Source organism: Adiantum capillus-veneris, chromosome 23, assembly GCF_014529385.1.
Source record: "Adiantum capillus-veneris isolate H3 chromosome 23, ASM1452938v2, whole genome shotgun sequence".
Classification (NCBI taxonomy): Eukaryota; Viridiplantae; Streptophyta; class Polypodiopsida; order Polypodiales; family Pteridaceae; genus Adiantum; species Adiantum capillus-veneris.
Genome location: NC_140953.1, coordinates 103,900,071 through 103,972,159, shown reverse-complemented (window position 1 = coordinate 103,972,159; position 72,089 = coordinate 103,900,071). Strand labels below are relative to the sequence as shown.

The 72,089-nt window shown below is 41.9% G+C and overlaps 3 protein-coding genes and 1 pseudogene across 3 annotated transcripts; 1 reads left to right on the top strand and 3 right to left on the bottom strand.

Annotated features, from left to right (window-relative positions):
* Window positions 1-43,373: 43,373 nt before the first annotated feature.
* Window positions 43,374-46,421, top strand: LOC147428279 (uncharacterized; annotated as a pseudogene).
* A 7,494-nt stretch (window positions 46,422-53,915) lies between these two features.
* Window positions 53,916-54,194, bottom strand: LOC147428278 (uncharacterized). Its single transcript, XM_086497558.1, has one exon. It carries the CDS (start codon window positions 54,192-54,194, stop codon window positions 53,916-53,918), a length of 279 nt encoding a protein of 92 aa, XP_086353684.1.
* Window positions 54,195-54,653: 459 nt separating this feature from the next.
* On the bottom strand, window positions 54,654-61,176 carry LOC147428277 (uncharacterized). The gene is made up of 9 exons (XM_086497220.1): window positions 56,723-61,176; window positions 56,450-56,632; window positions 56,126-56,331; window positions 55,908-56,036; window positions 55,643-55,825; window positions 55,428-55,565; window positions 55,271-55,355; window positions 55,090-55,176; window positions 54,654-55,004 (listed from the first exon to the last, which is right to left on the bottom strand). The coding sequence occupies exons 1-9, from the start codon at window positions 56,894-56,896 to the stop codon at window positions 54,915-54,917; spliced, it is 1,275 nt and encodes a 424-aa protein (XP_086353346.1). The 5' UTR covers window positions 56,897-61,176; the 3' UTR covers window positions 54,654-54,914.
* A 139-nt stretch (window positions 61,177-61,315) lies between these two features.
* Window positions 61,316-62,079, bottom strand: LOC147428276 (uncharacterized). The gene is made up of 2 exons (XM_086497219.1): window positions 61,889-62,079; window positions 61,316-61,773 (listed from the first exon to the last, which is right to left on the bottom strand). The coding sequence occupies exons 1-2, from the start codon at window positions 61,987-61,989 to the stop codon at window positions 61,515-61,517; spliced, it is 360 nt and encodes a 119-aa protein (XP_086353345.1). The 5' UTR covers window positions 61,990-62,079; the 3' UTR covers window positions 61,316-61,514.
* Between the last annotated feature and the right edge of the window lie 10,010 nt (window positions 62,080-72,089).

The window sequence follows — 72,089 nt, the reverse complement described above, 5'->3', positions numbered from 1 at the left end:
TTTGTTTTTTTGTGAGTATAAGGCTATATATATACATTCCCTAAGATCGGAGATTGAGAGGTCAGGGAAAAAGGTTGAGAGGGAAACAAATGAATGATGACTGTCAGCAAACACTCCCCCCTTCCTTGGGTAGATCATACCGTTTGAAATGAGCTTGTCACCCTTTGAAACCAATTGTTCCAGTTGGTAATAGGTGAGGATTTTTGCCAGTAGTTTTCTATTACCCTAGGTGCCTCGTCAAGTTGTAAGGGTGGTAAGGTACTCTCCCAGGATTTTATTTGCAACGTTGTTGTAGGTGGTGAACTTACCCTGGAAGGTGCAAACTCTTTCGTGCTTGGATGGATATGTACAGTGGTAGGTGGAGGTTGTGTCGAAGCTTCTATTTGCATATAGGAACTACATGAAGAGCAAGAAGCTTCATTTGATTTCCCTGTTCCTGAGCTAGGTGGAACAAATCGTTCTTTCTTTGGTACCCAAACTAGCTCTAGAACGGGTGTGTAACATTCCATGATTTTTTCCTTTCCGCGATTTTCAATTTGTTTTGGAGCCACAGGATTGGGTTTACATGGGCCAGGTGACAGGTAAGAGTACACTTTACGTTTGGGCACCCAGATTTGATCATTTCCTTCATAGTATCCTTGGGCTTCCAATAGTCGTTTAGGAATCCAACGCAGCGTTTCTTTACATTTCTTGGAGTGAGTGGTACGGTTCTTACTAGGTTTCCGTTTTTTTGCATCAACCATGCTCACTACAGAGGTTTTAGGGACCCACTTGTATGTTTTCTCTGTTATATTAGGATGGTTCTTGTGTGTCTCAAGCTTTCTTTCAACTACATTAGTTGAAGCTCTAGAGAGTTGGGCTATGGGGACGTATGGTTCAACCTCCTGGACATGCAACGTCTTGGGTTTTATTTCCTTGGGCAATATCTCAGGGACTATGGCTTGAGTGGTAGGGCTAAGAGTTGGTTTTTGCGTTGTAACACCCTCAGTCCCCCAATCAATAGTGCATTTGGTGGCTATCATCCACGTGCGGTCTAGGTTTATATTACCCTCCATAGTTCCAGTAGGCATGACCAAAAAGTCTTGAGCTACCACCCCATTGTCATAACTGACAGAAGTGTGCCAGATTCCAAAAACCGTAGTTTTTTTCTTGTTGACACCCTTGACTTGGATAATACTCTCAGATAGAGGTGGCTTCCCTAACTGACACCACACCCCATAGGATAGCAGATTGTATTTAGCACCCGTGTCCAATAAGGCGTTATATAGCACTTTTCCATAGGCACTATTTAACTCAATGGGGTATCGTAGAGGTGTGTCAGAGTCCAACCCATCCTCTTCGATTTCCACGTGGAATGCATTTGTGACCCCAAGGTTAGCCTCTCGTTTTTGTCTTATACGTTGTTGTCGCTCCTTAGCCTCAGCTTGAGCTTGTATCTTGTTTAACTCGGTTTGTGCTTTGGCGGCCTTCTTTTGATGAATGGCCCGTAGTTCTTCTTGGCTTAAAGGATCATAATATCTTTTGAATTTACTCCAATTGAGGAATCCAATGGTTTCAACTCCATCAAGAGTTTCCACACGAAGGGTACCTTGTGGGGTAATTTCACATACTCTATATGGTCCTTTACCAGCATATTTCAACTTTTTCTTCTCTTTACGTACTCCATACATAAGGACTTTATCACCAACTTTGATATCCTTGTCCTTCACATGGCGATCAAACCACTTCTTTCTCCTATCCTTTTCCACAAGAGCATTTTGCACAGCCAACTGTCTCTCTTCGTCTAGTTTTTCTAAGATAAACAAACGCTCGGTTAAGGGGTTACCATTCCATCCTTCTTGCGAAGCTACCCTAAGACTAGGAATGACAAACTCCCAAGGCATAACCGCTTCTTGGCCGTATACCATTTTGAATGGCGTACAATTAATAGCCACTTTATAAGCAGTACGATAAGCCCATAGAGCAGATGTCAACTTCAAATCCCAATCAGTGCAATGAGCTTCTACCGTCTTGGTTAAAATAGAGATTAGAGTCTTGTTGGTGCTCTCGGCTTGTCCATTAGCTTGCGGGTAATAAGGTGTAGACTTATGGTGGGATATCATAAAGTTCGTGGTAAGCTCTCTTATTACCTCATTTATAAAATGGGTACCATTATCACTAACAATTTCAAAAGGGCAACCAAATCTTGTGATAATGTTCTCAAAAAGAAACTTAGCTGTTGTCCTCGCGTCAGCTTTTTGTGAAGCCTTAGCTTCAGCCCACTTTGTTACATAGTCCGTAGCAACTAGAATATATCGAGATTGAGTGTTGCGAGCTGCGGGACTAATTGGGCATACAAAGTCTAAGCCCCATTTTTCAAATGGTTGGGTTACTTTAATAGGATGTAAGGGCATTCTGTCCTTGCGCTGTGTGGTCTTGTAACGTTGGCACTCATCACACCCTTTTGTAAAAAGTGATGCATCCTTAAATAAAGTTGGCCACCAATAGCCTGATTGCAGCACCTTTCTAGCAGTCAGGTCCCCTGAAAAATGTCCTCCTGCTATGCCCATATGTGCTTCTTGCAAGATATACAAATATTCATCCTCGCGGGCACAACGCCTAAGAATATCGTCCTTGCCTAATCTATACAGGGTTTCGGCAATCAAACAATAGGGTTCACATTCTTTTACTAGCCTTCGAGCGATATCCTTACGAAGTTCCTTGGGTGGAAAACCATTAACTAAAAAGTTAACAATGTTCTCACTCCATTCAGGCATAGTCTCAACTATGAATAGGGAAGTATCGGGTAATTCATCATCAACTCCTGTAGGGGCTTCACCATTGGGTATGCGAGACAAATGATCAGCCATGACGTGCCTTTTACCGGGTCTCACTACAATCGTGAAATCAAACTCAAGAAGAATTAACAACCATCGTGTGATTCTTCCTGTGGAGCATGGCTTGTTTACCAGATACAGCAACGCTTGATGATCCACATAAAATACAAACTTGTTTGCCAGAAGGTAGTAGCGAAATTTCTTTACTGCATAAACCATTGCCAAACCTTCTCGCTCTGTAGTGGTGTAGTTCCTTTCAGCATCGTTCAATTGACGGCTTGCAAAGCTAATGGGATAGTCCAATTTATGTTCTCCTGGTTGAGTGAGAACACACCCAATAGCAAAGTTTGATGCATCAATATGCACATGAAAAATGACATCCCAGTTAGGTGTCCTTAAAATTGGAGCACTTGCTAGTGTTTTCTTCAATTGTTCATAGGCCTGGTCACACTCTTCAGTCCATTTAAATTCAATGAGAAGCTTGTACAAAGGACGTGCTATCTCAGCGAAAAATAAAATAAACCGTCGATAATAACCCACGTGTCCCATGAACCTTTGAACTCCCTTGTAATTGGTTGGTGGTGGTAACTCTAGAATCACTTTAATTTTGCTCTCATCGGTTGAGATACCATTCTTGGATACTATATGCCCTAAAATAACTCCATGCTTGACCCAAAATTGGCATTTGAACGGGTTCAATGAGATACGATATAACCTACATTTTTCAAACACCTTCCGCAAACATGATAGATGTTCTTTCCAAGAAGAGTAAACACAAAGGTCGTCTAAGAAAGCTTCACAAAACTCTCTCAAATATTCTTTAAAAGCAGTGTTTATTAATCGTTGGAATGTAGCAGGGGCATTTGTTAAGCCAAAAGCCATCACACGAAATGCAAACACGCCAAATTCTGTGATGAAGGCAGTTTTAGCTTGGTCCTCTAGTGCTATCGTGATTTGGTTGTAGCCTGAGTACCCATCTAGAAAGCTATAAGCTTCCTTGCCTGCAACTCTTTCGAGTACATGTTCAGAATATGGTAGGGGGTAATGGTCTCTTCTAGTAGCTGCATTAACTTTTTTGAGGTCCATGCACACCCTGAGTTTCCCATTCTTTTTTGGCACGATAACTATTGGCGACACCCATTCAGAGTGTTCAATAGGATATATGAACCCACATTTGATAAGCTTTTCTAGTTCTTCTTGAATGATCTTTGCGTACTTAGGATTCATCGGGTAGGGTCTTTGTTGTACGGGCTTCGCAGTGCTAATCATAGGGATTGTATGTTGGACCACAGAAGGCGGAACACCTTTCATATCATGGTATGTCCAAGAGAATACGTCCTTGAATTCCTTGAGAACCTCTTTGAGGACCGCCTCTTCAACTTCTGTGAGGTCTTGGGCAATAAAAACAGGTTTTGATTCTTCACCGGGGTCAGCTAATTCTATTTCTTTAACTATTGCCGGACCATCATAGATTCCATTATTCCCATCGATAGGTATTCTTTGGGCTTTTGTGTACACAACCTTTGCTTCCCCTGTGGTGTAAGATTTGAAATGTTCTGGTGCAGGATGCAAGTCTGTGGATTCTGGTTGTGCGTTGGTTTGTGCTTCCATTTCTGCTTTCTTGTGTTGTCGAGCTAACTCTTGGTTTTGACGCCTCCTTGCAGTGCGGCTCAACTTTGGCTTGTCTATGATCTCTAATTGGGCTATGTCATGGGGTCGTGGTCTACACCACATAACATTTTGGAGATATTCACCCCAATTGTCTACCAATTTTCGATGAGCATCGCATGCTCCTATATAACTGAGCCATTCTGCTGAGGATCTCTTCTTGTTTATCCTAGCACGTACATTGGCTCGATATCGACGCCTCTTAAGGTTTTTCTTTTTCTTATTTGAGACCTGCTTTTGATTTGCATTTAGATCTGGCTCACTAAAGGAGTCCTCGTTGGTGTCCTCTTCACTCTCGGAGGAGCTATCATCGGTTGATGTGCTCGGTCCTTCCGAATGTTTTGACTGTGAACTTGCTCCACTCTCTAATTCATGAGATTCAGAATCCGTTTCACTCTGGGAGTCAGTGTCCAAGTCGTGTTGGTCAAAGTCTTCTATTGAGCTATCAGTGTCACTGTCAGATTGGTTCACAATTGCCTTGCCCTTAGAAGATGCATGTATGGCACTTATCATGTTCAGAGGTGCAATTTGTGGTACCTCTTTCCCCTCTGGTGTGACCCAAGTGGTTCCTCTATTTCCCCAGGTATCTATGGTTGCAGCTAGGTGTACCCAATCCACATTGTCTGATTCCGTCATACCCGGTAACACATCCATATAAGGAGAATCTTGGCCAATGTCTGTATCCTTCTTACAAGTGTAACAATATTGTAGTGGGGCCGAGTGAACCGTGGTGTCAGAGCGATGATCAATAATGGTTTTACTCCCTAAGGGGTGTACCTTACCAGTCACCAAATCCACTCTAAGGACAGAGTCTTGGAATTGCAAATAGACATGATTTTTAGACCAATCGTGAACCATTTGTGCTTCCCTCATGAATGGTCGTCCTAAAATCATTTCATATGACATAAGGTGTTTAGAGAAATCCATTACAATGAACGTATGTCGTACCTTGTGTCCTAGAACTTTGATCTTAAGATCCTTGAGCATCCCCATAGGTTTGGCTATGGTACCATTTGCCATCTTTACCACAATGTTAGTAACACTGAGGCGGGGTTTTCCCATGGATTCCCAACAATCTTTTGTAACGATGCTAACTCCCGCACCACCATCAAGAATTCCCTTTATAGTTAATCCCTTGGTAGTGATGGGTAGGGTCGCATTAGACTCGTCGCCTTCAAAATACTGCCCTAATTCGTTAATGGGTACCTCGATCACAGACTCGTGTCCATCTAAGTCAAGTGATTGCACATGATTTTCCTCATCAATCATAATCGAGTCAGGCCTATTTGGTTGCGCAAACTGCGGTAATCCCGTTCGTAGCTCTCCATTAAGGAATGCTCGAAGTGCAAGGAATAACTCAGGATCTCCATACAGCTTTGCTATGATCGTGGTTCGGACCTCAGAAGACATGAAGTCCACTAGTTTGGCAACATTCATTGGCGTTTTGCAGGGTGTAGGTCCTTGACTAGGAACTGGTGAGGATGGAATCTCATATTCCTCAATGGGATCAGGTATTCCTTCGTTAAACATCCTTTCCAACAAGAAGGGTGTATGCTCACTTTCTGATGTCCCGTCCTCACTCCCTTCTTGGATGATACTAGATATGGCTAACGGTCTATGGTTCATGTGGGATGGATGAACTTGCGTGGGAAACACTGTGTCATGAATTTTGATATGCATGGGTTCTGGTTCTAGTTTCCTTTGAGTCTCCTCCACTAAACCTCTTAGATGTTTCACCTGCTCAATCTCATCTACTGGGTTTGGGTACGTCCCAATCTTCTTTTTACGATTTTTTCCTTTTTGCCCCTGCGATTTATCTTGGGGGTCGTGGATTGGATTTGGAAACACTTGTGGTGTTTTGAGAGGCTCTTTATGATTTTCTCTCATTCGGTTTTCATTTGGTTCCATGTTACGGTTTTCTTTGTCGGTCTTTCCCTTTGTGGTATTGGTTCTAGTCTCCATTGTCTCGACTGAATCTGAATCATCCTCGAGGTCATTCATATACACGGGGTCATCTCCTGTTCCTATGTTTGTTTTGGAACTTGGCTTTGAATTTTCCGTATTCTGTGACTTCTTCCTTCGTGTCTTCTTTTTCTTTGCTTGGATAACTGACGCGGTATCTCTCTCTTCGAGGATATGTCCTGGCCCTTGAAGCATGGACCGTGTAATCGCATAAGCGGGTGCGACGGGTGGTATTGGCGATGTCACACTAGCAATTTCGACCAAATTCAGGGGTGCGATTTTAGGCGCATTTGGGTTATAGGGGCATTGGGCAATCAAGTGATCTATGCCACAACGATTACATGTGAGTATTGGCATTGCAGACGTGCTCCCTTGATTCACTTGCATCTGTGCAGCATTCTTTTGCAGCCTAATAGGGCACTCCGCTACTCGATGTGGTCCACCACACTCGTAGCATTGAAGAGGTGGCCTCTTAGCCTGGGTGTTGATATTTTGACCTCTGGATGCGAGAGCAGCAGCTTGATAAACCGGCTTGACTTGTCCCCAACAATCTTCCATGTAGTATATAGGACACTCTTCCAATGTATCAAGTCCGTAGGCAATACTAGTGTCTATTTCCTCCTCACAACCATCTGCATAAGCATTTGATGGCTCGCAACCCACTTGGTTCATAGGGGCGACTCTTGGATGCGGGGGCTGTGGTCCTAGCACAGGAGGTGGTAGCGGTGTAGCTTGTACAACATTTTGAGGTCTAGGGACCATGTGTTGCGGTAGTTGCTCAACAGGTGGAGTAGGCATCAATACAGGAGCTCGAGGCGCATCCGTCCAGGCTACAGGTGGTCTATTTGCCATCATACGTTTGATCATTAAACAATCCTTAGCTTGGTGACCATACCTACCACATGCGTTGCAAGTTCCATTAAATTTTACTCTAAACGTAGGGCACTCACTAGTGCTATGTGGACCTAAGCAAATGGAACACCATTGTTGCTCCCTTCTTGGATACATGTGACTATTTTGAGGGGGTCGATTATCCTTAAGAGACTCTTGGATTGCCTTGGTGAGGTCTGTCAAGAATGTCTCAAATACCTTTGGCTCATTGGCAATGGGCTTTGCAGTCATGGGTTCATACTCAATGGCTTGTGAGCTAGTGGATCTCGTGTCAGTAGACACCCTCATGCCTGCTATCATCAAGTTGTCCTCTAATTGGATTGCATTGGCAGTGACATCTTCCCAGGTTGTGATACCTCTAATCACTAGTCCATTATAGATTCCTTCATTCCTCAACCCTCGAATGAATCGATCAAGCAGTTGGTTATTGTTGAAGCGCTCATTTACAGGGCAACGAGAGTTTAAGTGCTTTAGACGACTAATGAAGTCCCTTACTGACTCTCCTTCCTTACGTTCGGCCTTCTGTAGCTGAGATGCTACACCCCAAAGCACACCTTCTCGTATGTACTCCTTTAGAAACAACCTTCGAAGGGTAGGGTAGATTGTTTTCTCGTCCACCCTTAGGGTCCTATACCAATCTCCAGCCTTCCCACTTAATGTCAAGCTTAGGGCATTGCACTTATGTAGTTCGTTGTGTTCCCCTAAGGAATCACATACTTGTTCAAACACTTCAATGTGTTTTCTAGCATCTTCGTCCCCATTGAATTTTTGCGTGAGTTTGGCAATTTGTACTGCCTTACTTCTAGGCTCTCTATCAGATGCATGACGCATATTTTCCGCGATAGATCGACCTATAGTTTGAGCAAACGCTGCCAAGTCACCTATGTGAGGAGGCACGGCCGGTGGAGGTACTCTTGGAATCATATGTGGGAGAGGAACGGGTACCGGTCTTGGCATATGTGTAGATGATGCAGGATATGGAACATAACCGGGCATAGGTCCACTCGGATAAGGGCTAGGGAGCGGCACTCGAGGAGCATAAGCAAGTGGTACAATTGGAGGTGTGGGGGCCATGTGTGCATAAGGGGCTAGAGGCACATATGGTCGAGGCCCCATATTAGGTACTACGACACTAGGTAGTGGCACTGCGCTAACCGTAGATGTCATCGTTACATTCTCTGTCAGGCTTATCCCTGGAGTGAGCACTGTGTTTTCCTTGATAGAGGGTTGAGCCAAGTTAGGGAAGCTAAAGTTTTCGCTCGGAGGCTCAGATTGCATAGAGACCCCAGGTGAAACGACGTAAGATGGGTCCATGGGACTCATTAGAGGAGTCTCCATTTGAGATAGAGTAGGCTGTTGAGCCTTACTCGTATCCAGAAATCTCATGGGGCCAGTTGAGAGTATATTTACCCCTCGGTTTTGCCTTTCTGATTGAATAATTCCATGGATAACATTACAGATCATTTTCTGTTGATCTTCGATGCTCGTGGCACTAGAGGTGGATTGTACAATCTCTATCCATCCTACATGGTAGGCGTGGCCAGAGTGTAGATCCGTCAACACCTCAGTGTGGAGGTCGTATGTCCAATGATCATTAATGAACAATCCTTCTAGAGTCGACGTGTTAACGGTTTCTTGTGAGGTAGAAGCAATGTTGCTCCCCGTGGTTTTACTTGTCACCAACGGTACTCTAGAGGGAACTTCTGAAGGAGGCAGCTCAACAGGGCCTTCTTGGTAAGAAGTTGGTAGGATATCCACATGGACACTCTTTGGGGGTGTGGGGTCCACGTGCGATGTGAAAGGAGAGTCCACTTCCCCACCCCCTTCGTGTGCTTCATTTGCATCAGGTTCCGAGCGAGTAGCTCTACCTAATGTTTCCATGAAACGGCTAAACATACTAGTACTAGGCTGTGGAGCTTCAGGAGGTGCATGGCCTTCTCTCTCAGTGTTTTGGTTAGGGTATGCTTCCATGATTTCTGAGTCGGAGGAGGAATCACTAGCGGCTATTTTAGGGTCTTGGGTGGTGCTACCTTGTGTCCCCGCTGAGGGTCTAGAGCTTATCGTGGATGGGTAATGGGTGTCCGTATGAACAGAGGCACCCTCAATATGCTTGTGTTCTAGCACCCGCCCAGAGCGTAAGTGCATGTGCTTTTGATACCCTAAGGTGTCAAAAAGCTGCTCTAGGAGGCCTTGTGACTAGTTTTTAGCGTGTTTTTTGTTTGTTTTTTTGCTAGATTTTTTAGAGCGTGTCATGGAATGGGCCGTGTGATAGCTCAAAACGAGCGTATCGGTCAGAGGGTCGTGCCGTGCTTTACAGCCCTCCGTTTGGTCACTCTATGCCCTCGGAATCCCTAAAACTGTCAATTTCCAGTAGGGAACTAGGCCCAAACTAGAAAGTCTAAGGGTGCAAGTGGGAAGAGAAAGGAGGAGAGTGGAGGACTTGTCCCACATGCTCTCATTCTCTCTTGAGGGAGTAGGGTATATATATAAGAGTGAGTCTAGTATATATCATAAGACTGAGGCCTGGGCCTGGGCTTGGGCTTGGGCTTGGGCTTGGGCTTGGGAAAATGATCCCGATCCCGATCTATCTTTTATACAAACCAACCCGTCCTCTTTTATACAAACCAACCCGTCCGTTTTAAGAGACACATTTTTTATTTTCGGAAAAATTTCGCCGCCCGCTCGCTCGCGTTTTTAATTTCCGAATTTTTTTCCTTTTAAATTTTATTTTTTTTAATTTTTTTTTTTTGATGCAGAAAAACGCAGAAATTGAAAAAAACGCAGAAATTGCAGAAATTGACAGAAAATGCAGAAAAAACGCAGAAATTACAGCAAATTGACAGAAATGCAGAAAATTGCAGAAATTAAAAAAACGCAGACAATAGCAGAAATTGAAACTTGACAGCAATTGCAGAAAACGCAAAAACAGAAATCTTCCACACACTCCTTCCCTGCCTTTCCTATGATATAAATTGCACCACAAGGAAGCGTAAAGTGCTAACCGAGCTTAGTGTAGGGCATATCCCCGGCAGCGGCGCCAAAAATGTGCGCTCCTTGCCGCACTGTCGAAGCAAGGGACTTGCCAATACACCGTATGCGAGCCACAAACGGCTCCAAGCACACAACAAGCCTAAACTAGCAAGCTCAAGAAAACAAAGGGTGTGTCACTCACCGCTCTACGCTCGCCTTCGTGGTGGATTCCTCGCCGCGATGAAGAAGAAGCTGCAGTCGTGCCGCGCTCAACCGCTTCGCCGCCGTCGTGCCTTCGTAATGCTCGATCGCACACACACTCTCCCTCTCTCTCTCTCTCTCTCACACACACACACAAGGAGGTGAAGAAGAAGAAGATGGAGATGGAGCAAGAGCACTCTTCAATTGCACAAATGAGAGAATGAGTAAAAATTAGGTTTAGTTGGCTTTTATAGGAGCTCACCCCATTCACACTTGGGCGCCCATGCTTAACCAACTAATCCCTTGAATGTCCAAGTTAAAGTGCGCCTCTCATCGGCGATCACTCTTACCCTTTTCCTATTGGTCCGACAAGCCCGGTACCTGACTCTACCAAATACATAATACACGTCCATCGTAGGTGATGGGTGTCCGTGTGCCGTGAGGGTTAACAATAACCATCCTGCAAGGTGAATGGTTCCTCTTCCTTCCCAAAAGCAAGGGCTGACATTACATCTTTAAAGTCAGGGTCAGTAGCATACTCATCTATCAAAGAAGATAGATCATTGTGAGTTGTTATAGACACCACATTAACTTTTGGTCATCATGAAAGTGCATCGGCCACTGATTGTGCTTACTAGCAATGTGAGCAATATGAAAATAAAATTGCGAAAGAAAATTTGCTCGCCTCATTTTTTTGTCAGAAAGCACGGGTGTTCTGTTTGTAAAATGAATGGAGTCCCCAATAAATAGTGCTTCCATGTGTCTAGGGCATGTAGAACATCTAAAATCTCTTTCTCATAAATGCCCAAGACCCATTCATCCGTATTGAGCCTTCCGCTCTCATATGCTATGGCATACCCTCCTTGAAGCAAGACTGCTCCAAGACAATCACCACAAGCATCACATTGGACCTCAAATGGTTTTGAGAGATTCGGAAGCATGAGGATTGGTTGAGAGGTAAGCTTATCTTTGAGATTGTCAAAAGCATTTTGCTCCTTAGCAGTCCATGAATACTTAACGTTCTTCTTTGTTAAGACATGTGATGGTCCTGTTATTTGAGAAAAATTCTCTATGAAGTGTCTATAGTATGCACACATACCAATAAAGTTTCTTAGCTCATGTAGAGTCCTTGGATTAGGCCATGCTTTTATTACCTCTAACTTTGATGGATCCATATGGATACCATCTTCAGAGATAATATGACCTAAGTATTGAATCTCTTGAAAGAAAAAATCACTTTTCTTTTGGTTGAGAAAAAGCTTGTTCTCCCTCAATGCTTGAAAAATCACTTGGAGATGTTGCTTGTGTTCCTCAAGGACTTGGAGTAGATGATGATATCATCAAAGAACAGAGTCTAGTGAACTTGTGGTAGGTTCTAAATATTTTCTCCATCAAATGATTGAATGTGTCTAGTGCATTGGTCAAGCCAAAAGGCATCACTATATATTCATAAAGACCAAACGTTGTACAAAATGCGGTGTTTAGGATATCTTCATCCACTATCCTTATTTGATGATAGCCACTTTTAAGGTCAATCCTATTGAAGTAGCTAGAGAGAGCCTTGTAGTTTATCAAATAGATCTTCTACCCGAGGCATGGGAAATTTGTTTTTGATAGTGATATGGTTTGGTGCTCGATAGTACACACACATACGATATGTACACTCTTTCTTTCCCACTAAAAGGATTGGAGAACAAAAGGGAGAGGAGCTAGGCCTCACCATCCCTTTGTCTACCAATTCTTGTACTTGCCTCATGATCTCCTCTCATTGAGCTTGGAAAACTCGATAAGGAGGCTTGTTAGGTGGTGAGCTTCCTGGTAGGAGCTCCATTTACAAAAGTAGACAAGTCTAACTCTTCTTGATTCCTACCATTTTCATTTGATAAATCATTAGCACCATTAGTGGATTCTTTGATAAAAATCATGTACGTAGAAATCGAGCTTTTCATTGACTTATCAAAAGATGGTGAATTTACAAGTGATATAGTACGACCAGACTCATTAGCATCTATATGCATGCTCTTTCCCATATATAGGTGAAGTAGATTCTCCTTTCAGGGAACTTCATGTTGACAACCATGTGGTTGAACCATGGTGCCCCTAGGATAGCATCCTTATGTTGGAGAGGAGAGATGAAAAAGTCTTTTCTATCAACATAGCTTTGGACAGGAAGCCTCAACTTTCCAATCAAGGGAGTAACGGAGGCTTGCTGTCCCTTGAAAGCTATGTGAATAGTTACAGTATCTACCATCTCAAAATCTTGAATGCCCCACTCGGTGGCCAACTCCATTGATATGAAGTTGTGAGTAGACCCAGGATCAAACAAGATGAAGGCATTACGTTCCCTTACCTTTCCCCAAGAATAGGAGGGAGGTGATCCTTTGCAATGAGCATCCTCTTTTGGAGCTTCGATGGTGGAAGCTCTAGGAGTTTCACTGCGGGCATTTCTCTTGGGGCAAGAATGATACCCGTGTCCTTGCTCCCCACCCTTGAAACACTTATGGTCCTTGCAAAAATCTTCAAGCTCTTTAGGAGAGAGTTTGTTATTACCTTTGTAAACTCCCTTCTCCTTGGATCGATTGTTGTTGTTATTATTTGAATTGACTTGGAAAGAATTTTGGGCATTGGTTTTCTCCTTTGCATCACTTTTGTATTTCTTTTCCATGGGCTTGACATTTCGTCTAGCCCCTTGTTGGAAATTGATGTGGAATGCAACCATGGTGTGGTGGATTACTTTGGTGATAGAACCAAGCCATTGGGAGTTGACATACTCAGTCATTTCTTCAGGTAATCTCGCACAAAATTGTTACTTTTTCTTCAAAAAGTCTATCTTTTGGAAGTCGATTAGCCTTGAGATGTAAATCCCAAAACTTGTCCACATATTTGTGAATAGACTCATGGGAGAGAAGCTTCAAACTACACCATTTGGTAAGTAAAGTACTTTGTCCTTTGCATCGCTTGCAAGGAATTGATTCATGATGAAAACTCGTAGAGTTTTCCATGTCTTTGGGGCTTCAACATTTCCACGAAGGCAAGCCTACCATTGATGAGCCGAGTTTTGGAAGTGCAAAGTTACATGGCGTAGCTTGGAGGACTCCGTGAAGCCCTCGTCTCCAAAGGACGCATCAAATTGTTGTGGATGAAGGCCAATAGTTTTTCGGTGGCACCAAAGGTGCCATCATAGGTGAAAAAAGAGATACTCTTTCCTCCCTCTTTGAACTTCTTGAGCCCTTCGCCATGGAGGGTAAGATTTGCGATGTCCTCCCCTCTTGGATTCTCTAGGAGAAAATCCATAGCTTTCGTCGGAAGAAGAGGAAGGTGAAGAATAAGGATAAAAGGGTGAGCTTTTCTTCCTTTGTTTCCTCTCTTTCCTTTTGGAGTGATGAGGAGAACGATTGTGTGTTGACAGTTTCCTCTTGGGAGGAGTTGGCAATCGTCTAGACCGCCGTCTTTGTGAAGCCACATCTTCAAAGGAACTTAGGGATTCATTACTTTCTTGTTCTTTGGATTCGTTCTCTTGTATGGGAGAGAGTCTTCTTTTGGGGGTCTCATCAAGAGGCCTCCTAATCTTTCTCTCCTCTTGGAGAGAAAGGGAAATCCCATAAGCATGAAGTTGTTGAGTAACTTCGGCTTGCAAAACAGAGTTGCTCATAGCTTACCTAGTAATAAGATAAGTGATAAACATGGGGCATCATCATTAGCACCTTCATGTGCAAAATCAAAGTTATCAATGTTCATTCTACTCTCTTGGTTGTTGTCAGCCATGCTAATTATACTTATGTGTTTACTTAGTGTATTCTTGGAAATTCAAAACCTTAGTAGCTACTCATCTTAGCCTTTGAAAATCAGCACTTTAGTATCTACACCCATGACTTGAATTCGTTAATTATAGAGAGTAGTGGAGTGGGTCTAACATAGCAAAGTTTCGAGAAATAGATCCTTTTCGACTTCTTATGGCTCAATAATGGTAAAGACGTAGGCAAGTCTAAAAAGACCCCATTATTAAGACCAATGCTCCCAAGGTGTGCACCATATCCCACATAGTGGGCTCAACAAAACTGATAATATATCCCAGTCCCACTTACCCTAATATGATTAACAAACTCAACCATTAATAGTCTACTTAAGGACCTCTCTTCTTAAGCAATAAAATAGAAACCAAATGCTTTGATATCAACGTAATGAAAATGGCCTATGAACTTTGAGAATAACAGAATTGAGAGAATTAGAGTGAGCATTTTTGTGAGATTGTTTTGAGAACATAGAGGGTGAACTTAATTGATGGTAGCAACATAAACATAGCACTTAATTAACTTGGCATAAATAATACTTTTGCAAGAGAGATTAATGGAGAACATGACAATAGTTGAGGACCGTATTTAATCGGAGCCGGTTCCCCCTCCAAAAGACGTTTGTATTATAGATTCTCCCATCAAGAGAGACTTGGTACAATAAAATTTTTGTGTTCCTTGTGACCTACGTGATGCAATGAAGATGGAAAGCTTCATGCATCACAAGAATAATATGAAATTTTGCAAAAAGAATTAACTATCCCAAGGCCTCAAACGCCTTTGAAGGTGGAGAGAGCTAGCGGGGAATGAGTGTAGGGAAGAGGAAGAAGAATCATTCATAGGAGAAAGAAATAGTTCCTCACTTATCATCACTCTTCTTGCTTAGCATAACATAATAGAATAGTAATGAAGATGAATAACATGGCAAGCTTAAGCATTGAAGCATGGCTCTTGGTTGGATTTGCATTCCATAGCCAAGAGTGTTGGTGTAGGCTCTCAGCTTGGAGAAGGAGATGGAGCTCTTGCACTTTGCACTTCACACAATGAGAGAGATAGTGTGTATGTGTGTGTGGGGGGGGGGGGGGGGGGGAGAGTATACCCCCTCTCATGCTTGGTCCACCTCTCTCTCTCTCTCTTTTTTATTATTTAATTATATCATTTGGACATGTATCCTCTTTTTTCTCTTTGAGAGAAAGAACTTAATTATTTATTTTTATGCATCTAAATTCTCATTGGACCCCTTTAAAGCCTATCCATTAGGATTCAAGCACATCATGAGGGCCACATGCGGAGGATCTTGACATGTGTCTTTTATGCTTCTTAAGTCATTTGGGCATGTGTCCTCCTTTTCCTCTTTGAGAGAAAGAACTTAATTATTTATTTTTATGCATCTAAATTATCATTGGACCCCTTTAAAGCCTATCCAATAGGATTCAAGTACATCATGAGGGCCACATGGGGAGGATCTTGATATGTGTCTTTTATGCTTCTTAAGGTATCATGTTTGAATTGAACACTTCAAGCACCTGATCATTTAGGCATGTAAACCGTTTATGCCTCTTGAGAGATTATGTTTGAATTGAACACTTCAAGAACCTTAGTCATTTAAGCATGAGAAGCACCTCAAACTTGGGCAAGGTTCCCACAAACACTTTAAGCACCTTAGTTAGCAAGCACAACAAGCACCTCATACTTGGGTACGATTCCCACCTCAAGTTCAGCCCTAGCTTGCCTAAGGTCAAAGGACTCTTTAACACTAACTTTTTGAAGTCTTTAATGAAGCTAACCCTAAGGTATTTAAGCTCCATTAGGTAGCATTTATCTTTAACAAACCATCTCTCATATGGACACCTTTAACCTTATCCCCGTGTTGAGACGGTCTTTAAGCTCCATTAGGTAGCATTTCTCTTTAATAGACCGTCTCTCATTTGGACCCCTTTAACTTTGGCCCCATGTTAAGAGAGATCCATAAGCCATGTCTATATTCTAACCCCTTGATCTCGTTTATTCTCCCACATTGAATGATCAATTTAATATGATAAAATTATTGGGTTGATTAGATATTAGATTTTATGACAGAAGACTCTCATAAGTGGGTATTCTCTTAGAGCTCTCATACAACATTGTGGTCTATAGCTATCCTCTAGCCTTTCTTTCCCTATAACTAGTGCAAGTACTTAAACTTCTTGGAAACTTTAGAAACCCTCAACATTTATGAATGCATTGTCAAGTATTAGGCCTAGCCATGTCGTAAGTTCAAGTAGCCTAAGTTTGGCAAGCCAATCCCTCGGGTCTATAGTTATCCTCTAGCATTTATTTCCCTATAATAGGTGCAAGAGATTAAACTTCTTGGAAACTTTAGAAACCCTCAACATTTGTGAACGCATTTTCAAGTAGTAGTACATATCCCCTAGGCCTAGCCACGTCCTAAGTTCAAGTAGCCTAAGTTTGGCAAGCCAATCCCTTGGGTTGTCAGCAATGTAGATAAAGAATTGGTTGAAGGGCTCTTGATGGTGAGTGAAATAGCTGCGGTTAATACTCTTCCAACAAGTCATAGTTCCTGGTGCAAAGCCTTTGGTCTTGATCTCTAGATAAAAGAGTTCCCTTGCATATCTTGCTAGCCATGTTTCTATATTGTTGAACACTATGGACAACTTGTTCCCCTTGCTAAAACATTTAGACATCACCTTAGGAGCCATTTTTTAACTACAAAACAAACATCCAAAGAAATTCTTAATACACTTATATGACACTCCAATCAATTTGTTGAATCACAATCCCACATAAATCCATACAAGAAGACACCTCAAAACAATCAATGTCACTCATAAATGCATAATGAATACAATTTTCTTTCTCAAACAGTATGCATGAATGTGTGCATGATGCATAACTATCCCACCTAGTATTAGGCTTCAAGCTATCCCCATAATCTTTGGCTTTGATACCATGTGAGAGATACCCCTCTCCAGGGGTCTGTGCACGCAATACAAACTTTACACTTTTATACAATTTCAATATACATTAGAGTTGCAAAAGCGTTTGCATAGGGGAGGAGTTCTTAGCACTTAACCAAGTGATAGCCATTTTTCGGCTCTTTGTAATTGCCACAGTGAGTTACCTCACCCTACCAAAATCACCCAAACACTGTGGCTATCCCTACCATTTCACTGTACATAGGCGTGCGTGAGTCACGGGACTTTTCCCATATCTTCTTAAAAAACCCTCAATTAGCTAGTCATTGGGCTAGTTGAGCCAAAAAAATAAAAAAATAAAAAATATAAGTATATTATGGCCCATTTGTGTGTAAATATTGCATTGTATATAAGGCCTAGATAAAAATATTTTTCGTAATTATTTTGGTATTTATTTAAATATTTCTACGTAGGATGTGTTATTTATGCTATGTACATTGACTCACCATTACCATATTTTTTCTTACCATTTTGCATACTCTTTATTCCATATAAAAATAATCTCATGCAAGCTTCTCTTATTTTTGGTGTGACTCCATCCCAACAAAAAACCAAAAAAACTAGTTCTATGTATGTGTATATTTTTTCACTGTTGTGATTTTTTTCCTTCCTACATCTATTCTCTATTACTCTCATAAATTAGACCATCAAAAATATTCATTTTTTTATGGTAGACTTATGATGAGAGAGATTTATTTTGACCCCTTTATATTTTTTCCACCTATATTATTTATATTTGACATGTACATATATTTTTAGACCCCTCAATATTTGATTTTTTTAGTTGTACTATTCACTTATATCATGATCTCAACAATATCTTCAATTAAAGACCTACCAAATAAGGTCAATGGTAGGTGGCATGCATACATGCACTATGGAGGGCCCACTCTTCGAGGTATTCAAAAGAATCATCCAAAGAAGGACCCCACAAGGACTTTGTGCAGTGGAAAAAAACAGTCGGTTTTGCTGAATTTTTAAAGTTCACTTGCTCTCCGAATTTGAAAAGGTGATACAAACAAAGGTTGTAGCTCGTGGGCTGAAATTTTGCCTCAAATTTTTTCATATTTTTTTGAGCTACGAGCTGTGAGCTATGATTTTATTAGTGGACCCCAGTTTTCCCATGCTATGCAACCACACTCTCTCTTCCACTTTATCATTTTCCTCTTTCACACACACTTCTCCACTCATCATCCCCACCTCTCTGCACCCTACTCACCTTCTCCTCAACCTTGAAGAATAAGAGAAACCATGGTGAACTCATACCTCCCACACACAATTCTATTCCAAAATTGACCACCTAGTCTCATTTTTCCTTCTCCAATTTACCCATATCTATCAAAAAAACCACAAAATTCAGCCTCTTCTCTTAAAAGACAGCATCATGGTGGTTGATTACTCAACTTCAATTACCTTGTCTCTCAAGGAAGGTCAAGAGTGGAGAAAAAATGTACCGTCAAAGCTAGTGGACCGTCAACAAGCGTCAAAATTGGCCCTACTCAAGACACTTGGAGCATCAACCTTGTAAGAAATCCACCTTTTCTTACCTCTTAAGAGTTTTTCTTCCTTATTTGTATCCTACATGGATACTCCCATTGGAAATATCCAATTCCATTTGTAAATTAATACTAACTCTACTAACACTAACCCACTATGAAAAGTCCTATCACCTCCATTTCTCTCCTCTCTCTTTCCCCACCAACTTCTTGATAATTCCAAGCAAAAGAAATTAGATAAATTGCTGAAAATCTAACCCAACCATGGTTAGAGGAGTAACCCTAGCCTTCAAAATTGCTATAAAAGGAGGGTGTAGCTAGCACAAAAGGGGGAGCCATAAGCAAGAGCATTATGCTATAGCTTGAGAAGCCAAGCTCAACCTCTCTAGAAGGAGCTCTTGAGTGGAAGCTCATTGTCTTATGCATGTGCATGTGTTGTAATAGGAGATTAGCAAGAGAACTCTATGCCATTGTAAGAGAGAGAGTGATCACTCAATTGAGAGTAGGAAATCTATCATTTCTCCTACTAGTGTAAGCCCAACATTTGTTGAAACAAGGAGGGTGGATTTGGACTAAGCTTGGATACTTTGTCTCTCTTCCCACGTGAAGTAATGGACAACAATGATGTGTAAGTGTCTTGGTGTTTTTTTGTTAAGTTCTTGATAGCTTGTCTCTACTGTAAGAGGGCGATAGGGTGGAGAGGACTCCCCTGGCCTTAAGACAGTGAGTGGGGTGGCTTTTCTTGTGATGTGTTATGGTGTAATTTACTCAAGCTATGTTGAACAAATACTAATATCACTTTGATTGGTCAGGACAGATTTGTAAGAAGGTATTAGTGCAACAAACACCCCTTCCCCCTTCTCTCTCTTTCTTACATATATAATTGTGTTTGCTTGATCATTGCCGATACGTTTCAAAGAAGCCCGAGCACTATCTCTCTCTCTCTCTCTCTCTCTCTCTCTCTCTCTCTCTCTCTCTCTCTCTCTCTCTCTCTCTCTCTCTCTCTCTCTCTCTCTCTCTCTCTTTACGCGTCCTAGTTCGCATCCAAAACTAGGTGGTGCCCCAAATTTGTGTAGGGTTAGGTTGCGGGTTTGTATGTGTGTTTGTTGTTTTTTCCAACCCCAACCCAATTGAGTAGCACGGGAGCCTTGAAGGGTGTCTAGAGGTTGCTCTTCTTGTTGCCCGCCCTGGACCGCTTCACTAGCATGGAGTTTAGGCCATGACCCGGACTACATCCAAAGGCACTTAGCGGCTAGTGTTACCTCTAAAGGGGTGATATAAATGAAATTATACTCAAGAAAATAACAAGGTGGAGAGTCAATATAAGTGTACACCACATTGTGGGAAGAGAGAGAGAGAGAGAGAGGAGTGGCAGGTGAAATAGAGTGCACAGAGACACAAAAGAATAATCAAAGAGAAACTTTATATGCCCCATCTAAATTAAATAGGCAACCATGAATTAATTCAATAACAAACTTTGGGTATACCATAGCATAAAAAAATATAAATGACTAGCAGAGCACCAGACCTTGTGTAGGGATCGACCGGTCCACCCATCCACTTTTTCTCTACTATGGACCTCGGGGGGTGCACCTTTAAGAAAATATTCATATGACGTGCATTCAAAGGGTATTAAAAACCCCCTTTACTTACATGATTAAGGTAATAAAAGGATCCCTTTTTCTTTAAAAACTTATAGGTTTTTCTCTAAAATCAATTCAAAATCCATTTTATTAATATGATTATGTTAAAATTTTAAAATTTTAGCAATTAAAAAACCCATTCATTTGAACTCACGTGGTAACTTACATGTCTAAAACGTGAACCCCCCGAGCTATGAACAAAGAGAATTTCACTTCACAAGGAGTGAGCTAGAACACCTCCAACCTACATGAGCCAGACATAGGCTAAGACCACTTCACCTCCCTTCATGAACTGGAGCTCTGAAAGGATCCCATACATCGACAGGTGGTAGGGAATGTACACTAACTATATCAACATAGGTGCCACACCTCTTTGATGTCTAGCATTGGGTGTTTAGGAAAATCCACATTAGCCATGTAGATCATTCAACCCCCGATGCACTAACCGTGTAAGATGAGCCTAACAAGAAAGAAGACAAGCAACAACCCCAATCCAGCAAAGACCAAGGTCATCAACCCTATTGTCTAAGGCTAATTGATGTGGGTGATCCTAGTCTTGTAGGGACACTACCATGAGAAACATAACACATGAGTCCAATCACAATAGCATCTTCCATATGTACAAACAATCTTTTTCGACCAGTCAAACTATATAGGCTCTCTACCCTTACACATCCACCATAAACCATCAAAGATGCTACCATGAGAAACATAACACATGAGTCCAATCAAAATAGCATCTTCCATATGCACAAACAATCTTTTTCGACCAGTCAAACTATACAGGCTCTCTACCCTTACACATCCACCATAAACCATCAAAACCACTTCATGATCCAATTCAAAACCATAAACCATAATCCAATTCCATCACATGGGTGAGCACTCCACCCAACTCAGGGTGATGCACATCCAATCTTGAAAAACACTTTAGCATATAGCATGCTAAAATTTTGCAGCACAACCAGAGTCCCCAAAAAAAGATCCAAGAGCCACACCGTCTTCCACAATCAAAATCACAACCAAAACCCATGAGGGATGTCATCCCTTGATCATGAACCATATTTCACACTAAATCGACTCCCACACTTGGAGTTTGATATATCTAATGCAATCAAGCTGAGCCCACACACATGGCCCTTAAGAGATGAACCTTTTATGCATAAAAGAAGTCCGACTAGCAACCAAACATGACTTGAAAATAAAATTCTAACAATGTATAACCATGCATAAGTGAGGGACTATGACCACACATGGGGGCCCCTAGCACATAGAGCTAGTTTTGATCTTGAAGGGTACAAAGCATGATATATGCATGCATAACTTCACATATATACCAAAAAAAACTTTGCCATTTTTAGGTGTATGCATAACACACAAATGAAAGTATTTGTCCTCAAATCAATGCATTAATCTTAGACCCATAACGTAGACTAACATCGTATCACATCACTCTGCTTATTGTGTGCATGGATGGCTATGTGCGTGGGTACAATACTATTAGGAAATATTGTAGATGGATGGATGCACTTAAAACCATGTGTTTGATCTAGGAGGTTTAACAAAGCAGGCGATTGGGCAACCCGCTTGAGAGCATGCAACATTAAGTAGGAATAAGATTTTATACACATGATATAGCGGTTTTATGTTTTCTCACAAAGTTTTTATAAAAGCTTTTTTTTTGTTGAACATAAATGTTCAACAAGGGGGTGGGCAATCTGGTGCAGCCAAAAAGTTTTGATGCCAGAAAGTGTGTAAAGCAGTGTCAAAGGTGCTTACATATGTGTGCTCGAATGTTAAAGCATGTGTGAAGATGCAGTGCGGACCAAAGAAGTAACTATGTGTATCACTTATGCGGCTATGTGGAGCAAGATAGAGATTTAATACATTAGGGAAGGTTCTTCATGTGAAAAGCCTCTTGGGAAATGCAAAGCAAGTGGCAAAGTGAAGGCCATGTGCTTAGTGATTAAAAAGGAAAGTGGATGTCTGGCTCAACTTTCTTGAAGAGGACAATGAAAAAATGCTATTCTTTGAAATTTTTACAAAGCTTGTTTTGAAATTTCCGGATGTTTTTCCGTCTCACGTAAGTAAGCTAATTTGGCATCGTTTGAAGGATATTTTAGTTGTCGTAACCTACTACTTTTCAAGCTGCACGCAAGAGAGAGAAGGAGACAGATCTCTGAGAGAACCTTTTGGTGTATGTGCCACCATAGACAATCACTTGGGGAGAGAAGCAAGCTTCGGTTGCATCGTCTCTGGTGTTGTCTCCCCATCCCCTTTTCTCTTGTCTTCGCTTGGGCAAAGGTGTTGGTATGTGTTGGTTGTGTGTAAGCTCCCCAAACCAATTGGTGTGTGTTCAAAGAGATGGAGAGATATTTTGAGTGTGGTTGAAAATCAAGAAGCAATTATAATGGTTGAGATGCAATAAGTTGTGCTTTTGTGTGTGATTGTGGGCTTGGCTGAGTGTTTGCATTGAAGTTTTGTTGTTTGGTGTGTTCTTTTGATAGGTTTGGGTTGTTGTGATCATCATGGGCTATATTGGAGAGGCAATTTGTGAGTGTTTTTGGCTGTGTTTGCATTCCCCCTTTCCATTTTTTGGTGCCCCCACGGAGGAGCATCTGATTTCTCCTAGTTGAAGGTGAAAATAGGATTCTAATGATGTTGGATGTGCAGATTTTGAAGATCAAGTACTATTGAAGAGATCTAGTTTTTCCAATTTTCACCAGGTTTAAAGATGCTAAGACATGGTTACACAATTATGGACTTTGTCTACTAGAGAGCAAATTGTTGAGAGAAGGAGGTACCTTTTAAGTTTTTCTACTCTTGGTTTGTGTGTGGTAAAGCAAAGATACGGAATGACAGGTTGCATGATGAAAAAAAGGAAAATTAAGAAAGTTTGGAAGCAGCCTTTCAGAGCAAATATGTGGTGGATGTACAGTTGGATGAAGTAAGCACATGCTAGGTAGATTGAAGCAAAGCTTGGATGGAAACTTTTAAGCGTTCGAGTTGGAGTTTGAGGCTCTTTGGAGATAGCTTATAAAGGTAACACTACACAAAATGATGAATTTTGAAAATTGAGCAAGTCTCTGGATTGTCTACATGAGGATGATCAAGATAAGATAGAAGTGGATGGACCTATGATGTATGAGGAAGCAGTAATTTTTGCACAAGGTCAGACTAAGAAGATTTTGATAAAGCCAACTAAAGCGATGGATGTGAAGGTGAACCTGATGCAATAGATTCTACCTGTGCGAGATGAACCAAGGGTTCAATGGTTGCAAAGAGATGTTGTGGTTTCTATGCCCAAGATCTCATCTTGGGAGGCTCCAACTATGAAGGAAAGGTCGGTGGTTCTAGATCGGGTAGAAGATGCGCGTACAAGTCCATGTATGATTGGTCAAACTCCATTGGTGTGTGCTGGCAATTAGAAGGTGAGGTTTGTAGATGATCTTGATGCAACATAGGTAGAAGAAATTCCAAACCTTGAGACTAACGAGGAGGTGGAAGCAGGTGATAACAATTCTATGGATGCAAATACGACTTGGAAAACCAATTCCTTCTATTCAAGGTATGAGAGATTTGATCTCTTGCATGTGGATAAATATATGAAAGATGTATGTGAGGAGCAGGAAGAAGTGCAAGCCAATGTGGGATAAAAATCCAAGAAGAGGAGTTTGGGCCTACAGGAGAAGACATGCAGGTGAACATGTTATGTGGTTCCATGTTGATGGCTATTCTTGTTAAAGTTGTAATAGAATGTGCAACAATGGTGCAGTAGGTGTGAATCTCGGTTGGGAAAGATGGAGCAGCCTCAACTACGGAAGAAGAGAAGATGGATAGTGTAGTATTAAATGAGTTAATTTCTCTCTTCTTTGGCCAAGGATGAAGTGGTAGAACAAATGCTTGAGGAGTAGACAAGTAAAGACAACCAGGCACAAGTATTGATTGAACTTGAAGGGCCATTTATGAGGAAGGACTTGATGATACTAGGATTGGATGTGTTACAGATGTGGAAGCAAGTGTGGAGCCAAAGGTAAAAGAGTGCCCGATGAAACAGGTATGCTCAATGGAGGATGAAGGGGAATCCCAGGCTAGGGATTTGTCCAAGATTTCAAAGGAGGTATGTGAGACGTGGTTGAAGGGTATCCTTGTGAAAGTAGTTGAGCAATGGATTATCCGTCAGATACTAGGTTCTCTTGAGGAGATCTCTACTTTACAAGGTTGAGAGGAAGGTTCAAAAGTGTCTATACATTTAGATGTGCATATAGAGCAGGATGGCATGCATGTTGGTGCTATGTTTGAGGCATAACGGAGGTATGGTGATGCTCGGAGTGGTGCAAGAACGCTATGGTCTTACTGTGTGCATGGATGGCTACGTGCTTGGGTAAAATACTATTGGGAATTATTGAAGATAGATAGATGCACTCAGAACCAGGTGCTCAATCCAAGAGGTTTGACAAAGCAAGGGTTGGGCGACCACGTTGAGAGCATGCGCCATGAAGTAGGAATAAGATTTTGTACATATGTAGCGGTTTTATGTTGCTCACAGTTTTCTTTAGTTTTGTAGTTTCCAGGTGAATAAAGGATTTTTTTGGTTGACTATAACTTTTCAACAAGGGAGTGGGCAATGATGGTGCAACCAAAAAGTGTCGATGCCAAAAAGTGTGGAAAGCAGTGTCAAAGGTGCTTACATATGTGTGCCCGAATGTTAAAGCATGTGTGAAGACCCAGTGCGGACCAAAGAATTCAGGATGTGTATCAGTTATGTGGCTATGTGGAGCAAGGAAGAGGTTTGATACATTAAAGAAGGTTCTTCATGTGAAAAGCCAGGAAATGCAAAGAAAGTGGAGAAGTGAAGGCCATGTATGATGTGGTTAGTGATAAAAAAAGGAAAGTGGATGTGTGGCTCAACTTTCTTGAATGAGGATAGCCAAAAAATTCTATTCTATAAACTTTTTACAAAGCTCGTTTTTCTAGATGTTTTTGCGTCTCACTCACGCAAGATAATTCGGCACCGTTTGGAAAATATTTTAGTTGTCATAACTTACTACTTTTTGAGGCTATAGGTAAGAGAGAGAAGGACATAGAGCTCTGAGAGAACTTTTTGGTGTATGTGCCACCATAGCCAATCACTTGGAGAAAGAAGCAAGCTTCGGTTGCATTGTCTTTGGTGTTGTCTCCCCCATCCCTTCTTCTCTTCTCTTGGGCAAAGGTGTCTGTGTGTGTTGGCTTTGTGTGAACCCCCCGAACCAATTTGTGTGTGTTCAAAGAGAGAGATGCTATGTGTGTGGCTGCAAACCGAGAAGTGATTGTAATGGTTGAGATGCAAAAAGTTGTGCTTTTGTGTGTGATTGTGGGCTTGACTGAGTGTTTGCATTGAAGTTTTGTTGTTTTGTGTGTTCTTTCTAGAGGATTGGTGTGTTGTGATCATCATGGCTATAGAGAGGCAATTTTTGAGTGTTTTTGGGTGTGTTTCGCCGACAGTCATCCATCATAGATGCGCCTTCGTGGTGGATACACATATCTTTGCTAGTGATACTACAACTCAACTACGTCAATCTTGTCTAAATATTGAAGTGATTTCACACTTATCTATCTAGCTCACTCATTAGCAAATCATATTAGACCATTGTACTAGTTTTCCCTTCTGTTGTACTTTTCCTTTTATGAATTGCAGACTTATTATCTGAGTTAATGGAAGCAGAAGTAGTAGGTTTTCCTCCATGTGTGTGTGTGTGTGTGTGTGTGTGTGTGTGTGTGTGTGTGTGTGTGTGTGTGTGTGTGTGCGCGTGGGGGGGGGGGGGGGGGTGCTTATTGTTAGGAAATAGGACGTAGCTAAGTAGATATTAGAGTAGTTTCATTAATGGAGAGACATAATTTTCATACACAAGAGATTATAGAGTAGAGAGAAGAGAAAGAGCACACATGATATACGTGGTTCACCCAATGTGGGCTACATCCACAGAAAAGCAGCCACTCAATGGCTTTAGTATTTCAAACTAGAAGTAGGTTATAAAGGGATTATACCCTTAATGAGCTCCCGCCTTGCTTCACTCTCACCACCTCACATTAACTTCACAATGCACCACAATCCATTTTGTTTGTAGAAGAGGCCCCCTTTTATGAGCCTTTTATAGGCCAAAAAGGCTACCCTCTCTCATGAGAGGCAGGCGTGTATAGCCGCCCTTGTGTAGACTAGTACGAGTTGCACTCATGTGTGGTTGTCCTTGAGAATAAAAGTCCAAGTAGAAATCTGCCACCGGCCATTGACTCCCGACCAATTGATCGACCATTTTTCGATCACTTTTCGGCCACCATATCACCATAATATTCCGGAAAAAAAAGGAAATATTTTGGTAAACCCTAGGCGTGAATTTTTGGTTTTTTTTGGCGAGTTATTTTTCTTACATAAGATGGATTCTTCTCATAACGGGGACCTTACAAATGTGCGTTTTTAAGACTAAAAATTACAAGGAGTGATTCAGACCCCATACTTAACAATCTCCCACTAGGAGACTGATCTCTACATCAAACCTGTGTGACTGCTTTCCATCATGGCTTCTTATCATTGAATACCAATTGAAGATGAGTAAAAGCTCAACTTCTCCTTGTTGACTACCTTTGTAAACATGTATGCAGGATTTTCACTTGTGTGCACCTTTCCTAGCTTTAGTTGTCCCTCTTCTAGAAGAGTACGTATGAAGTGATATCTCACCTTGATGTGCTTTATCCTTGAGTGTCTTCAACCTCTGTAGTTCCAAGAAAGACCCCGTTCAAGGCTTAATTTGGTAGAAAGCCCAATGTCTCTCAATTTTGGATGCTTGGGAGTGATGTATATGTCCAGATATCAAAGGAGCAGAGGGGGAAGTTTGACCCCAAGTCTAGGAGAACATTTTGTCATCTACAAACTCTTTTCAAAGGATATCAACTTTATGATCTCATAAAGAAGGGTGTTGTACTCTGTTGTGATGTTGTCTTTGACGAGTTTTGCTTCAGAGGGGGCTTCTGCTCCCAAGTCTTCCACAACGACTTCAGATTTACAGATACTTGAAGATCCACATTATGATTTTCCTCTTGAGGTTGAAGAACCCTCTTCCCCTATTCATATCCCTTAACCTACAGATGAGGATACACCCATTTTAGATAATGCAATGACAATGGTTCTCACCATAGTGAAGAGGTAGAGCCGGATGTACCCATAGCTTCTCTCCTAGGGAGCAAGCTAGATAAATTATCAAAGTTGTTTTTGGAGACCTTGCAAAATGCAACAATGTCGTAATAACTAATATCTAATTCTCCTAAATGATTTCCATGTTAAATTGACCATTTAACATGGGGAAGTACCCGGGGAGAAAAAGCTAGAATATTGGTTAAGCTCGTAGACCCATCACAATAGGGATCTAAAGGATGGAAAATAGGGATCCAAAGGGGGGGGGGCATCTGCAAAAGAGCAATATGCAACCATGGGCTTCAAAGACCCTAAAGTTCAGCCCATTAAGACTTCCAAAATGCTAAGGTTCAAAAACTCAAAGGTAAGGTCCAATGGTCAAAACCTACGAAATATTGGATGCTTGTGGGAAGACTAAAAAGTCTTCCCACATCCCTATCCTTGAGGGGGCGAGCCCTTTTAGTAGGGGATGAGAGAGAAACACACACACACACACTCTAGCAAGATCCCTTTACACAAAGGGCTAGTAGTGGACACATGTCAACTCCCTAGCCCATTTGCCCCCAAAGTGCATTCAAATCCTATTGGATGGCCATAGAGGTGGACCAATGAGAATAAGCCTAGAGTAAATTTAGTTTAATTCATTTAAAAACACTTGATAAAAGAACCAATAGAAATTAAGCTCTCTAGAAGACTATTGGGTAGTCTCCCAAGGGGTCCAATGATAAAAGAACCAGTAGAAATTAAGCTCTCTAGAAGACTATTGGGAGACTATTGGGTAGTCTCCCAAGGGGTCCAATGAGCATTCAACAGCCCAATGGCTTGCCTGATTCCTATTAGCCAAAAGAATAAGGGTCCAATGAGAGTTTAATTGCATTATTTAAATACCTAAATCTCTCACAAAAGGGGAAAGGGGGACACATGTAACAAGGCTATCACTTACGCTTCTTAATTGTCATTGGCTAAGCTTTATAGGGGCCAATAAGATGCCAGCATGAGTAAAAAGCAAGAGGCGTCGACCAAGAGAGAGAGAGAGGGGGGGCTGATTTTTGCAAGGCATTATCACTTACACACTCACACAAGCTCATGTGTGGAGAAAAGAAGACTATCTCCTTCTCAAGCTTTGATAAAAATCTCATCATCTACTGCGATCTTGTGAGAAGGGAGGCCTACACCAACAACTCTTGGTTTTGTGATGCAAATTCAACCAAGAGTCAAGCTCCAATGCATGCTCACCTCCTCTACAATCTAATTACTAAGCTATGCTAAGCTATTTTGAGTGATTATGTGAGGAGATATACTTCTTTCTCGTAAGAATACTCCTGCTTCCTCTTGATCTAATCTCATACCCCGCTATCTCTCACCATCTTCGAAGGTGTGTGAGGTCTCGGGTCTGAGACGGTAAGGGAATGGATGTTGTGTTTTATAAGTGTGATCTTGGCGCTTAAAGCTTCCATCTTCATTGCACCAGCAAGTTATTGAAGGATCACAAGTATTGTATTGTAAAATGTCTCCCTTGATGGGGGAAACCTATAATACAAAGCCTTTTGGAGGGGGGACCAGCTCCATGTAAATCTGGTCCTCATGTTGTCAATAGATTAATTTCTCTGTATTGTTCATGCTTATCTAACTAGGTGCTATGCTTTTGTTGCTCTCTCCATCCAAGCACTCTTGCTATGCTCATTAGGAATCTATTCTAATGAAATGCTCACTATTTCTATGTTATTTTCCGCTACACACAAGTTACTAGACCATTAAATGTTACAAAGGACTTCAAATTTTCCACCAAATTAATATGATGCCAGTACGACATGACGCTCTCCAATGACTTGGATTTTGCTGAGATGACGGGACTTATTACAAGTAAACTGTGCTTTGATGTTGACAGTGATCAGGGATAGAGATCCTCTAACAGTTGAGGAGGCGCTTTCACAACCAAAGTGGAAGTTAGTTATGCTAAAAGAACTTGATTCCATCAAGAAGAATAACATTTGGGATTTGGTTCCATGGCGTGCCAAGCAAAAATTGATTAGTGTCAAATGGGTCTACAAGACCAAGTGCATATATGATGGTTCTTTGGATAAGCACAAGGCATGACCCATTGCCAAGGGCTTCTCTCAAAGACAAGGTGTGGACTATGATGACACCTTTGCACCAACTTTGGTAAGGATGGTGACCATTCAAATAGTTTTTTCCCTTGTTGCCTTTTTTCAAGTGGCCCATTTTTCGGTTTTTCTCAACGGCAACTTAGAGCAGAAGGTGTATGTGGAACAATATCTAGGGTTCTTGGATCCAAATTTTATTGACATGTTTTGTAGGTTGTTGAAGGATCTCTATGTCCTAAAGCAATCCCTTTGAGCATGGTACCAGAAGATAGACTCTTTCTTCCTACGACACTTCTTTCAAGATTCTTCTGTAGACCCCAATTTGTATATTTATGTGAGGGAGGATTGGCGACTCTTATTATCCTCTATGTGGACAATCTTGTGATTACATGTATCCATGTTGAGCACATCCATAGTATTATGAAGACCTTGGCTAAGGAGTTTGAGATGACAGATCTCTATTGCTTCACTACTTTCTTGGATTGGAGATATGGCAGATGCAGGGGGCCATCTTTCTCTCTCAAGAGCACTATGTCCAAGAGTTTTGGGAAGCATTTGGTATGACTAAGTGCGAACCTATCTCATCTCCTATGGATCCCAATTATAAGTTGTCATAGTATGACTCCTCAAATGTATCAGATGCTACCAAGTATCAAAAACTAGTCAATTCTCCTATTTGGGTTCTCAACACCCAGTTTGATGTCAATTTTCTAGTTGGACTTCTTGGTTCTTTCATGCAAAGACTTGAGAAGTCACATTTGGAGAAAGCTCTTTGGAGTCTCTGGTATTTAAAGGTGACAAAGTCATTAGGCATTCACTATGCAGCTGGAAGTACATACTCCAAGATCATTCTACAAGGATGGAGTGATTCAGTTGGGGTGGAGATCCAGATGGAAGACGGTCAACTACACGTTACACTTTTTCCTTTGGTTTAGGAGCAGTTTCATGGAGCATTAAGGAATAGCTTACAGTTGACTTATCTTCCACAAAGGGGAAGTACAGTGTAATTTGTAGTGCTACATGTGAGAGTGTGATTATTATGAAGGCTACTTTTGGATATTGGAGTTTCCCAGTAGACGACCACGATGTACTCTAACAACTAAAGTTGTATAGCCATTTCAAGGAACCTGGTCTCGATATCCTATTACCCTATGTATGTAGGCCCCCCCTCTATACTTTTGGCAGCGAGGAACCCGGTCTCCATAGCCATTGGAGTTGTATACCATTGGAGTTCGTGGAGTCCTACGAGGCTTGCCTACGGCTTAATCATTATTGAGCTATTAGAAGCTTGACAAGAGCCGGTAATATTTTGGTGTTGAAAGACCCTCTCTTTTATTCGTTGCAATTAATGATATTCAAACCACGGGTACAAGAGCTTGATTGCTTTTCTAAAGGGGTTAAGAGGAGCAGCAACTAAGGCTTGAAGTGCCAAAGTACACCTAAAAGTTGTTAGAATGACTGACAATAGTAAAGAGAGTGAAATTAATGTTGATAGTTTTGATTTGCTAATGAACAGGCTACTAATGATGCCCCTATGCTTGTTACTACCTTGTTTTTAGGCTTCAACAAGCCATGGGCAATCCATCGCTCCAAACTGAAGTGCAATGGCAGATACATGCTCATGGGATTCTCCAAACTCCCCACCAAGAAGAGAGAGTACCTAGGAGGCCTCCTTGTGAGACTTCCAAAAGAGGCCTCTCTCCGATAAAGGGAGAAGAAGAGGATCAAAAAGCAACTACTTGATGACGTATCTCCTTCCCAAAGGAGAACTCAAGTTTCAATGGTAGAGCCCCCACCGAAAGAGCGAGAAAGAAGTGAGTCTCCTGCCACCTCGACAGAGATGGCTCCATGAAGATGACGGGCAAAACGCTCTCCAACAGCCCCTAAATGGAGAAGACCATCGCACACTTCTCCACACCATAATTCAAAGAGGTACAAGAGAAAACAAGAGAAGAAAAAGGCGAGAAAAATTTCACCCTCCTCTCCATCTTCTTCATCCTCTTCCTCTTATGAAGAAAGTGATGGTGCAACTTTTGAACCACCAATTAGAAGAGGCCATAGGAAATCCTATGCCACATGGAAGAGGTTGTCCAAGCTCAAAAGGTTCAAAGAGGGAGGAAAGAACATATCTTTCCTTACCTACAATGGCCCCTTTGTTGCTACAGACAAAGTCTTGGCCTTCATTCAACAATTTGATGCGGTGTTTGGAGATGAAAGCTTCACGGAGTCCTCTAAGCTACGCCATGTAGCTATGCATTTTCAAAAGTCCGCTAGAGAATGGTGGTCTAGCCTACGGGAAAACAGTGAAGCTCCCCGAACATGGGAATCTTTAAGAGCTTCCATCATGAAGCAGTTTTTGGCTACCGATGCCAAAGATAAAGCACTCACCAAATGGTGAAGCTTGAAGCTCTCTCCCTACAAATCTATTCACAAATATGTAGACAAGTTTTGGGACTTACATCTCAAAGCCACTATCTTCAAAAAGATGGATTTTGGAGAGAAAAAACAACAATTTTGTGCGTGTCTAACTGAAGATATGGCGGAGTATGTCAACTCCCAAAGGCCACACACCATATCTACAGTCATACACCATACCATAGTGGCTTCACAAATCAATTTCCAACAAGGGGCTAGGAGAAATCTTAAGCCCACGGAGAACAAGGACCGTAATAATGAGCCTAAGGGGAAGGAAGTTGTCCAAAAGTCTCCTAAAGGCAACGCCAACAAAAAAAAACTTAAGGAGAAGGGAGTTTATAAAGGCAAAAATAAACTCTCTCCTAAAGAGCTTGAGTGTTATTGTAAAGATAACCGTTGTTTCAAGTGCGGAGAGCAAGGGAATGCCTATCGTGCTTGTCCCCACAAGAATACACGAGCTGAGCCTCCTAGAGCTACCTTGGTCGAAGTCCAAGAAGAGGATTCTCACCGAAATGGATCTCATCTATGCCATGCTTTGGGAAAGATAAGAGAACATGATGCTTTTATTCTCTTTGACTCTGGTTCTACTCACAATTTCATATCCACAGAGTTGGCCACCAAGCTAGGCATCCAAGCGTATGCGATGGGATATGTCCTACCCACCGATGGTGCTTTCAAGGGGCAAGAAGCTTCAATCACTCCCTTAATTGAGAAATTGAGGCTCCATGTCCAAAGCTATGTGGACAAAGAGGACTTATTTATCTCTCCTCTCAAGCATGCGGATGTAATCCTAGGGGCATCATGCTTTGATCGCATGGCTGCCAATGTTAAATTCTTTGAAAAGGCGAATCTACTTTCAAGTTCAGGGAAAAAGAAATGTACATAGATGCTAAGGAGTTGGGTAACACCATACCCATTGTTCATACGCAAGCTTTCAATAAGTCAATAAAGAGCTCTATTTCTGTGTACATGATTTTTGTTAAAGATTCTCAAAATGAACCTAATGCTTTAGCAAAAGAAAATATAAACAATCACAAGAAATTAGAGTTATCCAATTTTCTCAAGGGATTTCAAGATGTTTTTATTGACGACATCCCTTATGAGCTACCTCCTAAACGAGGCAATGATGACCATGCAATTGAACTTCTTCTAGAAATTTCACCGCCTAATAAACCTCCTTATAGAGTTTCTCAAGCTCAACAAGAGGAGATGATGTGGCAAGTGCATGAGTTAGTTGAGAAGGGCATGGTTAGGCCTAGCTCATCTCCATTTTGTTCACCCATGTTATTATGCAAAAGAAAGATGGCACATATCGTATGTGTGTCGACTATAGAGCACTAAATAGGATCACTATCAAGAATCGGTTTCCCGTTCCACGGGTAGAAGACCTATTTGATAAGCTGCAAGGGTCGACCTACTTCAATAGAATTGACCTAAAAAGTGGCTACCATCAAATAAGGATAGTTGATCAAGACATTGTAAAGACCGCATTTTGCACTATGTTTGGTCTTTACGAATACATTGTCATGCCTTTTGGCTTGACCAATGCATTAGCCACATTCAACCGCTTGATGGAGAATCTATTCAGGCCTCACGAAACCTTTACTGGAGTGTTCTGTGATGATATAATCATCTACTCTAACTCACTAGACGAACACAAGCAATACCTCCAGGTAATATTTCAAGTCTTATGAGAGAATAAACTTTATATTAATCGTAAGAAAAGTGAGTTTTTCTTACAAGAGATTTAGTATTTAGGACACATTATCTCTCAAGATGGCATCCAAATGGATCCATCAAAACTAGAGGTATAAAAGGATGGCCTAATCCAAGGAATCTACATGAATTAAGAAGCTTCATAGTTATGTGTGCATACTATAGACGCTTCATAGAAAAATTCTCACAAATCGCGGGACCATTACATGACCTAACAAAGAAAAACGTTAGGTATACATGGTCTGCTAAGAAGAACAATGCTTTCAAAAATCTTAAAGAAAAGCTTATCTCTCAACCTGTGCTTACACTACCGAATCTCTCAAAGCCATTTGAGGTCCAATGTGACGCTTGTGGTGATTTCCTTAGAGCTATTTTGCTCCAAAAAGGGCATGCCATAGCCTATGAAAGTCGAAGGCTCGACCCTATTGAGGAAGCTCTATGCATATATGAAAAGAAACTGCTCGTAGTTCTACATGCCTTAAGACTCGTGGAAGCACTATTTATTGGGGACTCCTTTCATTTTGTGGTGGACGGATCACCAAAGCCTTAAGTACTTCATGATGCAGGCCAAGCTCTCCAACAAACAAATGAGGTGGGCAAATTTCCTTTGCAATTTTATTTTCATATTGCTCACATTAGCATGATCAAGTAGCCGATGCACTCTCAAGATGGCCGAGAGTGAATGCGGTTTCCATAGCAACTCACAATGATCTATCCTCTATGATAGATGAGTACGCTATTGATTCTGATTTTAGAGATGTGATTTCAGCCCTTGCTCTAGGGAAGAAAGAGGAACCATTTACCTTACAAGATGGTTATCTTCTCTATGGCAATAGACTATGCGTTACTAACTCACTACATGAGAAAGTAATGTATGAATCTCATGCTCCTCATTATGCGGGGCATAGAGGGATTCAATCTACCCTAAAAGGGATAGAAACCTTTTTCTATTGGCCTGCCATGAAAGCAAACATACAAGAGCATGTTTCTAAATGTGTGGTATGCCAAAACACAAAGTTTGATAGAGGGAAGCATCCTAGATTGCCTCGACCTTTGCCAATCCCCAATTCACCATGGGAGAGCATACCCATGGATTTTATCTTTGGATTTCCTAAGTCCATCCATGGGAATTACGGGAATATGGACAATAGTAGACAGGTTCAGGAAACAAACTCTTTTTATACCTGTAAAAAATACTATCAAAGCCCATCAAATGGCAACCCTCTTCATATCATAAATCTTCAAGTACCATGGCTTGCCAATGTCCATAGTGTCGGATAGAGATCCTAGAATGACCAGTAATTTTTGAAAGGGTCTCTTTGAGAATTTAGGGACAAGGATAAACTTCTCTTCTGCCTATCACATGCAAACACATGGCCAAAGTGAAATAGCTAACCCAGCAATTCTTGATCTACTAAAAGCCTAGGTAACGGAAGTAGATCAAAGGTCCCAATGGGAGAAGTACTTACCCTTAGTGGAGTATGCCTACAAGAATACTGTACATAACTCCACGGGAAAAGCACCTTTCCAAGTAATTGACGGAAGATCAAAAAGTCTCTTGCTACTTAAGGTACATGGGAAGATCTTCGTTGCTGCCGACGATGAGTATAGCCGAGATCTACAAGAATCTTTCCAAAAGATTAAGGATGCTATCTCTATCTCACAGCAAAGGCAAAAGGCTGCTACTGATAAGCACAAAAGAGCCCAAGCCTTTAAAGAAAATGATTGCGTCTTGCTTAAATTTCCCACGGCTCGATTAAGGCACACAATGGGCAAGAATCCTACGGGACACCAAAAGTACTATGCTAAATTAGCAAAAAGGTACTATGGTCCCTTCCACATTCTTGGACCAATCAATGAAATGGCCTATCAACTCAAGCTACCCAATCATTTCCTCATACACAATTCTTTCCATGTGATTCTACTAAAGCCTTACAAAGGAGAGCCACCTCAAGAACCAACTATATTGCAGACCCACCGGAGATCGAGGACCGAGAAGAGGTGCTGCAGCCCGAGTCCATTCTCCGACATGAAGACAAGGTATTGAGAGGCGGTAAGATTATCTGACGGTATCTTATCAAGTTTAAGAACTATCCTTTTGAAGATGCTAGATGGATGCAAGGCATACAATTAAAGGATAACCTAAACCTTGTCAATGCTTACAATGCTTCCCTAGAGTAATCAAATGTACAAATGTTTAAAATGAACAAAGTTTTTGTCTTGTAAGACTCTCTTTTCTTTATTGTGCACAAATGTTAAGAAGTATGCATGCTTAGGATCAAGTTTGCGGAGACGACGTCTTCAAAACACCAAGTAGAGCTGGTCACTCTACTATGGAACATTGAAAGGACTAATGTGCAGAGATGCTTGCGGCAGCTTAGGCTCTCAAGGACCAAATGGATTAGTCATCCATTCTGGAACGATGTCATAGGGTAAGATAGGGATCCTCTACCTGCTAGAAAAAGGACTAATGAATAGGCTTTATCTTCTCTATCCCATAATCGAGGACGACTATGATTTCAAGAGAGAGGTAATGTCATAATAACTAATATCTAATTCCCCTAAATGATTTTCTCATGTGAAACTGACCATTTAATATGGGGAAGTACCCGGGGAGAAAAAGCTAGAATATTGGTTAAGCTGGTAGACCGGTCACAATAGGGATTCAAAGCAGGGAAAATAGGGATCCGAAGGGGTCCGTTTGCAAAAGAACAATGTGCAACAATGTGGATTCAAACACCCTAAGGCTCCGCCCATTAAGAGTTCCAAAATTCAAAGGTAAGGTCCAATGGTCAAAACCTACGAAATATTGGATGCTTGTGGGAAGACTCAAAAGTCTTCCCACATCCCTATCCTTGAGGTGGTGAGCCCTTTTAGTAGGGGATGAGAGAGAAACACACACACACTCTAGCAAGCTCCCTTTACACAAAGGGCATAGTGGACACATGTCAGCTCCCTAGCCTAGTTTCCCCCAAAGTGCATTCAAATCCTATTGGATGGCCATAGAGGTGGACCAATGAGAAAAATCCTAGAGTAAATTTAGTTTAATTCATTTAAAAACACTTGATAAAATAACCAATAGAAATTAAGCTCTCTAGAAGACTATTGGACAGTCTCCCAAGGGGTCCAATGAGAGCATTCAATAGCCAAATGGCTTGCCTGATTCCTATTAGCCAAAAGACTAAGGGGTCCAGCGAGAGTTTAATTGCATTATTGAAATACCTAAAGCTCTCACAAAAGGGGAAATGGAGACACATGTCCCAAGGTTATTACTTATGTTTCTTAATTGTCGTTGGCTAAGCTTTGCAGGGGCCAATAGGATGCCAGCATGAGTAAACATCAAGAGGGGTCGATCAAGAAAGAGAGGGGGCTGATTTTTGCAAGGCATTATCACTTACACACTCACACAAGCTCATGTGTGGAGAAAAGAAGACTATCTCCTTCTCAAGCTTTAATGGAAAGCTCATCATCTACTGCAAGTTTGTGAGAAGGGAGACCTACACCAACAACTCTTGGCTTTGCGATGCAAATCCAACAAAGAGCCAAGCTCCAATGCATGCTCATCTCCTCTACCATGCTAATTACTAAGCTATGCTAAGCTATTATGAGTGATTAAGTGAGGAGACATACTTATTTCTCGTAAGAATACTCCTTCTTCCTCTCGCTCTACTCTAATACCCCGCTAGCTCTCACCATCTTCTTCGAAAGTGTGTGAGGTCTTGGTCTGAGACCGTGAGGTAATTGATGTTTTGTTTTATAAGTGTGAGCTTGGTGCTTGAAGCTTCCATCTTCATTGCACCAACAAGTTATTGAAGTAACACAAAGTATTGTAATGCCTTTTGGAGGGGGGACCGACTCCATGTAAATCCGGTCCTCAACTGTTGTCAATAGCTTAATTTCTCTCTCTTTTTGAATTATTGTTCATGCCTATCTAACTAGGTGTTATGCTTTTGTTGCTCTCTCCATGAAAGCACTCTTGTTATGCTCATTAGGAATCTATTCTAATGAAATTTCACTATGTCTATGTTATTTTCCGCTACACACAAGTTACTAGACCATTAAATTTTACAAATGAATTCAAATTTTCCATCAAATTAATGTGATGCTAGTACAACACGACGCTCTCAACGACTTTGATTTGTTAAGATAGACGGGACTTTATTACAAGTAAACTATGCTTTGATGTCAACAGCGCGATCAGGGATAGAGATCCTCTAACAGTTGAGGAGGCCCTTTCACAACCAAAATGCAAGTTGGCCATGCCGAAAGAACTTGATTTCATAAAGAAGAATAACTTTTGGGATTTGGTTTCATGGCATGCCAAGTGAAAAGATTGGTCAAATGGGTCTACAAGACCAAGTACATATCTGATGGTTCTTTGGATAAGCACAAGGCATGACCCATTTCCAAAGGGGCTTCTCTCAAAGACAAGGTGTATGATGAGACCTTTGCACCGACTGTGGCAAGGATGGTGACCATTCAAATAGTTTTTGCCCTTTGCTGCCTTTTTTCAAGTGGCCCATTTTTTGGCTTTTCTTAATGGCAACTTGGAGCAAGAGGTGTATGTGGAACAATCTCTAGGGTTCTTGAATTTAAATTATAGTGACATGTTTTGTAGGTTGTTGAAGGCTCTCTATGTCTTGAATCAATCCCTTTAAGCATGGTACCAGAAGATAGACTCTTTCTTCCTATGGCACTTCTTTCAACATACTTCTACACACCCACATTTGTATATTTATAGTGAGGTAGGATTGGTGAATCTTATTATGATCTATGTGGACAACCTTGTGATTACATGTAGCCATGTTGAGCACATCCATAGTATTATGGAGACCTTGGCTAAGGAGTTTGAGATGACAAATCTCTGTTGCTTCACTACTTTCTTGGATTGGAGATATGGCAGATGAAGGGGGCCATCTTTCTCTCTCAGGAGTGCTATGTCTCAGAGTTTTGGGAAGAAAATTGGTATGACTAAGTGCAAACCTATCTCATCTCTTATGGATCCCAATCAGAAGTTGTCATAGTATGACTCCTCAAATGTATCAGATGCTACCAAGTATCAAAAACTAGTCAATTCTCTTATTTGGGTTCTCAACACCCAGTTTGATGTCAATTCCTAGTTGGACTTCTTGGTCTTTCATGCAAAGACCTTCCAAGTTACATTTGGAGCAAGCTCTTTGGACTCTCTGGTATTTAAAGGCAACCAAGTCATTAGGCATTCACTATGCAGTTGGAAGTACAGACTTCAAGATCATTCTACAAGGATGGAGTGATTGAGTTGGGGTGGAGATCTAGATGGAAGACGGTCAACTACAGGTTACACCTTTTCCTTTGGCTCAGGAGCACTTTCATGGAGCATTAAGGAACAGCTTACACTTGCCTTATCTTCCACAGAGGGGGAGTACAATGCTATTTGTAGTGCTACATGTGAGAGTGTGATTATTATGGAGGCTAATTTTGGAGATTGGATTTTCCTAGTATACAACCACGATGTACTCTAACAACTAAAGTTGTATAGCCATTGCAAGGAAACCGGTCTTGCTAGCCTATTACCCTACATATGTAGCCCCCCCCCCCCCCCCCAACCCCCCGATACTTTTGGCAGCGAGGAACCCGGTCTCCATAGCCATTGGAGTTGTATAGCATTGGAGCTCGTCTACAAGGAGATCTATCGCGATAAACTGGAGAGGAGGTTTTCTTATGGTTGCAAATGAGATTATTGCTCAATTCACCTTTTTCTGTTGCACCTTTGACAGGTAGTAGAAGCACAAGGTTTCTATCAAGGTAACACGTGGATATAGGTTCCAAAATCCTTTTATAAGCTAAGCCAAAATCTAGAACAGAGGACATAAAGCAAGACTTGCAATATTATCAAAGTACTTGTACAACAGCCTATTGGGAGAGTAAAGCAAACAATTGAGTTTTTAGAATTCATGAAGGTAAGTATTTGGCAACGATTTTGGAAAAAGGGGGGGGGGGGGGGGGGGGGGGGGGGTGTTACCTTAAAGTATCTAAATGTGCCACATGAGTTCACGAGAAAGTTACAGGTTTAAAATCAATTAATTCAAGAAAATATGTATGGGAAGAGGGGTTATTTAAATGTTGTTGAATGCACATGATATAGAGTATTTTCTAATAATGATGGTGGAGCTTCAAGAAAATATGCATGGGAAGAGGGGTTATTTAAATGTTGTTGAATGCACATGATTTAGAGGATTTTCTAATAATGATGGTGGAGCATTCCCAACAATGGGTAGGGCACAAAGATGAGAAGAGAAATCCGGCTGATGATGGTGCATTCGCAACGATGGGTAGGGCACAAATATGAGGAAGGCAATGTGGGTGTGAACAAATGGGAGTATGAGGATATGAGCAAAAAATGGAACAAACCCCAGTGAGAAAAATTTACGGGAAGCCTCAAGAAGAGACAGCGAGAAGACAAATGAGGAGCAAAATTATGAGTAGAGAGGAGCTAAATGAGAGAATCAATATGTTATCCATAAAAATCTCTCTCTTCCCCTTGATGTCCTTCGTTGTGAAATAGTGTGTCTCTCTCTGTCGTTGTCGAGAAATTTGTGGTCTTGCCAAGAAAGCATCGGGCTTATGGCTGTGAGATTTTGTCAGAGAACTCCAAAAAACTATATGAAGGGGTTAAACCATAGATGCCATGAAGACTAGGGTTTGGAAAGAAGTGCAATCAAAGAAGCCCCACTCTTTCTCTCTTGCACTCACACACACAAAGAAAGAACACAAAAGAGAATGTCAAAATAACACAAAGATGAAAACATCAAGGCTATGGTCATATTGTATCATGGGTAGTATGAAAGGGTTAATAGATGAGTTAATGGCATTCAATCTTGGTTGACCAAATAGGCTACGAATTGTTCTTTGGAATTGTAGTTTTGTGCTTACCATAATATATATATTTTGTCTAATGATTGGGATTAATTATGTGTACAAATCCTCTTGGTTCATAGCAAGATAACTACACTTACGTCAAAAGAAAATTTATAGTCTATGAGAGGTAGTATAATGGGATCCGGTGATAGAATTATTTCATTGAGCCTTTCTGGGCCAAAGAGAAACACTATACGTTGTTGAAAGTGTATTTTACGGCTAATCTATACGTTAATTCTAATAGATCGTACAGAGTGAAAGCGATAGAAATTATCATCATGTGGGTTATTCATCTAAGATAGTATGTGAGAAATGTAGATATGAGAGAAGTGAAGAGATGAGAAGTTTCCCTCCCAAGCCCTATTCTTGCCCGTAGGCAATAAGGATACTACGGAGAGAGATGTACCTGTAGCAAAGAGAACCTAGAATTTGTAGAGAGGATGAATTACTAAGAATGAGAGAGATAGGTTTGGTTAAGGAGATGAGATTATACACACACACACACACACACACACACACACACACACACACACATATATATATATATATATGTTGGATTAGAGATGAAAAAAGAAAACAACAAGAAATCAAGAAAACATCAATGTAGAACACATCTTACTTGACAAAACCTTCGGCACCATTATTGATGGAGAGAGAAGAAGAGGGGAGAATTCAACTTATCAAGTCCACGACCTTCTTTGATTAGAGTAGATCTTCCAAGGATAGCATACAAGAATGGCTAGTCTTCCTCTAGGAGAAAGTGTAGGCTTAGGCGTATGTTAATGACTAAGTACAATTAAGCATTACTACACACTCCCTCATGAATTCCTCTCATCAATGGCTTGAATGCTTGAGTTGTTTTCAAGGAAGAAGAGGTCCCCTTTTATAGGTGAAGGGAACCCCCAAGGGTTTACACAAGAAGAGAAGAGCCAGCGTAAACAAAAACTGGAAAAGTTGGAAATGAGTTGTCCCTGCATGATGTGGTCAGATTGGGGTCCAGTATTTTGATCATATCTCCTCAACCGTGGCTCCAAATAAAAAAGTAAAAATATGGGCAGAAACCTCAGCTCATTACCTATGACTTCCTTTTTATATGCATTTTCCAATTCGGATTGGAACCTTGTGCAAAAAAATCATCAAAATAGGGTCCATTTCTGGCAGCAAAAGTCTTCCTGTGGTCCCCTTAGCCTATACTTTCATTTGATTCCAAAGGAAACCTCATGCCATATGAAAGCATGACATTGCTCCTTGACAAATCTTTGTAATCATGCTTGCAATAATGCATTAAAATAAGTGTATCTTTGAAATCATGCCACCTAGTGTCCCACTAGGATTTGATTCCCTCCTAGTAGTTATTTAGAAAGAAATATAAGAAAAATATGAAGAATACATAGAATATATATATATTGGAGTTTACCCTAGATATAGGATCTAGCTAGGGTGTGAGATGATAATGAGATAGTAGAAATAAAGAATCAATGCTTTTTGCCCCAAGTTAAAGAGGCGGAGCTATTGACGCTTTTCCATAGTATTTTCTGATGGTAAAGTAAGAATAGGTTACCCTTGAGATAAATAATAGGATGAGATAGAAAGCATATTATTATACTTAAATATGCATATGCACATTAAAGAAAATATAACTATGTATCTAAAAAGTTACAAGATAACTCTTGTAGCATGCGTTCCCACTACATACGTGTCACAGCACGACATCGTGTTATCTTGCATCGTGAGGTAGAGTCTCTGTCGTTGCTAGGCGTGGGAGGGGACGCAAATTGAAAATGAAAGGGGCGGAGGGGAATGTGGAGTGGCAAGTCTTAATGTAAAATATAAGCATCTGCTTAGATTCCATTTAATGAAAAATTGAAATTGAGCCATTAATTAATATGTCTGTAGAATAGAGCTCCCTCACATCCTTGCATCTATATGTAAGTTACTTTCATATCAAGAATAATGTAGTTTCAAGTGGATCAACCTTAGCAATGGGGTCTATAATAAGGACCCTAGACGGGATCCACGGAGTAGAAGTCTTGGGACAAAAATAGAGACGTGCACTACCATTGGATCCGAGAAAAGTAAACACGGACAAATTTTGTAGTCACAGACATCTAAAGAGTAAACTCAAGCAAGCATAGGTAAAAGTGAACTCACATGCATTTCAGTAAAATACAGGTGCAAACCTCTTGAGATTTGCGTGCTCAATTCTCCACTGTTGATCCCATGATGAGGTCTTTGTTGAAAACCCCATGCCACTCAGTGTTGAGGGTGGATCAACCACATATGACACCCCTCAAGACTAAGTAACACCCAACCTTTAATGGGGGGTGGCAATGGGATCAAGGGGTGGGAAGTGGGCGCACGGCTATCGGGGGATTTGGAGCGTCCGTCACTTGAAAACTAAACCCAGATGGCATGCTAGCCTGGAGATCCACCTCAACAAGAACTAAACCTAGATAGGCATGCCCGCCTGGCAGTCCACCTCAACAAAAACTACACCCGGACTAAGTAACACCCACGTGGTGGGGTCAAAAGGGTGAAAGGCATCCACGTTGGTGCGTGGGAAATCGATGGGCATGCAGGAGAATTCAAATTTGGGCGATTGCAGGGTTTCTAATTTTTGGGTGGTCTTGGAGGTTAATTGGCAAGAAAGGGGGAGAGGATGGACCTGAATGCGGGTTGGGTGGAAGAGGAGGTAATGCAAGGCAAAGAGAGGATCAAAGACTCTTACAACATCGATCTCAATGTGTCCTGGCAGGAAGAAGAAGCCATGAAGGGTAACTTGCAGGAAGAAGAAGCCATGAAGAGTAAAATGGATGGGCCTATACCTGATTTGAATGAGGTTATAGAGGTGAGCAGCAAATCTGAATCAGATTCAAGCCAGGATTCTTTGGGTTTTAATAATGGTTGGTGTAATGAAGGGAACTCAAGTAGTGCCGACCATCCAAAAGCTGGAGCCCAATTCCCTCAAAATCAACCATGTGGGGCCTCAGATGGGGACTCAATCCACATGGTCAAACCTAGGATCCCGTCTCCTGATCCATCCTTGCATCTTTCTCACCACTTCTTTAGTTTTGATCGAGCAAGCTACAACCTAATGCTTCAAGATATGAATGGGATTTGCAACCCAAGTTTGGCTACACTTCGAGAAGTAGGTGTCCATGACATAAAGAGATGGAACAGGATGAAGGACAATCTATGTATTCGAGGACCCGAACATGATGGATCGACCAAGTTCTTCTTGAAGATTCCTCTCTTGGAAATTGCAGCAATTGAGCAATGGGCAGCTATCATAGAAGAATGTTACATTGATCCGCAAGGGTCTCACCTTGGCATGTCAAAAGTATTGATATTGTCAAATTGGAATGGTGTACAGATGTGAGAAAGCATGGCATACCTATTTCCTTTATCAGAGACGTGATTAGATCTTGTAAAGTGTGCAGCAAGGATCCAACACTCCCTCCCAATTGCTTATGTCAAAACTCCCTCCCCAATTGCTTATGTCAAATAAGTTGAAGGAAAGTTGAATGTTGATGAGAATAACCCATGAGAAAATTTTAACAGATAAAGCCCACGTGAATGATGCACTAGAGAGTATTGCGCTTAAGCATAAGGTGAGACTTGTCAAGATAAGACCAGCCTAAGTAAGTTTTGGTAAGGTAGAGGACATCTACGTTTGTCATCGTGGTGGTTCAAGAAGACATCGTGGAGGAGACAAGCACAGAGAGAGAAAAACAAAGAAGTGTGGTTGTCCTTTCAAGGCATGAGTGCAATTCAAAGAAGAAGTCGATGAAGTCACTATTGTTCTCCATGCTATGCATCACTGCCATGTTCCTAGCTCTTGGCTTGACTTATACTATCTACCGGTTCATCCACGAGTGCTTCACTGTTGCATGGAAGATTACTTTGATGTGGGTACATCTCACCATCTTGCCAAAATGTCTGTCTCAAAACAAAACTTCCACATGCAACAAGTATGATCCCAAAGGAAGTCCGGGAGCTTGCATATAGCTTGCGACTTCAAGGTGCTTATGCTCTCAACCTATATAGCATTTTCTTGACCTAGATATTTTTTCTAGGTCTAGCATCAGAAAATGATTGGTTGGGGATGAATATGGAGACTTTGAAGCTACAAGCTGATGGGAAGGTAGCTTCTTTTATAGCAATAGTTCCATTTTCACTTTTATATGTTGTCCTTGCATCCTTATGCGGATGCTTGCTGCTTTTGAAAGGTTACATATGTCCAACCATACAATCCAAATGCATTGCAAGACATCCAGAAGCCATTTGTTATCATCATTCAAGATAGTTGGATGTTGGAGATGTGTATTCGCTTCTCACGACATAACGCATGGGCTATAGACAACACATTCAAGACAAATGTGTATGGATTGCCATTATATGCAGCCATTTTATCTAATCAAGATGGGATCGGATTGCCTGTGTGGTTGATGATGTGCACATGTGACCCTAGGACATGTCAGGAGAGCACTTCCCTTGAATTGACCATCCACATAATATTTTCAAGGATGGGTAGCATTCGACTGAATGCAATTATAATAGATAAGTGCCCTCAAGAGCTGAATGCTATCTTGAGAGCCATTAGGGATGATGATGCTTGTTGGGCTCAAGACAACAGAGGGTATCGAGTGCAAGTTGCATGTCATAACCTACTCTGCTAGTTTCATGCCAAGAAGGCTTGGGTAGAGAATCTTTTTCCCCAAGTGCCAAAAGACTTGCAAGATCAAGTATATTCTACGATGTGCAACCTTATGCATTGAAAGTTGAAGATTTTGATGCTCGCTTTCAAAAACTCTTATTGGACTACTCCGAGCATGCAAATATTCAATGTTATGTATCCAACGGATGGTGCTCAAAGTCATGTATATGGCGTGAGCATTGGCCAAAGTTTGGGGGCTTATTTCCCCATGGCAATGTGGACACTACAAATCTGGTAGAGAGATTATGGCAGTATATCAAGTACACTTTGCTGGATGCAAGGATAAATAGATCGGTGCTTGACCTATTGCATGCACTTGTTGGTGATGCAAGGAGTGGAACCTGGATGGGAGGAACTCTATTGGAGTTCTTCAAGCAGAAGCAAGAGCTAGGTGAGCATTAATCATTCTCCTTGCATTTTTATATCAGCGACTTTTCCTAAACAAGGTCATTATGTGTATGTCAATAGTGGACTCTGAACGTTTTGATGTGTATGGCTCAAGCAAGAGTGCGACCAAAGCACTAGCTGGTGGGGAGAAGTTATTTTAGCGATATGAGTCTTATCCATATACTCTTCAGGTGGTGAATGAATCTACATTTCTATTCAAGATTCAAAGCATGTCTTCGGACACTTGGTATCACATGAGTTTACACCTCCTATTGTGACTGCCGAGATTGGTCCACCCAATGCAAGCATCTATACGGAGTGCGCCTAATACTACAAAGCCATTTTCCGATGCTACATGCAATTTTGCCTATTGTGGATAGTTTGCATGCAATGGTTGAACTTCCTATAAACAATGGAATGCAAGAATGTCCTCAGGTTGTGGAGGTAGAGAGTGATTGTGATGGTGCAGAATTGGGTGTTGGCATGCATAGCTTTGAGCAAGATATGGATAGGGTTGATACGGAGATAGTTTCTTGTATTGAGGAGTTTAGAGATATCTTCCGAATAATTTTTCCACATGGACATTGGCGCAAAAGGAGGTAGCTCTTGGACAATTGAATATCTCTATGGAGAACCTGAAAATCTCCATGAGCCAAAGAAGGCGATCATGCCATGTAGAGGTAGCATTAAACAAATTCAAGTCAACGTCATGCAAACACGGCTTGGGCATGGCAGACTGCCAAGTATCATTGATCATCTTACGGATGCACTCAATGGTAGCCCCCAGCCAAACAAGACTAGGAGACTCACCGGTTCGTTGAAGCACAAACACCAGCGAGGGCGAAGTCATGTCCGCTTCAAAAAATGGCGGTGTATTTATTGTCCTCATTGTTGTAGTAAGACTCTTCTTGTTGATGAATTTTGCATAATATGCTGCCATACATGCCATGCTTTGTTGCCTTTATCTCAAAAGAATTTGGCTGCATCTTCTACTGCTCAAATCATGGACCACCTGGTGCAGTTTAGGGTGAAAATATTTGCGAAAAGATTCGAGCTTTACACGAGACGATTCCTTTGTGAAAAGATCTACAAGGTTGTCCTGTGTTGGCACATAAGCCAAGCTGATCTCTCCTGCTGAGAGCCTCTCGCTAGCATAGTGGTAATGCACCTCAATGTGCTTTGTGCAAGCATGAAAAACTGGGTTCCTCGCAACTGCCAATGCACTCTGACTGTCAGTGTAGATAGTGTTGGCATTGTCTTGTCCAACACCCAAATTAGCCATAAGGCGTCTGAGCCATACACACTCAACCGTAGCTGTGAAGACTGCCATGTACTCAGCCTCACAACTCGAAGTGGCCACAATAGGTTGCTTCTTGCTCAACCATGATATACATGAACTGCCAAGCATGAAACAAAAACCACTTGTGGATACTCGTGTGTCAAAACAACCAGCCAATCTGAGTCCGAAAAATCATGTAAATCTGGCGGCAATGATCCCCCCTTGGGATAAAACAAGCCAAGATGTAAAGTGCCACTAAGGTAGAGAAAAATACTCTTGAAAGCCTGCCAATGCTTAGACCCTATGCTATGCATAAATCTGTTGACCTGTGAGACTGCAAACTGAATATATGTCCTCATGTTGCATACATAAATGAGGCAGCCAACAACAATTTGGTAAAGAGTGACATCAGCAGGATCGCCAGCATCATGTAGACTCAACTTCAAACCTGTTTCCATGGGAGTGGCAATAGGTTTGCAATCCTCAAGTCCAAACTTACATAGCAATGTCTCTATTTTTTGACACAAGGCAATACCACCATCACACTGCTTAAACTGTATTTCCAAGTAATGATGCAACAACCCCAAATCTTTCATCTTGAAAGTAGCATTCAAATCAGCCTTAAATTCATCAATATGTCTCTCATTTGGTCCAGTGATCAGCAAATCATCTACATAAAGAACCACGATGAGAAGTACATCACCCTCACGCTTTACATACAATGTGCTTTTTGTTGGACTGTTACAAAAGCCTTGTTTGACCAAATGAGTGCCAGCTTTCTCATACCAAGCATGAGAAAATTGCTTCAACCCATACAAAGCCTTGTTACATTTGCACACTTTATCCTCTTGTCCTTTCTTGACAAAATCGTGAGGCTACGCTACATAAACTTCCTCAAATATGTAGTCATTCAAGAAAGCAATAACAATGTCTGATTGATGTACATCCCAACCAAAATGAGCTGCCAATGCACATAGAATACGCACAGTAGTCATACGACAAATGGGAGAGAAAAAAGTATCTTCATAATCTATGCCTTTCCATTGTGCATAACCCTTTGCAACAAGTCGAGCCCTATGGCGATCGATCTCACCATTCGGCTTGCCTTTCAACTTGTAAACCCACTTCGTACCAATGGCCTTTTTGCCAGGACGCAAATCACATAAAGTCCATGTGTCATTTTCTATAAGTGCATCACATTCTGGTTGCATGGCAACCATCCAATTTTTTGAATTCTGTGCTTCATCAAAAGACAGAGGCTCCTCAACATCATGTAAGATAGACACAGCCAAAGCATAACAATCTGATGCATAAGATACATGGCGAGAGCTTGAACGAGTACGACTAGACAAAGGTGCATCCAATTTACTGTCACGCAAAGTGTGCACCAGCCATTTTGGCATACCTCTAGCCTGCTCATTTTCACTCCTTTCCTCATCAAGTACATCATGTACATCTGCATCAGTAATAGGCTGATCTGTAACATTTTCAGAAAACCCCATAGGTTGTACATTGCCTCGTTGGAACTTAGATTTATATTTCCACCACTGAAAAAAGGCAACAAAGTGTCATAAATGTCCTGTGAGCTTACATTATTGTCTCTAGTACATGACAGCAAGGGCTGAACAGAATCTTCCACAAACACTACATCCCGTGAAACCAAAATACGTTTTTTTTGCGGATGATACAACCTGTAACCTTTGCTTTCAGTACTATAACCAACAAAAATACATTTGACAGCCTTATCATCCAATTTTCTACGCTATGTTTGTGGCACCAAAGCATATGCCAAACAGCCAAAAACACGCATGTGCTCAATAGAAGGCTTTCTATCATTCCATGCTTCATATGGAGTAATAGACTGCAAAGCTTTCATAGGACACCTGTTTAGTCCATAAGTGGCACACATGATGGCCTCAAGCCAAAAAGAATGCGACAAAGCTTGACTTTACATCGTGCCATTTCCATAAGTGACCTGTTTTTCCTCTCAGCAACACCATTTTGCTGAGGTGTATAAGGCACTGTACATTGGTGTTTTATCCCACGACTAGCGAGAAATGCATTGAATTCATGAGACATATTACCCCCCTCTCGATCTAAACGGAGGGTGCCCATAGTACATATCGAAACATTTTCAGCCATAGTCAGAAATTGTTTGAAGCACATAAAAACTTCAGACTTTGCTTTAAGTGGAAATACCCATGCATGCCTGGAGTAATCATCAATGAAAGTCACGAAGTAAAGGTAATTGCCCAAGGATGGAGTTTGCATGGGCCCACAAACATCACTATGCACAAGTTGCAACCTGCATGTGGCCTGAACTGAACCATCCTTTGGAAACTTAGAACACTACATCTTACCCAAAATACAGCCTTCACAAACATGTTTGACAGGTGCTTCAAGAGGCTGCAAAGAAGCAACCATATCAGATTTTTGCAAATGCAGCAAACTGGCAAAATACAGATGACTAAAACGTGCATGCCAAAGTTTTGCATCTGAAATAGCCCTTGAATCTGCAACTGCATTTGCAAAATTTTGTCCACACTTTTCATACAAAGTGAGCTCATACAACCCATGGCACAAAAGCTCAGATGCAACGATTTCATCACCACAACTGAGATCGTGAACTGTACATCTGTCATCCATAAATTTGACTACAAGTCCAAGTGTAGCAAGTGCAGATACAGACAAAAGATTCTTCTTGATCCCAGGTATATAAAGTACATCAACAAGTGTGAAAGAATTGCCATTAGCAGCAGTAAGCATAATCTTTCCAACTCCCTGAACCGTATAAGAGGCATTGTTGACACAAGTGATTGAATTTCCCATGAGGAACACACTCGAGAGAGGTGAACAATTCACGATGTGAGGTAATGTGCTTTGTAACACCACTGTTGAAATACGACACATGTGAATCTACAGCAAACTCACATACATGCATCGTGGACAACAGGATTGTAAGTGCACTCTGCAGTAAAATCCCATTCTACATCAACATCAGCATTACAGTCTCCTTTCACAAAAGACTCAACAATGGATGCATTTGTAGTGGAACCCGCATTTGCAATGGAACCACCCTCTTTCTTCTTAGCCTCTTTTGCCTTCAACTTACGACATTGCTTTAGCAAGTGATCATTAGCTTTACAATAATGGCAACACATCTTCTTTTTTCCCTTATCACCAAAATTGCCAGACGAAGTGCTGTCAGCAGAAGCATTGGGAACAGAAGTTTTGCCACTCGCAGCAGAATCATAAGAAGTGGCTGCATTGCTATTACCACACTTTCTTTGAGAATCAATAAAAGCTTGTTCAACTGTACACTGGCTAGTCCTGTTTTTTCTGGAAAGTGACTCTTGCAATAGCAATGTGCATAATGCATTAAACTTGACAACTTCTGGATTTCCTTGGGTCATAAGTCTCCAAGTACTAGCAAAAGTCTGATAAGAATCTGGTAAGGCATCAAGAACAGTCTGCACAAGGGAACTGTTTGAAATGACTTCACCTACATAAATATGTTGCTCATTGATATCCTTGACACCAACAAGAAAAGTTTCCATATCATCTTCCTCATGCATAATCTTTGACTCCAGCTTTTTACGCAGCAAAGCAATTTTAGCCTCATTGCGACTTGCATAAAGACCAACCAAAATATCCCAAGCCTGTTTTGCAAATTTTGCTGAACGGATGTGAGGATCAATGGTGCACTTCACAGACAACGCAATCAATGCATAAGCCTACACATCCTTTACATCCCAACGAGCTTGTTTTATCGTAGGCAAAACAACTCTAATAGTAGTAATCCTTGCAGCAAGACCTGCAACATCCTCAACATCGCCTACATCTAAGCCCACATAGGGTAATTGTCACCATCCAACCTGTCCTCAACAGCAAACATCTTGAAGACATCTGTGTTGTTGTCAACCATGGTAAATGATGCACCTGATGTGAAAACTACCCGAAAATAGGAGAAACAGAGCAGGAACAACACGTGTTATATAGCACAAACCATAGAATACTGTAAGGCACCTATCATACAAAAAAACGGCACTGACAAAAATTCTGCACAAAATGATGAAATTGCATGTGCAGACCTGCATGTAGTGGAAACGAAGGCCGAAATAAGTCCGAATCAGAAATCTGAGTAGACTAAGCTCTATGAGTCCTCCTAAAATATTTGTCAGCCTGCGAACACTCTCCAAACCTCACTCTAATCAGAGAAAGTGAGCAAGCGTGTGCTGGAGCAGCTGGCGACTAAGCCCGGGAGGGCGTAACCTGCTCTGATACCAATTGTTGGAATTAGGGTTGCAGAGAAATGCACATAGCTTGGAGAAGATGAAGGAAGCTCAAGACACACAATAGAGAGTGTGTTACTTAGTGTGCAATGGAAAAATTGGTAGTCCTATAGTGATGGGTGTATATACAATGCACGGGGGGAAAAACCTCCTAAAGAGGGAAAAAATGCCCCGGCGGTCCTAGTGTGTTCACACACATCACTACCATATGTATATGGTAACAGGCTTGTCAAACATGCAAGCACTATGTGTATATATGGGAGTGTTGTGCATTAGCCATGTAGGCATTTTGAGTAGTCATTGTGGCATGTATATACAAACCGGCCTTATTTGTGTGCGGGCAATCGTGGCCGTCGTGGTGGTCTTGTTTCTTCTCACTGGTTTTTATTTTTGCTACAAGAATTTGTGTTGGGCTGTGAGGAGCCCCTTGTCAAGTTTATGCACCATTGTGTGGGTTTGTACAAGGTCCTTGAGAGCAGGTTTGTGGATACAATCAACCATGCATGACTAAGGTTTTATTGTTGTTGCTTGTTTATATACAAAGTCTTCGAGAGTTTATGGATTGAGAGCAGGTTTATGGATACAATCAACCATGCATGACTGAGGTTTTATTGTTGTTTCTTGTTTATACAAGGTCCTCGAGAGTTTATGGATAAAATCAACCATGCATGACTGAGTTTTATTGTTGTTTCTTATTTATACAAGGTCCTCGAGAGCAGGTTTATGCATTCAATCAACCATGGCTGAGGTTTTATTGTTGTTGCTTGGAATGCATACTTCAAATGTACCTGGACTCAAGAAAAGTACAGTAACTTGCCATAAGGCTCTAGGACCTTGCATTGTGGACTCGCATAACTTGCCATAATTATACCTGGACTGCCATAAAAACCCAGCTGGACCCAAGCCATAAAACCTGGATGTCCAATAAACACCTCGCAATAAACCTCGACCTGAACATAAATATGGGCCGAGCATAACCTAGACTACCATATCTAGGTACCTGGACATAATAACATGGAATGGAAATGGTTTGCAAATTCAAAGCAAATTCATAAATTTGGGTCAACTCTCAGTCGCCAATCTGACAGCTCACAATCGATACGTCTCTCATTTTTTCTTCGACCATTGATTCCTTTTGAAGTGGCCCATATAGTTTTGAGTTTTGTTAGTTAAATTAAGATTTGGTAGAAATTTTGACTTACAAATCAAGGCTAAGAAAATTTATCTTTACAATCAATCTATCAATTATTAATTAGCGAAAGTGACAATTGTACACATGCTCGAACACCTCATATATTATTCATATGTATCCTTATTGCCATCAACACCAGCAACATCATATTAAGAGCTAGTGCCGCACCTCACACTAAACCTGGACTACCATAAAAAACATGGAGAACCTCGACCTGGAACATATATAAAACATGGACCGAGCTCGCACTAACACTAAACCTGGATTGTCATTAGACATGGACTCGCATTAAAACCTCGACCTGGAACATAAACCCATATGGATACCAAGCTCGCAAATAAACCTAGGCTTCCATATAATTATACCCACATAAACATGGACTCATATTAAACAAGACCGAGCCATAAATATGGAACATAAAACCTAAACCTGGAACATAAACATGGACCGAGCTCGCAAATAAACTGCCATAAAACCCATATGGACCGACTGAGATCGGACGGAGCTCGCACTAACACTAAACCTGGACTACCATAAAACATGGACCGAGCTCGCAAATAAACCTAGACTGCCATATATATAAACCCACACATAAACATGGACTCGCATTAAACCTCGACTCGCCATAATAACCTAGAACATAAACATCCATGGACCGAGCTCGCAAATAAACCGCCATAAAACCCATATGGACTCGCATTAAAACCTCGACATGGAACATAAACCCATATGGCTGGACTACCATAAGACATGAACTCGCATTAAAATCTTGCCATATATAGACTGAGAGCTCATAATAAACCTAGACTGCCAACTCGCCATAAACAAGACCGAGCCATAAATCTGGAACATAAACATATATGCTCGGACCGAGCTCGCGGACCGAGCTCGCACTAACACTAAACATGGACCACGCCATAAACCTGGACTGCCATAAGACATGGACTCACATTAAAACCTCGCCATATATAGATAGACCGAGCTCGTAATAAACCTCGACATAAACATGGATTCTCATTAAACCTCGACCTTGCCATAAAACCTGGAACATAAACCTGGAGTTGCAATAAACCTCGACCTCGCCATAAAAACCAAGGACCGAGTTTGTAATAAACCTAGACTGTCATAAAACTTGAACATAAACATGGACTGAGCTTGTGATAAATATGATTGCCATAAACCTAGACATAGACAGGCACATAGACATGGACTCGCATTAAACCCCGACCATAAAACTTGAACTTATATAAACCTGGACCGAGCTCGCAATAAACCTCGACATAAAACCTGGACCGAGCTCGCCATACAACATGGACTGCCATAAACCTGGCGCTTTAAACCTCGACCTTGCCATAAAACCTGAACCCATACGGACCGAACTGGCGATAAACTTGGACTGCCATAAAACCCAACTGGACATAGACACTCACATTTAACCTCGAGCTCGCAATAAACCTGGACCTGCCATAAAACCCAGAGACATAAACAATGGACTTCACATTAAACCTGCCTGGACCAAGCTCGCCATAAACTCCGCGGACCTTGCCATATAAACCAGAACTGCCATAACCTTGCGATAATTGAACGAACACAAACAACTTGGAACTCGCCATAAACCCAGCAACAATTCCAAAATATACACCCTTACAGTTTGCAACGCTAACCAAGTGAGCCATTTAACTTGTGACACTTGCAAAACTTTCTTAAAGTAGACATCATATGACATCATTCAAACTTCAACCCCATAATGCCATAAATCAGAAACCTCATCGACACTTCACCACACATAAGAGGCAGCAGCTTCATGCATACCACTTGCCATAAACCTGTTGGATACACTCGCCATAATAATTATACACTTCACCACACATAAGAAGTAGCAGCCTCATGCATACCACTTGCCATAAACCTGTTGGATACACCCTAAACCTCGTCGTAATAATTATACACATTACACTACTATTCACCACTTTGACCTCGCGATAAACTTGAACTCACCATAAACCTAAACACACCGTAGATTTCATACTAAACCTGAAAAGAGACTCAAGTGTCATACCATAATGCCATTAACATAGACTAGGTAATAGCACATTGTCATGTCCCAATTTTTCACAATAACATTTACATAGGTTCGGTAAAGAGTCAAGCAAAGACTCAAGCAAAATTGGGTAATAGTAATATCACATTGCCATGTCCCAATTTCATAATACTGTTTACATAGAGTGCTAGTCAACTTCAAGACACCATCCATGGAGACTTTGCCTCATAAGTAACTTGCCTATACCAAGGCAATGCACTTTCCGACAAGCATTCCCAACAAAACAGTAAACTTAGTCTTTTGCCACAACCTCAAGACACCATTCATGGAGATTTTTCCTCAGCATCAATATGTCATCATGGTTAAACCATTTCTTCCTTACCTGCAACACATAAGCAGTCGTCACAAGAGTACATAGAAGAGACATGGACCAACTAGACAAGCACATAGGAGTTATGGCACCATACCCATCCCTTACTCTTCTCTCCAAGGCAGGATGATATTATATATCTAATGGCCGCCATGACATAGAACCCACAGTCAATCCCATTCAGCTAATGCGGGCCCTACATCAAATCCATGACATGATCAGGGACATCCATGTTTTTAAGCAACCACAAGAGCACACCTAAATCATATATGTAGCACTTTAATCTCAAACTCGCTACATGGCTCGAGCAATGCATGTTTCACTATTGGATTGCTTGCTCCATGGCCCAGCGCCTCCATAGCCCTACATGAATCATATGTAAGAGTGCAAGACATAGCTGACATGCAAAATCCAAATACACAATTATGCTAGTACATGTGCAAGAAAGGTATAACATCCATCGGAGCACTACAACCGAGTGAATCATAAAAGAGAAGATGGTGCTTTCTTCCACGTAGACTCGTTATCTTCATATGTGTGGAAAGGTACATCACACATAAAGTCCAATGCTTTCTGCGGCAAAGACAAGAAGGAAAATTTTAGGGCATTGCTCACATTAGGGAAATGTAACATATGTAGCATTGCATAACCTTATAACAATTGAAAAATTAGTTAGCACACAATGGCTTATATCCTTCTCCCCAAAGAAGTTTTGCATAACATGTATGCCATCATGCTTGCCTAGACTTGCTTCTACCACTGGAACCCACATGGAATCAACAAACATAACTTGATTTAGCACATTTGGTGGTGCTATAGTGTGCTCCATCCACCTATTAAGAAACACAAGTTATGATTCTAAATCCTTGTACTGATACATAGAAACACAAGAAAGGATCAACATCAAAAGATTACATTGTAAATAAATTCATTGTCTTTGTTGAAGCTTCATTAAGTAGTATGAACCGCAACACCTCATCATCCATGTCCACGTGTATGCCAAATTGAATGGAGCTTAATCTGATGGGTATATGCGAAGAGAATCTAGTGCAAATAGGTCATAGCCAGCAATGTAATGATTGTCATGCACAAGAAAACCAAAAATTTTGAAAATGTCTCTATCTAAATCATACCTGTAAAGTGCTCGGTTGCTCCGTGTCGGAGACAAAGGGCAGATTTCGTTCCCCGTCTTTTCCAAACGCAAGTGTTCATATGAGGCATAGAACTCAAGGGCCATATAAGAGCAGTCATCAGGTGATCCTACATCAATCGGCTCGTTGGAAGTCTTGCCTCTCCGAATTGGTAGCTTATTCTTGGATGGAGAAGTATGTACATGGTCCTAAAAGATAGCATGCATCTCATTATTTAAATGACATAAACAAAACATCCTTGTGAACAAGAAAGTCATGAACCCTCCTCTCAGAAGAGACATAAATGTAGAAGCACCTCCCACAAACCTCATCAAGATTGAGGTTGCCTAAAGACTCGGAAATATCTCCTCTTGTATTAATAGCTTCAAAAGTCTTCTCTACACTTTTATCATGATCCTCCTCACCCTTTGGAGCAAACTGGAAGGGATCCTCAGTATCAATGTCATCCAAGGCAGTCTCGAGCCATGGAGGGATATCGTGAACTCTCTTCTATTTACACGCATAGCATTAAGGAAACAAGTGATTACACATGCATGCTTAGTGTGATGAGGCAAAGAAGCAACAAAGTAGGACATTCACATGTGCATCATAACCTTCTTCAATTCTCTTTTGAATTTGTCCAAGCCGGCGATCCTTGTCCGCCATGTATTGCTTCATCCTCCCACTAATGTACTCTTCAACAAAGGAAGCTTGATCCATCTCCTTGTACTGTCCACCAAGCTCCTTCCATACTTGTAATGCTCGAATGTGCATGAGGCGTTGATATCGCTTGAGTTTTGCTTGAGCTTCCAATCTTTATCGGCGAACCTTTTCATGGCTGCTTTCTTCCAAGCCTTAACCTCAGGATTAGGCAGAAAATTAGCTCTTCTCTCTGCCTCTTTGTGCAAGGGTTGACCTCCAGGATGCTTTGGAATCTCTATGTCAATACCATGAGACTCCTAGAGGTGTGTCATCATCCTCAATCTCTTGAATAGGAAGGTCGAACGGGAGGGTCAATCCTCACTTGCACGACATTGGCGTGCTAGTCTTGCATTGGGGAGCTCAATCTCTACATAGAATTTGCAAGGATCAATGTTTGTTGCCTCTTCCTTCTTTGCTTGTGCTTTCTCTTCAATGCCATTAGGATCATCGCTTAGCTCTTCGTTGTAGGAAGCATTATCAACACTTGAACTAGCCATCTTCTTTCGCGGGCGGTTGTTGAGGCTAGGAGTTGTGGGCGAATTATGCATGACCAGCCACGGGCCTCTTCTCACCGGAGATGCTGGCAATTTTTTACCAGGAGATATGGGGGGGTTGTTGAAGCTCTCCACTTGAGAAGGAAACAACTCTTCATGAGCCTCATTGACCCCATCCACATGCTCAGGTACCTGACCTTTGCATCCCCTGAGGGATTACCCCTCCTCTCAGCTAAATCTTCGAGAAGCATGGAGTTGGCCCGTGTCATGCGAGGGGAAGTAGCTCCCAAACGAGTACTCTTGCCTGGCTTTTTTCTGGGTGACCGCCCCATTTTTAGGGTGCTTATTGCCAGGCACACAACCATTAGCACAACAATGCATTCAAATAGTTGAGTGTGTATGTGTGAGGAATGACCTATTACATTTGTGTGTGTGTGTGTGTGTGTGTGTGTGTATGTGTGTGTGTGTGTGTGGAGCAACCGATTGCATTCATGTGTGTGTGTCTGGAAAAAGAAAAAGAGGATATGCATGCAGCACTAGCAATACCATATGCATACCGGGCAACTATCACAAACAAGTGTGCCTTCCCCCTCTTTCTTCAGCACGTCAGAATGCAGCACTTGCTAGCCTCGGCTCGAACACAAACACCCCTCAGGAACACCTGTTGGTCCTCAACCACCTGCATGTCCCGTGGGCTATACGTTGCACATCAGCGATTGCAGCCTCGACGTCCCCCCATGCCACCCCCTCATGCATGCATGCAAAATGACAGGGACCCCCTTCAAGCACTGAGTGACCTGCCAACGTGAATTCTTTTTTCGTCCATGTTTACCTCCCAAACCCCGCCACGTGGACATGCCTGTCCGGGTTTAGTTTTTGTTGAGGTGGACCGCCAGGCCGGCATGCCTATCCGGGTTCAGTTCTTGCTAAGGTGGATCGCCAAGCCAGCACGCCGTCCAAGTTTAGTTTTCAAGTGACGGACGCTCCAGATCCCCCCGATAGTCATGCGCCCACTTCCCACTGTGGATCCTATTGCCACCCCCCATTATAGGCTAGGTGTTACTTAGTCCTGAGGTATGACAAGGACCTTAAAGAAACTCATTCCAATATCCACCCCTATAAATTCCTTCCATTATCTATGGACCACTTTTTGGCATTTTCCATAAAACCTTGGTGCCTACACCATAGGTTACATGGAAGTTTGTAAATTAAGTCATTATCAAGCCATGCTCGCAAGTTGGGCTGAAAATAATACAACGCAGTACAATGATGTCAAACAATGCCTTTGAATTATACAATGTTTGTCCCACCATCTCATGTTTCCTTTGTGTTTAGGACATGGTTTGAGAGAAAGTGCTAGTTGAAAATGATTTTCTATCTAGTCCATTTCTATCTATTTGTCCACTAGTTCTAACGATAAAGGTGGGACACTATTCACAAAAAAGCATTCAAAAGGGCAATTGAAAGTCACAATTGAAATGTTGAAAGGTGTGGACAATGGGGAATCGTGGATGGATCAAGGAAGTGGATCTCTCTTCATGTAGGCTAAAGTGAAAAGGACTTATAGTTGGCTCTCTCTCTTTCTCTCTCTCTCTCTCTCTCTCTCTCTCTCTCTCACTCTCACACACACACACACATAGATCCATTCTTGATCTCTTGGCATTAAAATTTGTCTCCTCTCTCTCACTCTCACTCTCTCTCTCTCTCTCTCTCTCTCTCTCTCTCTCTCTCACACACACACACACACACACACACACACACACACACGAGGTAAGGGTTAGATTGTTATCGATTAGGTTGATCATCACTTAGTGAGTTGGTTGAAGTTCTCTTCTATCTTGGCATCTCTCGAAGGGCACACATATGAATGAAAGGGGAACCCATTGCGGCGGGGTTGGCATGTAGATTCTCTCCGGTGCGTCAAGTCCGTAAAAGTAGGATTCACTATGTAGTTTACTACCAATGGCACTAGTTTCTTGGAAAGGTGCTAATATAGGTATACGGACGTGAGTTCTTTTTCTTGGCGGCTAGATCCTCTATCATCGGCGGGTAGCAGTTGCAATGATGCTACCCTCCATGTGCTCAGGCTTCAATGATTCTAAACGTGAATACTTCATTGACCAAGGTGATAATGGTTTGGTGGGTTACCAGTTCATGATCTTTTCCTCTTTATCTATTTATCTCTTTGGCACCTTTAGCTCCATTTGGCATGATAGGCCCTCACATATATGATGCAATCAAGGACACCTAGTTATGTAAGGGGCCAGGCCCCAAAGTGAATCAAGTACCGTAGATCTTGCCTGCTTGCCCCAGTCAACCCAAGTTAGAACAGATTCACACACGAGGGGGTACAACCCTCGCAACCCGTCAACAAAAATGTCGTTTGTTAGGAAGTCCAAACTGTCTCAAGTCTACTCTGCCATAAAATTTCAGATGAGGGATTCTCTCCTCCTTTAGCTATTCCTTGTTGGGTTTCCCTCCCCTTATGTGAAGGTTAATTGTACTCTTTTCTGTTTTTGCTAATCTAATTTACACTTTTCTCCCACAAAAAAAAAAAAGGTCGCTTGTTAATTGCAGCACGCCTGAAACAAAGCCACCTTCAGAAAAAGTATTTGCCAACTTTGCCGAAATCGGCAGAGTTGAGACTAGAGGGCAAGGTTTGCTTACGCCAACGAACGGCGGTTCAACTCTAACTTTGGGCCCATGTTTAATGCCAAATCTAATTTATTTTTGCATGTCGCATGATCCACATGAAAATAAAAGTGCATTAGTATATTACATGAGGAGAGGAACTCCATTTTACCCACAGCTCCAAGTTTACTACAAAATCAAAGATCGCCAATTCCAAATTCAAGTATCAATGATATGAATCCCGAGACGGATGGGAAGGGGAAGGGCAAGGGCCTATTTATTGTGGAGGAATAGGAAACCCCTCTTATGCACAAGAAGATTTAGAAATTTTCTCATGTAGAGCCTTTTTCAGTGTTTTTCATACAATGCATAATATCATGAGCTTCTGTTATGCAGGCACCGCACACTTAGCTAGGTACGATAGGCGGCAAGTCACCACCGGCCCCGTGGAGGGGCCGATGGTCCCCTAGCTAGGTATGTTGTGCCTCCCTCAAAGAGGCTCATGATGTGGGAATTATTGTAAGAATCTGTCCAAAACTTCTTGTGATGGTATGGAAACGGGATTAAGCATTCATTAGGCTATGAAATTGAGTGAATCCATAAGAATTGCAAAAATTACCAAAATGCCCTGAAATTATCTGTATACCTTAAGTTCCCAAAATGCACTTAATTTTTCTCAAAATACCTTGTTAATCTCGCAAACATCCCCAAAGACAATAATATTTGTTTGAAACTCTTTATGGAAAGAACGCCTCTCGACAAACCAGGATACATCTAAGATGGTAATGGGGGCTTTCAACATGAAATGCTTAAGTATTTAAAGAGACAGATAGGTCTAATTGTGAGCTCTGATGCGAAAACTGTCAAAATTAAGGATAAAATATCTAATATCAAAAGAATAAACTAAGCACAAAATTGAAGCAAACTCGTCCAAAACTCCAACAAGGACAATTGGAAATATCTGAAATTCAAGGGACGTTATGGGAATTTCCACAAATTGTCAGGGATACTTTGGTTACAATCACAAGCAGTTATGGACAGATTTTCACAATAATACCTACGTCATGACTTAACATCATGAGCTTCTGCGGGGGAGGCAGAGCATACCTAGCTAGGTACGATTGGGGGCAAGAGACCGCTGGCCCGGTGCTTCAAGAGCAGAAGCTCATGATGTAGTGCACTGTATGAAAAACACTGAAAAGGCTCCCTTTTCCTACGAGAAAATTTCTAAATCTCCTTGTGAATGTCCATAAGAATATAATGCCAATTTTAACCATTTTGATGGCACATTGATGATAGGCACCTCTGATTACCTAGTTTATCTTGCAAAAAATAATATCAAGAGAGCCTCTCAAAAAGTCACACCTTCTAAAGGCCATCAAAACCTTCTTTATAGAAACAAAAATCTTCAGGCTTGAAGGTACGTTTACAGGGGAGGGGGGGTGTACGCACAAGAGTTGGGAGTGAAGAGGGGAGGATGGATAAGAGCAACATCATACAGAAACCTCAATAAGATTGATGGACAAGGCAGAGTACATGTATAGTGGAATGCTAGGAGTAGTGCATTACGCATGTACATCTTCTCTGAACCAAGCTTGCTCCGCTTGATATGCCGTTGTGGTCACTGCATCGTTGAAGCGAACCTCGCTGCCGCTGGAAGAAGGGGCCCACATTCCTGTGGCCGTGTCGGGCCCCCACCAAACATTGGCAGGGGGCTGGCCCGATGCCGGGGCTGACGAGGAGCTGATCTCGCGGCCGTCTGCGGCCACCGCTGCCGTTGTGCCGATGGAGGGGCTGCTTGCACTCTCAGAGGGGGTTGAATTTCTGTTGCAATGAAAATCAGAGGAGAAAACAAATGAGCATACATTGCTTATGTGATGATGTTTCTTTTATAAAAAAGTTGCACCTCAGCATACACATTGTGAAGGTTATTTTTCACCTGCTCAGCTTTGCGAGAGAGAATTTGTGAGTGTAAGAGGAGAACTCTCTGCGGAAAAAGCCTGTGTAATTGATGAGAGCTCTGCAAGAGGGGCGAGCCATGGGCGAGAGAGAGAGAGAGAGAGAGAGAGAGAGAGCGTTGCGCGTAGGTGCGTAGGCTATGTGTGAGTTTGCTGTAGAGAGCGTGCTTTTGGAGTCTCCCTTTTATCAAGAAGGAGGAAGAAGATCACAGGTGAGGTCAGTGAGGTCTATCCGCTTTCGTCGACACACGTGACACTTTAAATGTCTAGAGAGAGAGAGAGAGAGAGAGAGAGAGAGAGAGAAAAGAGACCTGTTTTGTGTGTGTGTGTGTGTGAGAGAGAGAGAGAGAGAGAGAGAGAGCAGAAGGAACAATTTGAAGAGTCCTCATACATAGATGTATCCGGCGGGGTTTGAACTCAGGACGTGTTGTTAAAGAGAGAGCAAGCGCGCACGTGTGAGAGAAATCGAGAGGATCTGAATCAATGCTCGAAAAAAACCTAGGTTTAGTTTAATCCCACCTATAAATTTTGAAATTTACCTCTAGATTTTATTGTTGAAGGTGAGAAAACCTACAAAATTTTGAAAAAATTAATGTAATTTGGCGTAAAAACCTTCAAATTTTGTCAATTTACCTCTGTTGTTTCACATATGTAGGTTTGCCAAGTTTTTGGAAAAAAGTTTTTTTTCGAGCACTGATTTGAATTGGAGAGATCTAGACAGAGAAGCACGTGTGTGTTTGTGTGTGTGAACTCTGATCTCTTTTGGTCAAGGGCCTATAAAAACTTGCTTTGTGTCTCTTTAATTCTTAAACATGTCACAAGTGTGCAGGATGTATGGTTTGCATGTGGTGAGAGAGAATCTATATCCATATCTATTTTTCTATTCTATTATAAAAGGGGGAAGGTTTCCCTCCGCCGCCCCTCCGACATGTACCGCAAGCACCTTGATCCGGCTTGTGTGCCTTGTAGCTCCGGCGAATAGAGGACAGCATGCGCAGTTGAGAGAGAGAGAGAGAGACAGAGAGAGGCGGCGAATAATGGTTTTAGGGAAAGCGAAATAAGCAATCTGTGTGTGGCATATGTTGTGTTTGAGTGAGAGTGAGAGAGAGCTTGCCTAAAGAGACCTTGTAGAGAGAGATTGTTTGGCAAAGGGTTTTGGTGTGAGCAAAGTTGATTTTTGGTGGGCATTATATAATCCATTTTTTGAATACTTTGCTCGGGTCAAAATGTGACCTTTCCTGAAAAAAATACTAAATTAGCCTAAAATATATAAATCTCAGAAATTGAAGAACAAGCATGCCACCCTGGGTGTGAGAGAAGGAATGCAGGGAAGGGAATTTGAAGAGAGAGGTGTGAGTTGGGTCTGGGACTCAGTGGGAATGCGAAGAGAGAGAAAGGTGTGTATGTGAGAAAAGTGTGTGAGAGTCTAGAGAGAGCAAGTGAATTTGATGAGAGAGAAACGAGGGTGTGTGTGTCACGTGTGTGTGTGTGAGAGGAGAGAGAGAGAGAGAGAGATTCTGACAAATGTCGAAGGCACAAAAGCCAATTGTCTATGTGGGAAGGTTTAGGGTCTATTACCTAGGCTATGCAAGAAAGCACCAAAGTATATCCAATCGTGATGCTATGAATGAACGGAAAAGTTAAAGCAATAAAGTGCAGGAGAAGCATCACCATCCTACGGCTGTACCAACCCATGTACCATCCATAACATCAAGTAAAATTGAAGGCAAAGGTACGACCTTTCTGGGGGAATTGACCATCCTCTTATCCATCTATCATCTTGATCTCCCCCACACAGGCACACGACTGGTCTTTCCAGAATCCATCCCTACACGTTTGTCTATCCATAATCCATACTATGTGCGAACTTAGAAGTTTACTGAGTGTAAAATGGAGATTGTGTGTGTGTGTGTGTGTGTGTGTGTGTGTGTGAGAGAGAGAGAGAGAGAGAGAGAGAGAGATAGCTCCAGCACATCTAGCCGGGCGGCCAATTTCCAGCCATAAAAAGATTCTATGGAATCTTAGCCGGCCGGCCGGCAATCTTGAGCACAACTAGTCCGGCCTTATAACGGGCAGCCAATTTTTTGTCCAAGAAATCTGCCGGCCGTGGGATGGCCGTGAAGCTTGAGCACAACGAAGGCGGCCGGCCGGCCAACCAAAAGACACTCTTACTATTATATAGAGTTTCTTTTTTTTTTTTGTAGTTGCTTAGGAACGTGCTACGGGGGGATCCAATCCGTCAAAGACACCCGAGGATCGAACTCGGCCCCTCCACAGGCCATGCTCACATTGTCCATGAGGGTTGCCCAAGCCTCCATAGACTGATGCGGACACACACATGCACATATACATACACACACACACATCCTCACAAGTAACACAATGCAAATATTTTTGGTCCTTTTTATGATTAAAAAGCATGCACACACGGCACGCCATAATTTTTTTTTGCGTTTTTTCCAAGAATAATGCTCTCACATGCAGAAAGAAAAAAAATATATGAAAAGTATATAAATGCAACACAAGAATGCAAGATCACAATTATGTTCATGACATACAAACCCTAAATCTATCACCAAAAAATAAAATAAAAAACCATCCTGTTTGCGAGCCTTCTTTCTTCAGTCCTGCATAAACCCGCAACGCAAAAGAAACAAATTTAGACAAATTGAAGCGATTGAATAAACACTCAACACGCATGGTCACATGTGCCCATAGGTACCTACAAGCATCTTAACCTCGTTGGGAATTTCGTGTCACAAAATCATTGAACAATGCTGCACGCATCTTGAGTACAGCGGCCCGTTGTCGGGTTACCGTTCGCCACCTCAAGGGCTCAGCATCATTTGGATGCGGGTCATTAGCATCGCCGGGCTCAGGTTCTCCTTTTGCTTGAATATAATTATGCAATACACAACATGCTATTACCACATTTGGTGCAAAAGGCAAATTCACATTGAGATCACGCAAGATGCGCCATCGGTTCTTCAATATGCCGAATGCATTTTCTACCTTGACCCTACCCTTTGCAACTTGTTTGTCAAATGCATTCTTGGAAGCCAAGTCCTGGCGTGCTTTTGACTTGAATGCTTTGAGTAAAAAACTAGTGGGTTTATATGCAGAGTCTCCAACAATGTAAGGTCTGATGGACACCCTATTCAGTTCTATCAGTGGTCTACCCAAAACCTCGCAGGCTTTCATTTTTCTATAGACTGATGAGTTCTTAAACACAGTAGAATCGTGCGAGGCTCCTGGTGCATTGCACACAATATCCCAAAACATTTTATTTGAATCCACTATGCCTTGTAGCAAAATGCTATGAAATCCATGGCAGCAAACATACTGTGCTGGAAAGAATTCGTGGATCGGTTTGCGGGCCAACTTGATGTGTGTGCCATCAACGGCACCACACATATTGGGAAGACCAGTGATTGCTTCAAAGTCACTAATGATCTGTGCAAGGCGTGCTCCTGAAGGAACTACAATTAGACATCTATTCAACATTTCTTGTTTACATAGGACACCCACTATCAATTGGGTGTACTTTCGGATTGTGGAATCCCCTAATCCGAATAATTGTGACAACGTACGAGAGGAATGACCATGGGCGAAACGCCAAAGCACACAAGCAAGTGCAAGGTCAGCTTGGATAGGTTCCCTACGAAACTCTATCACCTCTCCACATGGAAGATGGGGCAAAATGAGGTCCTTCAACTCATGGAAAGCCTCAAATGCCATTCTATAGTACATCCTAAAGGTGGTTTGGTTTTCAACACGAGACGCACTCCAAAATCCAGAGTGAATGGAATGCCAAAACACCACTTGCCTTGGGTAGCACCACCACATGCGTGGCCGAGTAGACAATAAACCATCTTCCAACATAAGGCAAACAGATGACACACATAATAACATGAAAGAGATGAACAGGAAGTATGTGTCTGGGGTGCTCGCACCCGGGCAAACTAGACGAGACATGTCTTCACCATTAGGATTAATACCATGACAATTGAATGCCAAAAAGAAAAACAATTATGCTGCCTCGATCATCCCTATGAAAAAAAGGCAAAAAAAAATTGATATTCCATGCAAATGTACAAGAACACACAAGTGCAATCTCGCTCCCTCCCTCAAGAGAATGTTAAGGTGGCGTACCTTTGATCGATTTCCCAGCGCTTTAGCTATTTTCGCTTGTACCCGCATGTAGATGTCCATCCGTTTTGTGTCCTCCTCTTCTCTTATCTTGAACAATCTCTCCTCATGCTCGCGTAGCTCCTTTGCCATCCTCTCTTCATGATTGCGTCTTGAAATTTCGATGGCTCTCATGGTGTCCGAAATTCCTTTCCACCCGTCCCCTAGCGCACGAGCAAACGTCCCTAGTGATGCACGCTTAGGCTCCTTCACTTTTTGTGATTTTACTCCCGGACCCAAAACCTCGCTACTATCCTGAACTCCTGTGCCATTGCTTCTCTCCCCTATGGTGCCACCTACCTCTACATCCTCGTCCCCATCCACCTGTTGCCCCTCCTCACCACCTCCCTCACCATCCAACTCCTGCACGTCGGGGGTCTGTGAGCCAGAACTATCGAAAGCTCCTGGAATGCCTACACAACGTGGGGTTGTTGACCATAAGGTGTCAAGCAACTCAAAATATTCCCAAGTGGACTTCACCCCTCCCCTGCTGGTTGTCTTCCCCTTCTCTTTTTTGTATTTTTTACGCAAGGTGTCTATTTTATTCTTCACTTGCTCACAACTATATTCCATTTCAACCTCTTTGTTCAATTGGTTTGTTACTTCATCCCAATCTTTTGGTCTCAAATTACCTTTCCTTACATGTACCCACCTCTCTTCGTAATGCTTAATGCATGCTGCCGTGGTAGCACCAGTCCACTTTGCATCGATGAGGCGGGGCCTCTTTCCCTTGTTTTGTGACCTAGAAGTATCCGAAGGTGCTATGCTTTGGGTTGGTACTGGAGCTATTGGGGAGGTTTTAACAATAGGAGGTTGAGTTTCTAAAACAGGTGCTGCAATACCAACCTGTGCTAGTGGAGGTCCACTACCAACAATAGAAGGCCGAATTCCAGCACTAGCAGAAAGCGAAGGGACCACTCCAATAACCTGAACATAAGAGCCCGAACGTCCACCAACCGGCGGATGCACGGAAGGCCTAAAAGGCAAGGTTTGGTTATGGGGAGCAGTAGTTTACAATTGGGGCGGTCGACTAAGCGTGATAGAGGCAGGAAAGTTTTGGGACTCAACACGGTCCACACGATGGTTTAGGGATTCGGCTAAGGTCTCGTCAACTTGAGATTGCAACCAATTTTCTTCTTGAAGCATACTCATGAAAGTAGAGTCAATCTCCAGTTGTGTACCCAATACTACATCTTCGTCCGGAGACTCACTCTCTTCAACCCTACTCGGTCTAGTTCCCCCTCGTGCACGTTTCGGTACGCGAACATTGAAATGGCTCATTTGACAACCCTGGCCATCCACACACCCATCCAAGTTAAGGTTCAATAAAACATTGATTATTTTGTGTGTGTGTGTGTGTGTGTGTGTGAAGCCTTATAATCACTAGAGAATTTGAATAAAAGAAAAAGAATCAGCTTTATAATAATCAGCATATAAGAATGAGAATCGGCTTTATAATGATCAGCCTTATAATAATCATCCAAGTTAAGGTTCAATTGAATAGTTCTTATTGTGTGTGTGTGTGTGTGTGTGTGTGAACCCTTACAATCACTAGAGAATTAGAATAAAAGTATGAAAATCATATAAGAAGGATAAAGCTTCACACAATTTTGAAACCTTAGAATGGAAATGTGTTTTCATTACTGGAGCAAATAACCTTGCAATAGAAAACGTAATGCAGTAAACATGCAATTAAAAACTTTGCTTTATATTAACCTGGTTGTGCGACGACCTGCTGATTCAAATTGGATGATTTTTGAAGGTGATGAGCTCCTTTCTGCATAACGTCGCATAGCAGCTCGTGTGAGAAAACAAGGCAGCATTCACAACACAGGCATAGGATAGTGGAGATTTCACCTCAAGACGACTCCAAGGCAGCTGCACAATAGTCTAGCATGCGGTATGGGTGCTCAGCATGAAGTATGGCTACTCAGTAGTCTAGCGCTGCAGTATGGCTGGTCAGTATGAAGGCAATGCAGGGGTTGACAATTGGAACTGTGGACGCAATGCTTGTGGGCGCACGACTAAAGTAGCCGGGAGAGGAAAAGAAGGCCGTTGGGAGCAGCTCATGCTGATTGGTTGCGGTAGACGGCCTTGCTATTGCTGGGAGGGGTGGGGTGTGGGCTACAACGGCCAGCCAGCCACTTGCCGGCCAAAAAAAGGTGGTGCCACGTAATGAAGCGCCCCTGCACGATGCCTTTTGGCTGGCCGGCCGAGCGAGTTGTGCTCGTGCTAAGAGACTTTGATTTTAAGTACCTTTCCCACAATCCACTTTATATTAGTTTGGAGGCATCGCCTTCGACGACGGCACCTCTCCCGCCCACCCCTTTGTGTGTGTGTGTGTGTGTGTGTGTGTGTGTGTGTTCTCTTGTGCAATCATCGGGCTGCAGAGCATACACCCTTGAGAGGCAGTCAAAGGAAGGAGTTACTAATGGGGCGGGAGAGAGAGAGAGAGAGAGAGAGAGAGAGAGAGAGAGAGAGAGAGCTTGAACACCTCCCTTACAATCCACCTTAGCTTTAAGAGTGAGAATTGAGATTGAGAGAGAGAGAGAGAGACCTGAATTTTAAGTACCTCCCTCCCCTCCCTTCGTGACTAATTGACACCACCTCTGTCAGGTGGGATCTACGGTCCCTATTGATTGGGGGCGGCGGGATTGGTTTTGCACCGTCCGATGGCAGTTTAATCCCCAAGTGATCACCATGCGATCACAATTAAAGTGAACCCCAAGTAAATTTGATGTGAACATCAAGTGACCGCCAAGTGATCCCCGTGTGAATCCCAATCAACATGTGATCACCTTGTGACCCCACCCATTACCAAAGTGATTACAGTGTGACCCCGACTATCCCAAAGTGATTGCAATGTGACCCCGTCCATCCCAAAGTGATCTTCAAGTGAACACCATGTGATCCCCACCCCATCATTTTTGTTATATGATTTTATATTCACATCTCCATTTCAAGTGGCGCGCGATAGCTTAATGGGAGAGTGATGGCCTCCCATTGTGTAGGTGGTGGGATTGAGTCGCAGAGGCTCAACCGGCTGGAATATTTTTATTCTTGAGAGTAAATAGACGGTCCACATCGTTCGAAGATTGTGGACCGTAGATCCAACCTGACAAGGTGGTGTCAATTAGTCACGAGGCTCCCCTCCCACATATTACTCTATACATAATTCTATACTAGGATAGATATAGATGTGTGTGTGTGTGTGTATGTGTGTGTGTGTATAGAGAGAGAGAGACATCTTGAGTACCTCTCCCACAATCAACCTTAGTTTGTAGAGTGATAAGTAAGATAGAGGTACAGTTTAATTTCAATTACCTCCCCCACAACCCATCTTACTTAAATATTATATATCTAAATAATTATTATTTTATTTATATATTCATCACTATGAAAATGTCCAAGTGTTTATCGCACTGTTTTACCGCGTTTTGTAGAGAGAAGGTGCAATTCAAGTAGAGAAACAAGAGAGAGGAGGGCGGAGGGGGGTTTCTTGTGTTTAAAATATTTTTGCATATATTATCGCTGTTATTACCGCGTGAATTATCGATGTTATTACCGCTTAGATTATCGCTGTTATATCCAAATTTAGCGCCTAAACTTTCAAGTTGTGGCTTAACTTCTCCCTCCTCCTCTCTCTTCAAATTTTGGTGTTTCCCTCCTCTCAATAAAAATTAAAGAATATTGTATAAAATTTTCAAATTTAAAAAAGAAGAGAGAGAGAAAGAGAGAGAGAGAGAGAGAGAGAGAGAGAGAGAGAAAGAGGGGGGAGGAGGATTGGGGGGATATAAGATTACACTTGGTTACAACTAAAATAATCACTGTCAATTGATTGACATAATTGAGTATATTCTCAAATCTAAAGAGAGGAAGGGGGGGGAGAGAGAGATGAATGGATTATACGACCAAAAAACTTCATAACTGCAAAATGTTTATGAATCATCTTCTAAAAGATCTCTACATGAGGCATCATCCAATTCAAGCCCATGGCTCCTAAATCAATAAAGAGAGAAACGGAATTGGCGTTTGTGGATGCATTGCCTTCTTATCTTCGAGTTTGTCATCCTCCATCTCATCAGCTTTATCATCATGACAATCATCCTCGCTAAGACTTGCTGCCGCCGGGCTTGATTCATCGACCTCCCTCTCCTCTGTTTCCACCTTATCCAAAGTCGGAGGTGGAAGAGGGTCGAAGATTGTCTCCACTTCATTAGTGGAAAAAATGGTTCTCCCCCGAGGTGTTTCGGGAATTACGAACCAAAGTTTTGGTTGGTGGATTGTTGGGATATAGATGACCTATAAAATAGAAGCTCAAAGTGAGTAACATTGGTATAACTAACACTACAAGCAAATAAGAATAAAAAAGGTACATGTCACTCACCTGCTCACAATTGCGCGGTAAAACTAAATTGTCATACCTCCTTGTGTGATGCACACCAGGGTCCACCATGTAGGCCATTCTCGTGTCGTCTAGACACATTTGCAAACCACTTGCACTCGAAGATGAAAGTATGAAAGGTTCTAAAATTAACCTTAGTATCCTTTCAATAGTTCCGCAGTACCTGGCTTCATCACCGTTTGTGTCAAAGTTGCCCATGATGGCACAATCCATGGTAGTTCTACGCTTGTCGGTGTGGCGCGTACAAAAGTGACGACCCTTGACCACATAGAGTTAAAGGAAAGACACTACAAAATAGAAAAATATATTAATTTATCAAATACATATTAAAGATAATTTCAAGAAATAGCGTTACAATATGGTTTAGCTATATGAGTACTCTACCTTTGGTACGCAGCCTCGTGCATACTCCCATTCTTTGCTGGTGATGTCTTCTCCGCGTGCTTTAACTCGGTCATTCTCTCATGAATCCACTCTGCACTAGTGAGATATGGGAAACATGCAAGGTGTGTAGGCATTGGGGGTGCCCTCCTTCCTCCATATGCTTGTTTCCATGCTTCCCTCTCTTACAAACGCCTTGGCTTTGCCACTGTTCACAAGTCCACCCACTTGGTCATAATCTTTGCATTGAGAATACAAAAGCTATTGACCACTCGGGATAGATTCATATCCATGTTAAGTAGTTTCTCCTTTCCACTTAGCAAGTGTGTAGTCATCCTTGCATCTTCCTTGTCTGAACACATGCGAGGCATTGAAGGATCAACTTGTGCCAAATACTCTGATATGTAAACAAATGCCTCTTGAACGATCCACCCTTTGGCCATACATGCCTCTGGTTGAGACAGTAGCCGCACAAAATCTTTGAGAGTCTTTAAAAACCTCTCTAAGAAGAATATCCATCGTGCGTGCACTACTCCACATATAGCGATCTCCTCCACCACGTGAACCAAGAGGTGAATTTGACTAAGAAGGACCGATCAAGGAAATGCATCTTCAATGGCACACACAGTTTCTGTTGCAAGTGTTTGAGCAGCAAGGATAGCATCTATTTTGATTTCCTTAGAGCTCGCAAATCTGCAAGAAAACACACAAGGATACACTAAGTGCTAGTTGAAATTATCGTGTACATAAAAAAGGTGTAGTTGAGTGGAGTCTTCTGGTGTACCTTACTAGCTCTCCTAGTTTGAAAATAGCGTCCCTGAATTTCTTGTCCCGACATATACACATACTCACCTGTAGAATGAACTACAATGTAAATCAGGGAAAGGTAAAGTAAGTGATAGTCATACACACAAACTATAGATAGAATAGGGAGTATGAAGATTACCTGAAGCATTTTGTGCCAATCATGGGACTTCAACCCATACAGTTGAACGCTTCCACCCTTCTTCGCTTTTGTGAAAGCTCCCTTTAGTGACCTCATGTATCCTATTGGTGTGCGAATAGAGGCAATGGTACCCTTCACTTTGTCTAATTATTCTTTCGCTAGCATCCATGGTGCTTTAGGAAGCACAAAATTTCCATTTGGGGCACAACGTGGAGTAGCAGAGGCAGAGAGACGTTTTAAAAGCCTCAAATTCTCCCTCGCA

Excerpts from the sequence above, each read along its gene's own strand:
- LOC147428278 (XM_086497558.1), bottom strand. The coding sequence starts at position 54,194 with ATGGCGAGTTCCAAGTTGTTTGTGTTCGTTCAATTATCGCAAGGTTAT.
- LOC147428277 (XM_086497220.1), bottom strand. The coding sequence starts at position 56,896 with ATGCACATTCGAGCATTACAAGTATGGAAGGAGCTTGGTGGACAGTAC. Across the intron at positions 56,037-56,125 it reads AGCAACCGAGCACTTTACAG|ATTCTCTTCGCATATACCCA; the intron begins GTATGATTTAGA and ends TATTTGCACTAG. Across the intron at positions 55,177-55,270 it reads GTAGCGAGTTTGAGATTAAA|CTGAATGGGATTGACTGTGG; the intron begins GTGCTACATATA and ends GGCCCGCATTAG.
- LOC147428276 (XM_086497219.1), bottom strand. The coding sequence starts at position 61,989 with ATGGCTCGCCCCTCTTGCAGAGCTCTCATCAATTACACAGGCTTTTTC. Across the intron at positions 61,774-61,888 it reads TCTCTCGCAAAGCTGAGCAG|AAATTCAACCCCCTCTGAGA; the intron begins GTGAAAAATAAC and ends TCATTGCAACAG.